General features: G+C 38.6%; 3 protein-coding genes across 3 annotated transcripts; 2 read left to right on the top strand and 1 right to left on the bottom strand.

Moving 5' to 3' along the window:
• The first annotated feature begins 32,241 nt into the window (after positions 1 to 32,241).
• Positions 32,242 to 35,562, top strand: LOC133814627 (uncharacterized). The gene is made up of 6 exons (XM_062247564.1): positions 32,242 to 32,652; positions 32,741 to 32,924; positions 33,517 to 33,623; positions 34,056 to 34,244; positions 34,640 to 34,765; positions 35,245 to 35,562. Exons 1-6 carry the CDS (start codon positions 32,242 to 32,244, stop codon positions 35,560 to 35,562), a joined length of 1,335 nt encoding a protein of 444 aa, XP_062103548.1.
• Positions 35,563 to 42,488: 6,926 nt separating this feature from the next.
• On the top strand, positions 42,489 to 46,008 carry LOC133814626 (thymidine kinase a). Its single transcript, XM_062247563.1, has 5 exons — positions 42,489 to 42,515; positions 44,406 to 44,809; positions 44,889 to 45,033; positions 45,175 to 45,296; positions 45,384 to 46,008. Exons 1-5 carry the CDS (start codon positions 42,489 to 42,491, stop codon positions 45,694 to 45,696), a joined length of 1,011 nt encoding a protein of 336 aa, XP_062103547.1. The 3' UTR covers positions 45,697 to 46,008.
• LOC133818393 (BTB/POZ domain-containing protein At5g48130) lies at positions 45,967 to 48,651 on the bottom strand. The gene is made up of 5 exons (XM_062251248.1): positions 48,557 to 48,651; positions 48,380 to 48,449; positions 47,082 to 48,242; positions 46,360 to 46,790; positions 45,967 to 46,323 (listed from the first exon to the last, which is right to left on the bottom strand). Exons 1-5 carry the CDS (start codon positions 48,649 to 48,651, stop codon positions 46,098 to 46,100), a joined length of 1,983 nt encoding a protein of 660 aa, XP_062107232.1. The 3' UTR covers positions 45,967 to 46,097.
• Between the last annotated feature and the right edge of the window lie 23,438 nt (positions 48,652 to 72,089).

The following is a 72,089-nucleotide window of genomic DNA, read 5'->3' as shown; positions in this document are numbered from 1 at the left end:
GGCTGGGGGTAGTGTCATCCTTTAGGCACTTTGTCATCAAGTTCCCAACATCTAGTGGCATTAGGACAATGAAGGGAGATCAGTTGGCCGCTCAGGAATGTTATAGAATTTCCATGAGAGGGAAGGGCTAAACAAGTGCACAGGCACTTGTTGTCATCCCAGAAATAAGCAGGACAGTCTTTGAAATCAAAGAAGAGATCGACCCCATAGTAGAAGAGGATAGGGCCAATCTTGATCCAATAGAGGAGCTTGAAGAAGTGGAGCTCGATGAAAAGGATACCACTAAGGTGGTAAAGATAGGGAAGAACCTCCACAAGGATGTGAGACAACAACTAACTCGCTTCCTTAGGGAAAATCAAGATGTGCTTGCATGATCGCACTTAGACATTGTTGGGATCATCCCAAACATTTTAAGCCATGCACTCAACATAGACAAAAGCTTCCCTCTGAAGCAATAAAATAGAAGGCTCTTGGACGATGAAAGGAAGAAAGCCTTGAAAGAAGAGGTCGAAGGTTGAAGGAAAATCGGTTTATTCGAGATGCTTTCTACCCTGATTGGATAGCCAACTCTGTCCTAGTTTTGAAGCCCAATGGCAAGTGGTGAACTTGCATTGATTATTCGAATCTCAATAAAGCATGTCCAAAAAATTGATTTCCCTTGCCTCGAATGGATCAGCTCGTAGACGCCACTGCAAGTCACAGCATCTTGTCCTTCATGGATGCATACTCTGGATATAACCAAATAGCCATGCACGCACGCGACCAAGAGCATATGAGCTTTATGATTGATAAAGGCATGTATTGCTACAATGTAATGCCTTTTGGGCTCAAGAACATCGGATCCACATACCAAAGATTGGTGAATAGGATGTTTGCCAAACAAATAGGGAATAACCATGTGGAAGTTTATGTGGACAATATGCTAGTCAAGTCCAAGCATAATTGTAACCATGTGGACGATCTCGCTGAATGCTTCGTTGTGCTCCGGAAGTACAATATGAAACTTAACCCGCATAAATGCTCATTCGGAGTATCCTCAGGAAAGTTTCTCGAATTCATATTGAATGCTCGGGGCATAGAGGCAAATCCTGATAAGATTAAGGCATTAGTTGATATGCCCTCACCTTGAACACATAAAGATGTCCAGAGCCTAACTAGATGAATGGTGGCCTTAAGTAGGTTCATCTTGAAATCTACAGATTGATGCCTCCCATTCTTTAATCTTTTGAGAGGCGGCAAAAAGTTTGAATGGTTGGACTAGTGTGACCTCGTGTTTCAAAACCTTAAGAAACACCTCGCTGAACCACCAATCTTTTCCAAGCCAATCACGGGGGAAGTATTGTACTTATACCTCACCACAACCGAGCATGAAATCAACGCGGTACTAGTTCGGGAGGATAAAAAAGTGCAAAAACCTGTTTACTATGTTAGTAAGAGGTTATTGGGGGCATAATCGAGATATCCGTTAATGGAGCAGCTGGCTTTATGCCTGATACATGCATCTTGAAAGCTTCGACCTTATTTCCAAGCACATCCTAGACATGTATTGACTAATCAACCATTAAGGCAAGTGCTATCCAATTCTGAGCCCTCTGAAAGATTGTTAAAATGGGTTGTCGAACTCAGGCAGTTCGAGATCACCTACCATCCAAGGACAATGATCAAGGGATAGGCCTTAGCATATTTTATGGTTGAATGTACGGGAATAACCAACGTGGAAATCATAACCCCAGCTTGCGAGTTGTGGAGACTTTACGTCGATGGATCTTCTAACGAAAATAGGTCAGGGGCGGGAATCATTTTGATCACTTCAATGGGAAATCATTTTCAGTCAGCTTTACAGTTTGGCTTTGAAGCGTCAAATAATGAGGCCGAGTATGAAGCACTATTAGCAGGACTCCAGAAAGCTTCTGAGCTCAAGGCGAACGCCATTCACTACTATAGTGATTCCCAATTAGTCGTTAACCCGGTTTTAGGAGAATATCAAGCTCGTGGCATTAAAATGGCAACCTATTTGGAGAAAGTTAAGGCGACGTTCGGGGAATTTGAGTTTTATGCCATAGAACAAGTTTTGCGGGAGCAAAACTCAAATGCAGACGCTCTAGCTAGGCTTGCCACGACCATAGAGGCTGACACACTCAACATGGTGCCAATTGAATCCTACTGGTCTCGAGTATAACCAAGCTCGAGGAAGAAGATGTCAACATGATTGACTCGCAACCTACCTGGATGATCCCCATAATTTTCTACCTCGAAACCGGGAGTCTCTTGAGAGACCAAAATGAGGCTAGGAAACTTATGTACAAAATACTAAGATACACCATCTTGGAAGGGGTGTTGTATAGAAGAGGGTATTACATGCCACTGCTAAGGTGTGTAACTCTGCCCAAAGCAAGAAAAAATTAGAAGAAATCCATGAAGGATTTTACGAAGACCACACTAGGGGGCATAGTCTATCAAAAAAGGTGATTAGGCAAGGATACTTATGGCCTAAAGTTAAAGTAGACTCGTTCAAATATGTTAAGCATTGTGACAAATGTCAACAGTTCACTTTAATACCATGAGCTCCACCCACCAAGCTCACCATGATGAGCTCTCCATGGCCATTCGCGGTATGGGGAATCGACCTCATAGGTTCCCTACCAACTGGAAAAGGAGGAGTAAAATATGTTGTAGTCACTGTTGATTATTTTATAATTGGATTTTGTGGTGAAGAATATAAATTTTAGATACGGGATGCCCAGGAAGATCATATCTGATAACGGGACTCAGTTTAACAGCGATCTGTTCACACAATTCTATGAAAAGAATGGGATAATCAAATTTTTTTCCTCAGTGGCCCATCCATAGACGATTGGTCAGGTTGAAGCAGTAAATAAAATTCTGAAGAGTTCCGTTAAGAAAAGGCTAGAATAAGCTAAAGGAAGATGGCCAAAGGAACTATCGCAAGTCCTATGGGCATACAGAACATCAGCACGAACCTTAATGGGACATACCCCATTCACTTTGGCTTATGGTTGTAAGGCCATGTTATCTATTGAGGTTGAAATCCCAATAATAAGGCTCACAACATATTAAAGAAAAACAAAACGAAACCCAACTAAGAAATGGGGCATTCGAGCAAAGGGCTACAAGAAACTTCAACAAGAGGGTTTGAGACTGAAAATTTGGATTGGGAGATTTGGTCCTTAGACACATGTTTTTAGCCACACGATACCCCTCTGTGGGTGTGCTCGGGCCTAATTGGGAAGGACCATATCAAATCGAGTCCATCATTTGACCTGGTGTTTATAAACTAGCGAGATTGAATAGAGGATTGGTCCCACGAGCTTGGAATGGTGAACATCTACAACCTTATTATCAGTAATGTAGGAATGATGTTTATTCATTTTTAACCCAACTTGTATTTAATTTCTGCTTTTTATCAATAAAGCACCTATTTTTATTCAAAGTTTTGTGTAATTTTATTGTTATACTTTTTGCAAGCTCTCAAAATTCAATAACCTAAGATTACAATCATAGGATATTAAAGGGGCATAAGTGATATACAATCATACCATGAGCTTGAAAAAACATAACATCAATAAAAATAAAATCTAAGAGCAGTGTATGGATTGTTAACCAAGCATGAAGTAAATGATAACTGTGTATGGATTATTAAACAAACATGGATTAAACAAGTCTGGAACAAACCAAAAATTCTAATCGACGTGATCAAAAGTTGGAATTCTAGATAAACCAACAAAAACCATGAGTCAAGACAGGGCTGGAAATTTTTGCAAATAATTTTCAATCTCGCAACCTCGAGATCATACTTGAGGGTGAGGAAAAGTTACTATGGAAGAGCAAAATATAACTAGACTAACAAGGGTACACACCACTAAGTACGTTCTAATCAAAATACACGGTGAAAGTAACATTCGACCTTGACAATAAGAAAGTCGAAAAAGTGTAGTCTAATGAACTATGTACGAATACATAGAAGCTCAAACCAAAGCACGATAGTATTTGTATAGATAAACAAATAGTGTGCTCAAAATATTTCGAACTAGAAATATCACATACTATTAAGTGAAAAGATAAAGGTAGATAATATGCGTAAAGGTTTCAAGAAAGAAGCCTAAACATAATAAAAAAACTACCATTAAAATATAAACTTGTCAAAAAACTCTATCTTCGAGTTTTAATTGTCTTTGCCCAAAAGGCATGAAAAGGAATCCTTAATTACAAAAAAAGGGATAATAAGGGACGCATCCCTATTCAAAATATAATTTATCGTTTGTCAGCTGATGCAAACTCGGCTTCCTCGCCTCCCTCATCCAAGGTGGTGGTCATGACTTCCTCCTCGGCCAACCGAGCCTTCCACCTAGAGACGAGCTCTTCTTCCTTATCTTGAAGGAATGAAGTGTCCATCTCAGGGCTCAAAGACCACATCATGTACATGGTCTGGTCTATAGCCTAATCCTTCTTGGCCTTGAATTCCTTGAGCATGCATTTCTTCTCATCCTCGAAGATCTCAAAGGCAGAGTTCTTTTCTTCCTTTAAGCGTTCCGTATCTGCCTTGGCAGCACTCGTTTTTGTCTATAGACGACTGATCTCGGCCCGAGCGACATCAAAATTTGTCATCTTGGTGTCGAGCTTCACCTTCAGGTTGTTAACATGGGCCTCAGAAGAGGCAAGATTGGGCTGGGAAGCTTTGAGAGCATCCTCGAGCTTGGCTTGGGCCTCTCAGACCTCTAAAAACGATGCTTCAACACGGGCTCGAGCCTCCGTGGCTTCCTTGAGCAGGTCCTCGGCTTTGGCCTGGGCTCCCTTGGCCACCTTCAAGTCATCCTCGTCATGAATTCAAGCTTGGTTTGTGTCATATACTAAGGTCCTGGCAACGACAATTTTCAAGGAAAAAAGTGAGCTTTGGCGTAAGATACCTAGAAGGGTCTTAAATACAAGGTTACAATAGTTAGAAAATGCGTAACAAGTAACCAAGAAAGTAAAAATCAAATGAAACAGACTTACTAAAACTTTGAGCTCCATAGTTTGATCAATAAGGCATGTGGGGTTATCCCCCCCCCCCCCCCCCCAAGAATCGCCACACATTGGCGTTGAGGTTTGTAACGTCCCAAATTACCTAATAAGGCTCAGGGCCTTGATTAAGGGGCCAAGATGGAAATTTTATGAGAATTATAATTATATGTGATGAGTATGCATGTAATTATGTGATTATGTGGGTTACATGATAATATGACTAAATATGCATGTTTAGATGTATTAAATATGTATGTGGGCTCGATTCTTATTAGAAGGGCAATTTTTGTAATTTGGCCCATTATGGGTATATTTGGCATATATGGGATATATGTGTGAGACCACATTATTATGTGGATATATTTGGGTTACTCGACACGAGATGATCCTAGGGAGCAAGTTAGCAGGAAAGTCACAATGAGACCCAATGCCTGACTCGGGGTGAGTCAAGGGGTATTTTGGGTATCGGGTAACGGGAATGAATATTCGAGGATATATTTGAAGTTAGTGAGAATAGGATGGGATATCGGGGATTTTGACCATTTTGCCCTCGGGGACGTTTTTGGTACCCAGAGCCTCAAGATTAACTTAAGGTTACTTGAACCTTAAGTAAACCACACACAAAACAAAACATTCAAAATAACACTCTCACCGGCTCTCCCAACCAACTCTTCTCTCCCCCTCACTCTCTCTCAATTTTGGGAGGATTTCTTGAGGAACTAAGGGGATTAAAGGCTGCAACTTGGGAATTTAAAGCTTGACTTTGGGGCTTGATTAGTTGCATATGGGAGGACATAATCACAGTTGGGGTAAGCTTCAATTCTTGTTTTAAGTGAATTCTTCCTTATTTTTATAGTGTTCTTGAGCTTGAGGTTCAAGGTATTGAATTAGAGATTGGGTGGAGGTGTTTGAGTGAGATAAGCTTGGGTTTTGATGCTGGTAATGTGTTGAATCTGTTATAGGGATTGAATTGTGGTTCTAGGATTGATTTGGGGTGGTTTTTGGTTGAGTTTGGTTGAAGAAAAAATAGGGAATTCTAGGTCCGTAGGGTCGGGCCGCGACCCTGTTCTTGGGGTGTCGCGACCTTCTTAAACCCAGAGGTCAGGGGCGGTTCTTGATGTGAGTTCATGTCACAGTGCGTGTTCAGTAAGAAGAGAGGCTGGGGCCTCTGACTTGGGCGGGTCGCGGCTTAGATGCTTGGGGCCACAGGGCTTAAGGGGTTTTGAACCCCGGGAGGGTTTTTGAGTGTAGGAACTCAACCCTAAGGGCTCGGGATCAATCCTACTACCCAATTTAGTAGAATTTGACATCCCAGAGACTAGGACTCGGTCTGGAAGCCTTTATTTTCTCATTATTGACGAGATTTTATACTATGCTTGTGACTAGGTTATCGCTAGGGACTTGGAACTGGGTTCATGCCAGAGGGTCGTTCTTATTATTACGCTATACTCGGACCTGAGGTAAGAAAACTGCACCCGGTCTGCGTTTAGGACTCAGCCCGAATATAGTGCAGAATTAATGTTATGTTGAGAATGTTATATTAAACATATTGAGTGTGTTGTGTTTACCTATGTTATGTAATAACTGTTGATCTATATATCATGTTTGGGGAAACTCAGCTAATAAGTTGAAGGTTTAACTATGTTACCTGATGAAGGGCTTAGCTTAATAGTCAAGGGTATAGTTGGTTTTAAAGAACTCGACTTATCAGCCGAAGGTTAAGACTTGACTTATCAGTCGAAGGTTAAGACTCAACTTATCAGTCGAAGGTTAGGACTCGACTTATCAGTTGAAGGTTAAGACTCGACTTATCAGTCGAAGGTTAAGACTTGACTTATCAGTCAAAGGTTAAAGACACGACTTATCAGTCAAAGATTGAAAGACTCAACTTATTAGTTAAGGGTTAAAGGACTCTGCTTATGAGTCAAGAGTTTAAAGGCTCGTCTTAGAAGTCGAGAGCGGTAATAGTGTTCTGGAAGTTGGTCGATAAGGTTAAGCTGACCCGGAAGCGAGATACATGCTTGAACGCCCCTAGGGTCATCTAGAATGTGAAGCATCAGACTCGCTTGGCCAGGTCAAAGGCTGGTTATGTGAGAGATGGGCATTAAATCCCCAGTATGACTCTATAGTCACTTATAGGAGTGAATTGCATGCATGAGTAGGGTTAGTACTGCTGGCATGCTAATTATGATTCTGCGATATGAAAATGTACTGCTTATAAGCATGTTTATATTTTCTTATTGAGCTTTGGCTCACGAGTGCTAAATGGTGCAGGTAAAGGAAAGGAAAAGCTAGACTAGTCATGAGTTGGAGAGCTTTAGGGGCAGAGTGTACATATGCGGCCTGCTCGTTCGCCATGGCCAAGGCTATCAGTTGGAACTAGGGTTGGACCTTGATTTTGCCGCCTAAGTCGGCTTTTGTATTCATTTTTGGGTTTGTAACCATTTTAAACTACGATGGGATCCCATGTATTGTAGTCAAACCTTTTTAATGAAATCGCTGACGTTTGACTAAAATTTTTAGTACCTAATCCTGTGGTTAGTTTTAATTACACAATTTAAACTCAAAGGAATCGTTAAGTGAGTTAAGCAATATTTAAACTACACAGTGTAACGTTCCTTGATTAGGAGGATGTTACAATGTTGTTGCATGATTGACCATCACAAGATAGCAGGTCCGAGCATAGATCGGCCCCTAGGCTCCTAGCCATGTTTTCTAGGGGATATTCTCGCATGTGGGGTGCGGCCACGAACTGTCGGACCACGGTTAAGGCACCCACAAACTTGGGAACTGAAGGGTTCACAACCTTTTTGCCTTTATCCTTTGCGGGGACTAGGTGAGGAGGAGGAGGAGGAATCTTCTTTCTCTGAGGAGACGGCATAGTGGTCGAGGGCTCATTCGTGGTGGCTTTCGAGGTTGCGGGACTGGTGTCCTCAATCATTCCCGTAGCGCCGGTAGTTTGGACCTTGGGCTCATTGGAGACGGCTTTCGAGGTCATCATGAGAGGATCCTCGACCACCTTTGCGGCTTTCAATGGAGGACCGCCCTTCTTCAAAGTGGCACGTCCCCTCTTACTGCCTCGAGCCTTAGGAGGCTACCACAAAATGTTGTCAAGGTCGAAATCCATCTAGCCTAAAATGAATAAAGAAGATAAGTTAAGCCGAGAAAAGGAAAATTATACACATTTCAATATTAAAAATGACTAAGTATCAGGAACCTAACAGGAGGACTCATTTGAGCTCGAACTCAGGGACCAGGAAATTCCCCTATCTTCTGACAAGGCTATTGGAGTCCCCTCCTTGAAAGTAGGGGACATCCTCAAAAGGTCCCTATATTCATCTGTACCATACTGCACAACTATCCCATCTCAAACGTTGTTTAAACTATACATTTTTTGGTATTTTCCTAACCAACTATCGAACCTATGGACTCTAAGGTCTACCCTCGACCAGGCCAGGAAGTTATTCCTAGGATTCTTAAAAAGAACCATTACATCAGGTTCATATTTAAGAAGAGTGGCATACCACATAGATGGGTCGAGCACAACTTTACCTCCTCCTAACGAGCTCGCTGAGGCCTCGTCCTGTACCTCATTACTCGAGCCCGAGGGTTCGATTAGGCAAGGTATAGGGATACGTGAGCTCGAGCCCACGTGTTTGCCTCTCATGGGTAGCTTGGTAGTTGGCACTAGGATGTCTTCCCACCTTACATATTTATAATTTCCCGAGTCATCAGTGGACTCACCCTCCCCAAGAAGGTTGCAAAACTGGAGCTTGTCGTCATGAAGAAGGTAGGTGAAGGATTGTTGACCGTAGGGAAGCTTGAGAATAGCTTCCCTATGTTCCTTCATGGCGTCTGTAGTCTAGGGACGGTGATAATTGGTTTTATGCAAGATTTGAGGGATCAATCGAGCTCGAAAAATTAAAGGGAAAATCAAATCAGTAAGGACCATAGAAAAATACTTACGAATTGGCTGGAAGGAGTAGAAGCGAGAGGGAGGGACATCGTCCATCCAGAAAAAGGCACTCTTGAAATTAGGAGAATGATTAGGAATATCCTCGAATATCCATTTTTCCTTGGGATAGCTTGAAAGGTAGTAGAACCCGTCTCCGCCGTGAGCTCGGGAAGGGTTGTTTTTTAGGAAAAAGAGATAGAGGATCTCATGTTCTGTGGGCTTCTCCCACATCATCTCCTGATATATCGATCTCAGAGCGGTCAAGACCATGTACAAGTTATTCTAGAGTTGGAATGGGGCGATGCCAGCGTAATCTAGAAAGCTCTAGAAGTAGTCATTTATAGCCAGTAAAGCACCTGCTCACAAGTGTTCACGACTCCAGGCCGTGAGCTTAACCTTCCTCTTAGGATCACCATCGCCAGGGTCGAAACAGATCCTCTCGTCAGAGCTGGCAGGACGGCATACTAACTGGCCAGAGAGCTTCAACCCATGGTAGGAAAGTAGCTCAGAAATTTGTCGGGTCGAAGTTATGGAACTTTGGTAGTGTTCGGCCTCGAAAAAAGAACTCTCTGAGACCGGGATGGAGATAGATTTGGGTGTTGTGGATTGTTGGTTAGATGAACTCTCCATGAGGCTGAATGCGAGTTCACTAAGAGAATAGGCTACGGTGACTTTGAGTTTGGGGTCTAGCAAAATTGGCTGGTTCTCGGGATCCGGATCGGGATTCACCGCAACTCAGAGCTTCTTTCTTTTTCTTTCTTCGACCTCGTTGAACAGACGTCAAAAATGGGCTCGTATATCTTCTTGCTCGCACCACTCCTCGTGCTTGCAAATTAGTCATTGATTTCGCGTAAAAGGCAATTCAGGTCGGGGAGATGACAGATGGTAAGGGTTGACAAGCTCGGCCCCCACCGATTCTCAGAAGACTGCGACATCTAACAAGGAAACAAAAGGTGATGGCACATTATAAAAAATAAAAAAGAGAAGAGGAAAGGATTTTATAGCTGCTAACTCGAGCTCGTAAGCTTGAGATAACGAGATCGCATTAATTGAGCTTGAAGGCTCGAATTGCGAGACTAACTCAAATGCCAACACCGAACTGTTACAAAGTTTGAGGCTTCGAGAGTGTTCCCATGGGGGAGTGGGATGGTCATTGTGACAGTCAAAATCCCGTGATTCGCAGGGGGAAAGACCAGGTAAAGTTGTGCAATCCCACAATTCCTGGGAAGGTCAAGTGTGATGATTCTTAGAATGTGTAGATATGGGACTACATAGTTGAAGAAGGCTTAAATGGATTGATGGGTACTACCTATGCCAAGAAGATGCATCTTCTTTTCGGTAGCTCATCACTTAAGAACTCCAAAGTTAAGCGTGCTTGACCTGGAGTAATCTAATGATGGATGACATCTTGGTAAGTTTTCCTAGGAAGTGTGCGAATGAGGACAAAGCACGCTGGAAAGACTCGTGTTGGTTTGCAGGGCTAATTTTCATTCCAGGAAGCAGCCATAGTGACGTGGGGCATTACAGTCATTATCAGTTTAAAAGAATCCCAAATTTATAGGGAAAAAAAGTGGGCAGTTACCCAAAAAGGGGTCGTCATTGGAAAACATGCACCTAAACCCTATTTCTAAACCTTATTCCTTACTTTATACAAAACCCTCACGTAACCCTTTCAAAACCCAGAATAGACGCACCATTTTTCCTAAAATTTTACCTAAGAAACTATTTTTACCATTTATATGCTAAATTAATGGATCAAAATGCCTTACTTTCCTAGAAATGGTCAAGAACCCAAGAACCAGATAAGTTATTTATGAAAAATACCAAGGAAAGATCAGAGAACTTACACAAAGTGTATTGCGGATACGAGAAAATCATTAATTATAGAAAGGGTAGCAGGAATGATCTCACAGAGCCGAAAGTGGAAAGGGCACTTTATATTTTGGGTTTGGAGAACATGCAAAGAAGAAGAAAAAATTGGTTTGTATTTCTCTTTTGGTTCGTATTTTTTCTTTCTGAAATGTAGAATTGCAAAAGTGTTGAAGAAGAAGGTGAAGAGAGGGTTTAAATAAGCAAAAGGAATGTCAAAGGTTAGGGAAATCAGAGCCCTTGATTTTGGTTAAAACGCGATCCGGTGGACTATGTTTGATTCCAAAAAGTTGGCGGCAAAAAGGTCATATGAAAAGACGTGTGCAGATAGGAAAGTACTCTCTATATGCAATCCCCCAATGACACGTGTTCATACCCGAGTGTGGCAGGTGGACACTTTTTTGAATGTGAAGTTCAAAAGTTTCCTTCTCAGAGGATTCGCTTTTGAGGGGGCAAATTGTTACACCCAAATTTTGAGAATAAATAAATAGCCTCGAAATGTAGGCTCGAAATGGTTAAGCTCGAAAATAACAAGTGTTGGCTATACACTTGTATAAACTGACATGATTCCAGGTCTTGTCAGCTATTAACACTCGAGCATGAGTCACATTGTTCGAGCTTAAGTCGCAGGCTCGAAGGCACTGATCTTCTCTGAAGAGTGAGGTCAGCAAAGTCACTAGTTGAGGAGGAGGTTGACTAGAATGATGAGCTCGAACTCTGGATTGCTCTCGAAAAATGCATCAGCCTTACAATCGAGCTCAGCGACGCGTTTTGCACACGACAACTGTTAGGAAATCTCTATTCCTTAGGGATTTTTTGTTATCAGATAATTAAATCCCTACTATCATGGGATATTATGTAATTAATTCATTTATTTTTATTTATTTCAACTTTGAATGATTGATTGTAACTTCCAGAAATAAGAGAAAGATATTCTATCAACCAAGTCTATAAATGGCCTAGGGAATTTCATTTGTACTCACACACAAACTAAACTAGAGAATACTCTACCAAATTGCTTCCAGAAAAAATCTTTCAGAGAGTATTAAGAGAAATAATATTGACTCGTGGACTAGGTAGATTTTAACTGTTGAACCACGTAAAAAGCTTATGAATTCTTCTGTTTTTTCTACAACATTGTTTAGTGCTCTTCATATCTAAGTTGACGAAAAACGACGTCAACAGTTTGTTTTTAGGTCGTTATAAGCTTGGTTAAGTTGAAATATGTATGTCAATGATAAAACTTCTGATTGAGATGAGAATAATTCTAGGAAATTGATGAGTTCTACATGAATTTATGCTTAACTCTTGATTCGGTTGTCACTTAAGCTTGGACTTAGATTTTTTAAATAATGTGTACAATTAGATTTACTTTTCACTAGTATTTGGAGAGATTTATGCATGCTATTATCTATTTATATATAGTCTTGACCACTCTATAAATTATTAATTAATTGTTTGCAGCGAAATCATAAGTACATATGATTAGGATGATGATTAAGGCGTGTTCTTTGGATCGGTTGAGCCTTTTAAGCTTACATATGATTTCTAATACCCTAGTATCCCATTTTTAAGCTATAATGACTAATTTATTTATTCTATGAATCCAATATCTAAACCTTTGAAACTTGAATATTTTATCTCTTCTGGTGATCCATTACACCATAGTTTTATATGAATGCTTGATTTTGTGGGATGGGTCTTGTAAGAAGAGAAAGATGTGTATTGGTTTGTTGGGTTGTAATTTAAATGTTTATGATCTACTATTTCTCCCAAGGAAGTTAAATTAAAAAATTGCAATAAAAACTATTGAGAAAAAAAATAGAAATTGCAAAAGTATAAGTATAAGGGAAATAGTAAGATTGATGTGGGAAGAAGAAAAGAGAAAGGTTATGTATTTTTTTTTAATTGTATGGTAAATTGATGGGAAGATCTAGAGAATAGAATGAATATAGGCTATGGTGTGATTTAAGCTTAAATATTCCTTTTTCATCTACCTTTAACCTTAGCCTTACATTACAAGCTTTTAAAGACCTTTTGATTCTTGATTATGTGTGTTTATATTAGTGGAGAATAATTGGTTAATGTCTATGGAGTGGATGCTTTTCAGGATAAATATTTCTATACAAGAGACTTTGAAACATACTTTGGCATGTATATATTGATTTGTGCGGATGTGATTTGGAAAATTTGATTGAGCACAATCATAAAAGATCAAGTTTTAGGACTTCCAACACATTTGGGTGAAAAATAATAAATTTGGGATGTGTTACAAGCAATGGTTAAGCTCAGAATTACAAGTCTGAAACTTCTTACTTGATTTTGACAATTTTCTAATACTCTTTTGACAATTGTACTATGTAATCTACCCCCGACCAAGTCATAAAGTTATTGTCGGGGTCATTAAAGGAAGATATTTGGGTCTTGTTTAAGAAGAGTGGGAGACCATCCTGAATGACTCCAAACTATTTTACCTTCTTCAGTCGAGCTTAAAGAGGCTTTGTCCTGAGCTTTGTTCCCTGAGCCAGACTATTCAACTAGGAGGAGGTGATGGAAAAGGTCAACTGAAAACCTACTCTCCACTTCTTCCGAGCAGGTTAAAAGGCATCACGAACGGGAACTTCTTCCCAGGTGGCATATTTTTTGTTCCCATCGTCGGTGGTCTTTCCTTAGCTGAGAAGACCACACAGGTGAATTTTATCCTCGTGAAGTAAATAACTCAACGAACGCTTTCCATATGGGAGCTAGGCCATCTCATCTTGCAAGTATACCATAGCCGAGGTAGGATCGCGACGTTCAAAACCTGCTGGAGTTAAATGCAAGAAAATGAATTCCTAAACTAAAGAGAAAAGCCAAACTTAAGTGTAAAACTAAAAGGTGTACTTACGGATTCTCTAGAAGGAATAGAACTTGGACGGGTCGAGACTGTTGGTCCAAAAGAATTGTTTCTTAAAATTCAAAGGGTAGTAGGGGATATCTTCAAAGAGCTTCCTCTCCTTGGGATAGCTCAAAAGGTAGTAAAACCCGTCTCTGCCTTGCTTTCAAGCTGGTTTACTCTTCAAACAAAAGAGATATAAGATCTCTTAAGGCGACGACTTCTGCCATTTCATCTTGAAGTATAGCAACTTCAATGCCGCCAAAACTCATTACGAGTTATTTTAGAGATATAATGGAGCAATACCAACCCAGTCGATAAACTTTTTAAAATAGTCCTTCAGGGGTAACAAAGCCCCAGCCCTCATATGCTCAAGGCTCCAAGCCGCGAGCTTGAACTTACAGTCAGGCTTATGCTCGCCTGGCACGTAACTGCTCCTCTTGTCATTGTATGGAGCTCGACAAACTAGTTTATTGGAGTTTTGTAGGCCATGAGAGGATAAGATATCAAAAACCTGCCTCATGGTTTTAATCGAGCTTTCATAAAATTTGGCTTCAAAGAATTTAAATTGGTGGTTGGGAGAGAAGATACTTTGGAAGGAGAAGGTTCAAAAGAAGATTGTGAGGGCCTGCTCGAAGAGCTTTCCATTAGCTCGAACAAAAGCTCATTAGGGGGAACGGCTAAGGATACCAATAAGGATCGGTCTAAGGGTAAGGCTCGGGGAATAGGATTGAGCTTGGAATACACAATGAACTGGAGTATTTTCCTTTTTCCCTCTTGGATCTATGTGATCAAACGTCGATAAAAGGCGCTTAGGTCCTGACGCTATATAGCTCTTCGTACTCTCGGATGAGTTTTTGGTTGCGAGAAAATGGGGATTTATCTCGGGGAGAGGGAGCTTGATATAGGATGGCATGATCAGAGGACCCTCACCAATTCTTGTCTGAAGAGTACTGCAACATCTAACAATAAAGAAAAATGTGAGGGCATTTTCGCTTGAAAGATAAAAGTGAAAAAAATTGGAACGTTTTTTCTAAAAAATTTGAGCTGAGAGGCTCGAAATAACGAAGTGCGCCTACCAATAGTAGGTGGTTAAATTTCATTTTTGAGCTATCCCAGTTTTCAAGGGAAAATGGGTAGTTACCCAAAAAGAGGGTTTTATTGGTTCGTCTGAGAAAAAGAAAAGGGAACCCTAGAGCTAATGCCTTATTTTCTCGTACTACACGAAACTTACAACCTATGCCTAATACAAAAAAGGATCTGATTTTATGGGTGATTTTTTTGTATAAATCAGATCAAGAAGAATTTTTCATCAAAATTTTCAAGAACATATCAAGATCTACAATATCAAAGGAAAACAATGATGCAATAACAGATGGTGATTTTTTTAACAAAAATAGAGAGAAAATTTGTAGAAACTTACACAAAGGAAGTTGATGATCAAATTGTAATGAAGACTGGAGCAATTTATATAGCGAAATCCTTGGGAATTATTTGTGGAAAATCGGATGGTCTGAAGGAAAAATGGGCTCTGGATTTTTCTTTTTTGGAAGAGAATACACGAAAACGTTAAAAGTGAAGAAGAAAGGTGGTGAAAGGGTTTATATGTTGGGAATAATGCCCTTAAAGCAATGAAAGTAGTTCATTATTTATAAAATTTATAAAAGATATATTTTATATAAAGTATTGTTTATTATTATTGAATAATATTTAGATAAATATCATAAAAATTATTTATTCATTAATGTAGCTATAATCTTGTATTGGTATGAGAGGATAAGGATTATAGATAATGAATTAAATAGTCCACATTTTAAGTTATGGAATCTTTAATCAAACACTACTAGTATGGTCCACTAGTATTATGAATACATGTTATCTAGATCCAGATCACCGGTGTAGTAGGACATCTTAGTGGAGGTGTTTTATACAATAAGATTGTATAGGACTGGAACATATACGTATTTAACTCTTTATTAAGATAACGTTTACCATAAGGAGTTATAATAATATCACTCGATGATCATATGCAGATCGATCTAAATCCTGAAGTTACTATGAAATCCTCTTTATATCATTTGTGTCCTTTGATTCACTCGTTAGGGTTTGTCAGAATATTCAGGCTAAAACTTTTGTTTTGGAGACTCATTGGTATAGATGGCTGGGGACATAATGTACAGATGCGGAATCCAAGCCTTCTTCTTTGAAGATTGAATAATGGTTCCCTTAAGTGTTAATTCTGGAACTGAACAGTTTGAGGCCTCTAAATTATAAAAGGATTATAAATTAAATGTTCGCTAGTGAATTAACCTAGCTCTAATTATGAACCAATTATTGGAGGATTGAATTGCATGAAGTGATTAAATCAATGGACACTTAATAAAGTACTCGGTAAATATAAGTCTATAATTACAAGAGTGCAATCTCATATTTTAAGTGGAATAATATTGGGATTAATAAATAAGATTATTATATTAATGAGTTTTAATTAATAGTCTAAATTTGTTGGAGCCTAGAATTATAGGTCCATAAGCCACCGGATCGGCTTTATAAACAGTGTACATGGTAAGAGCAGCAATAGAACAATATGGGTATATTTGTTAAGAAAATTAGTTTCTGGGCAAATACGTAATTATGAGATAATTATGAAAAATATATTTATTGTTTAATTAATTGTATTTTTCGTAATTATTAATTTGTAGCACACAAAAAAAAAATTATTTTAATGGTTTGTTTATTTTAAAATTAATTGTTAAGTGTTAGGATTTTATTTTCATTATTTGGTGGAAATTTTTAGAATTTAATTTTGTTAATTGTTTTATTTAATTATTCTATTTTAAGAGCTTTCTTGAGTTTTGGTTGGGTGCACTAAGGTGCATGGTTAGTAGAGATGCACTTGAGTGCTTGTGTGTGTGCATGTGCATGGTCTGCATGGTGAGCATGCATTAGTTTCCATGCATGTGCATATTTTTCTATTTATCTATTTTGTTTAATTAATTTAGAAAGAAAAAATATATATATATAATAGGAGGGATTATACATCAATATTTTTAGAAGATATGTGTTGATTAAAGGATTTGGGATTTAATAGAAAAAGAGAAGGAAGCAAGCGGAAGAGGAGAGAGAGGGAGGCGTGTGGCATGAGGGAGAGAAGTCAAGGGAAATTGTTTCTTTACGTAGTTGATAGACATATTTTCTATTGATTTTTCTTGTATTTTTCTTTTATTTAAAAATCAAGGATAAAGGGGAATTAAATTGGGGAGTTTCCCTTTCCCATTGGAGCATAGGGTTTCAACAACTAGGGTCTTTAAATAGAAATAGGAAGAGCTTGGGAGCTCTTGTTTGTAACGCCCTCCTAATTCAGGATCTTGTACTTAAAATTATGTCAAACCTGCTAATCAGGTCATTTGGTTTAAATCGTGTAACTAAGGTTAGTGACAAGGGTTAGGGTTAAAAATTCTGGTCAAAGAACCATTGACTTTTATTCCATTAGTTTTATATAAACATGGGATCCCAAAATATTACAACTCAACTGTTAAAAAGGGTAAATACATATCAAAAGTTACATCAATCGGCCTAAGCAGTAAAACAAGGCTATAACCCTAGTTCCTCTGAGATAACCTCGACCGTGATGGTCGAACAGCCGCATATGTACACGCTGCCACCGAAGCTCTCAAACTCATGGCTGGTCAAGCTTTCCTTTCCCCTTACCTGCACCACAAAGCACCCGAACAATACGCACGACAACAGAGAATATACGCGCACTTGAAAATTTTGTTTGAACATTATATAGAAAGATGAAATTTTTTTAATGATTTATAGCCCTCATATTATCATTACCATTGATCCAATGGATCATAATTAATCTTGAAAATGGCAGTAATGAGGCAAGTGAAAAGATGAGATTAGTAAGGACAGTGTTCCATTACTACAATTACCCAGTTATAAGTAGGGATGTAAATGGGGCGGGTCGGCCCCACCCCGCTAAAGATCCACCCCGACTCGCTAAGCTCTTGCCCTGACCCGCCCCATTAAGGCTTTTGATGCAGGTCAAGTCAGATCCACCCCGAATGTGATGGGGTGGGTTAGGCCCGACCCGGTAAGGTTTCTTTTTCCTTTTTCTTTAAAAAAAAAAGAAAGAATATTTTTTTAAAATGTTACAATATAAAAATAAATGGAAAAAAAATCTGACATACTAGACAAAAATGAGCTGTCTAATATTTTTTATAAATGTTCTTGCATACTAAAATAAAATAAAATTTAATATACTTCTAAGCAAAACATCAATTTTCTCCTCTATCTCTCTTAAATATACTTTGTCTTATTTATATATATTTGTATTGTGAATCACCCTTAATAGTGGTGGTAATTAGTTTTAAAAAAAATCAATATTACGAAAGAAAAAAAACAACAACAGGGTCGGGTCGTGATCCGACACGTTTCAATTGCTAGCGGGTCGGGTCGGATCTCAACCCGCCTCGTTTTTGCCCTGGTTATATCCAGATCAAGGGTCGCCCTGTCGAGCCGGGGATCTAACCCGTCCCGATCCCCAGGATTTTTTTCCATCCCTAGTTATAAGACAACACGTGTACACATTCGACTATGTTAGGTGGGCACATTTCCCGAATAGAAAAGTTCAAAAGTTTCTCTCTCTGAGTTCAAGCATACACTTTTGAGGAGGCAAAATGTTATACCCAAAATTTTGAAATTGAATAATGTATCTCAAAATATAGGCTTGGGAAATAATTGATAAGCTCAATTGTTTGTATTAATATTAATAATACATCATTCAACCATTTCGGCTTCAAATAATGGATCAGCTCGGAAGGTTAATAGTAATTGGCTTCGAACACAACTTAGGTGTTAGCTTGAAGATGATTGCAATAGGCTCAAAAGAGGGTATTTAAGATGTCAGGAGGCTACATTTGAGCAAATGAAGTCTATTTTTAAGGAATTGGTTTATATATTAACTTAGTCAAACTGATTCATTAGGGATTCAAAATATTTCAAATTCAAATATGTATATTGGTAAGTAACTTCCCCTAAACTCGTGGGGAGAGAATCTAAACCCAATATAGAAATACCTAGGATTGTTCATGTAGCACCCACATTATTTTGATATAATATAGTCAATAATCACATGATTACAATGCATTACATATCATACAATATGTATCATTTGAGCATATGCATATTCTTATAAGTGTTTTCATGTATAAGTATAAAAGTTGTGTATATGATGTCTAGGTGTATGTTCAACATTATTAACCTTGTGGCATTTGAGTTGTCTTTTATGGGTATTTGATGTGCTCAAGATATAATAAAGGATGAAAAATATGGACAAGGCATGAAATCAAGTGAGAAAAGTGAGATATAGAAGGCAAAAGATGTTAAGCAGTGAAAAATAGTACAACATCGATTACTAGTATTTCGGTGTAAAATTGAGTATTAGTGGATTTAACAAATATAATTAAGTTCTCATTGATGAAGTAAAAATGGTTTTAGAACCATTATATTAAGTCTTGATGGGAGGTATACATAATCAATGATGTTGACGCAAAGTCAAAACGAGCATAGCATAGGTGCACTATGCTCAATCGGGTAAGCATAACTATTGGGTATAAACTCATATGGATCTAAAGTTTGGTGTGAGTGTTTCACACATAAGGAGAATATTCCTAGTAGATGATTAAGTCAAAATTATTGAAGTGATAAGGTTTTCATAAGTCAAAAGCTAAAATGATAAGGTGAAAGGTGTCAAATTTTAATACAATAAGGCCAAATCATTGAAAATAAAGGATTGTCATCAACCTTATCACTTTCCACAACCAAGACTATGAAAAACAGAGAGAAAAGAACACTAAAATCCATTTCTTGGCTAGCTTGAAGAGATTCTAAGGAGATCTAAGTGAAATTAAAGCCAAAGAAGTGGATTAAGGTTAGTTATGGGCTTTTTATGGTAAATTCTTGTACTTGGAAGTTAAACAACGTTTTTTAATTTTTCTGAGAGCTTATATATGGTGTTTTATCTTTTTTAAGATATTTCTTGGTGGTTTCCAAGTGGTTTTAGGTTTAGAAAAGCTAGAAGATATTGTTTTCGCCAAAAAGTTGCTCGGTAGGTGAAATTTTGTGTCTTATGAGGGTTTTGTGGTTCTTGAAGTAAAAACTGATTTTGGTTATTTGATTGAGTTTATAAGAGGGTAGATATGTTTATAAATGTTTGAATAGACGTGGAGACTCATTTAATTTGGGTGATGATGTTGGAAATTATAATTTTATCAAAATCGGTATATGATAACTCTATGATGAATTATGTTGGTATTTGGGACATATGGTTATCCCAGGTTATTTGATGTTGATTACTTATTGATTTTGATATTTGGGGATAACTAAAATTAAGGGGAAGCTCTGTCAAAATTTCTCCAAGTGTCTAAGATAAATCTAACGCTCGATCTAAGTGGTTTAAGGTATTTTAGGCATGATTTGGATATGAAATTTGATATAATGTTTTATGGATATTTTAAATGATAGTTCAATGCCTTACTGCCATTATTATGATGTGAAATTCATGCCATTGTCAGGATATGTACATCAATACCTAAGACACCCCTTGTTACATGGTGAAATATATTTCTGACATAAGGTAAGTAAAGTACTCAACTGCAACACAAGAATTACATGTTATGTGAAGGTATGCATTATATGAATATTTTGTGAGTAAGTTGTATTAACATTCATTGACACTTCATCATAAATTTGTATGCATGGCATAATAGTGATATGGTGAATTATTGTATGATATAAGACCATGCATGATATTATGATGATTAACTATGTGATGCCTTAGCAAGTTTTATGCAACATAAAAGTAAGTTGTAATAAGAAGTTTAAGTTCAGTGCCACTATTTTGAAAAGGCAAGTGAAAGTGTAAGTAAGTGTAAAAGGAGGCCTATTGTAATGCCCTGAATTCTCCGATATGTTTAACGGCGTGAATAGTAGGTCGGGAGGGCCATACTTGCTCAATTATGTTATTAATTGATAAAATGCATGTATATGTTGATTATATTATGATATGATGTGAAATACATGCATGTGAGTCCATATTTCTTATTACAGGGGTGTGATGGTAGTTTGGCTCGTTGAGGGTAAATTGATTATTTGTACGCATGTTGGTGATATATCTTGAGACCACATTATGATGTGGGTTTGTTTTCGAGCCATTTGGCATGAGACGATCAAGTAATGTTAATTATCGGTTTGGTCATAACATGCTTAAGCTCAGGGCCCGGGGTGAGTCTCGGGGTGTTTTAATGGTTAGAATGTTACCGGGCGTTAAAGGGTAACGGGATGTGAATTATTGGTGTTTGAGGATATTGAGATTGGCGGGAATTGGGAAGCGTTCATTATGATTAATGGGATTAGTGGAATGTGCCAAAATTACCCTTGAAGTGGCCTTAGAAGTTTTAAAAGACCTAGGGGTATTTTAGTCTTTTGGCTTGGATATATATGATGTTGGAGGCTGTAGAATAAACAGAACCAAAAACAGAGTTTTCCTCTTCTCCTTCCCGTACCTTCTCCTTCCTTCATTCTCCTTGTGAATTTTTGTGATCTTGTTGAGGATTTGAGCTTGGGAGCTAGGCCTTGGTACTTTGGGAGAGTGTTCCACTGTGGAAAAGCACCATAACCTGAACTTGAGGTAAGCTTTTAGCCACTAGTTTCTATGTATGCTCTGTTTTCGTTTTAAGATTTCAGCTCTAGATTTTGGTGTGGAAAGTTGGAATCAAGGGGAGTTTTTGTGATGTTTAGGTTGGGTTATGATGAGGGAGAGTTATGGGTGATGTTTGGAGGTTTAAATGGGTGTTTGAAAGAGGTTTAGGTGGTGTTTAAACTGGGTTTGAAGGGTTGGTTCTAAGAGGAAACGCAAGGGAAGAAAAACAAGGGTTTTGGCTGAACTGGAGCTTGCGCCGCGGCATGGCCAGGGTGAGCCGCGGCCCTTGGGGGGCTGCTGAGTTTGGGCGCCTCTGTTTGAGGGGCGGGCCGCGGCATGGCCAAGGAGGGTCGCGGCCCTTAAGGCATTTTTGGCCAAAATAGAGTTTTTAGCATTGGGATTCAAGCCTAAGGCCTCGGGGTTGAACCTACTACCCGGTTGAGTAGTGTTTGATGTCCCGAAGGTTAGGTTTTGCTTTGGGAACCTTTTATTGTTCATTTTATTGATGGAATCCCATAATTGGTTATGACCAGGTAACCGCTAAAGGACCAAGAAGTTGATCGTTCTCAGGGTTGTTCTTGTATTCGTTCTTGCTCGAACCAGAGGTAAGAAAACTGCACCCCTAGTATGACATGCATGGATACTCGTGAGGCATGTTGGTTGTGTAATATGGACATGGTTTGAATATAGAATGTTTGGCAAAGGTGCTAGTATCAACTGTGAAGCCGTGATTTATTAGTCAGGTTCGGCAGTGGTACTGGGCACTGGTCACGTTGCACTGACTTGTTAGTCAGAATTGGCAAGGGTGTTAGTATCAGCTGTGAAGCTGTGACTTACTAGTCAAGTTCGGCAGTGATACTGAACACTGGTCACATAGCGCTGATTTATTAGTCAGAACGGCCATAGCGTGGATCACGCAAGCCAACAGAGATTAGATCTAATCGACTATTAGCATTGAATGGCTCAAAGAGCATCAATGCCAGACCGACCCCGAGGGTCGATGAATGAAATAAGCCCTTGGAGGCTAGTGGCGTACCTAGCAGCCACCCTCCCTCGCTAAGATCATGTGATGTTCACTCGTTTGTTCGAAAGCTTTATGTTCAGTGTGATTATAATGATAATCATTTGATAATGTTATGAAAAGTATTATGTTTTCTTGCTGGGCTTTGGCTCATGGGTGCTATGTGGTGCAGGTAAAGGGAAAGAAAAGCTCACCTAGCCTTGAGTGGAGAGCTGATGTGGTGATGTGTACATATGCGGCCGCTTGACCACCACGGTCAAGGAGTTCTCAGAGGAACTAGGGGGTTTACCCTATTTTTGCCGCTTAGGTCGGTGGGTTTGTAAATTTAAAACAGTAGTGACCATTTTGTACTGAGAACCACTTGTAAATGTTTTGTTTAACTCTGCAAAGCAGTTTGTAATGAAAATCTCCATTTCCTTTTTATTGATTTTATGCCTTAACCTGTTAATTACACTTAGAGCACGTTTTTGACCAAAGGACTCGGGTAGCGAGTCAAATTTCTGGTCCACCGTTTACCGTAGCTGTTCTGGGGTAGCCAGGGCGTTACAACTTGGTATCAGGGCAATGCCAAGGTTAAGGTTCCTGTAGACTGCCTGGGCATGTACACACATCACTGAAGTCAAGCTCAACTCATGGTTTGGTAACTCCTTATGTAGTTATGTGCATAATTGCCTAAATGTGGTGCAAATGCTTTACCTGTATGCATGAGATATTATGAACTGTTATGTGATACATGCTGAGTGTTGAGTGCCATAAGCATGTATATGTTGTGCATAAGGAATGACTGTGGAACATGATAATTGTCTGCTTGTTCTTGGACCGTGAGGCGGCAAGAGGTTTAGTTATTACTACCTGACTCGCCATATTGATTGTTGTTTCAGTAAGGTATCAGTGACAGAATGAACCCAGAACAGACAGACACTACAGCTGGCTAGAGTGGTCAGGGTCAGAATAATGACAACAGCCAGGGTCAAGAGAATGACCAATCTCAGATTCCACAGCCAGCACCTGCAAACTGGCAGCAGTTGTTTAGTGATTTGCAGGCTATAGTATTGAAACAGGGAGAGGAGCTTCCTCTCCTGAGGCAGCAACAAGTGCCTGCAGTGGCTAATGTGTCAGAGGCACCTTCTGTGTCAGTGCCAGTTATTGGGCAGCTGCCTGGGGTTGAAAATAGATTGGAACCTCTTTATGAGCGGTTCAGGAAACATCAACCTCTAGTGTTTGAAGGCATTGCAGATCCTATCAAAGCTGAACAATGGATGAGCATGCTTACCACTATTCTTGACTTTATGAAGGTAGTTGGTAGTGAGAGGGTGGCCTGTGCTGCCTATATGTTTCGGGATGATGCCCGGATTTGGTGGGAAGTGGTTGGCCAGACCAAGGATGTTAATCTCCTGAGCTGGGAGGAGTTTCAGACCTTGTTTAATGAGAAGTACTATAATGACGCTATAAGAGCGGCGAAGGCCGATGAGTTTATGAGGCTATTTCAGGGAAGCTTATCAGTAACTGAATATGCCTTGAAGTTTGACCGTTTGGCAAAGTTTACCAAAGAGCTGGTGCCCACTGATGGGACCAGGAGAGAGAGATTCCTCCAGGGGCTACAGCCCAGGTTAGCCCGTGACGTTCGCATCACCACTGTGGCAGGAGTCACTACTTATGCACAGGTGGTGGAGAAGGCACTCACAGCTGAGAGTGCAGAGACCAAGATCTGGCGTGACAATGTAGCCAGAAGGGATTTCAGGAGGACATTTCCTCCATTTGTTGGTTCTGGTAGGGGTGTTGGCCCCAGTGATCAGAAGAGGAAGGTTCCTGATACCTTCCCAGTTCCAGGTCCTGACAGGAGACCTTGTGGTATTATAATAGGTCGTCCTGGGAGCAATGAAGCCAGGAAGGCTCGTCCTAAATTCCCTAGGTGCAAGAGGCGCCATTTGGGAGAGTGTAGGGCAAAGGCCTGCTATTTGTGTGGAGTAGTGGGTCACCTTAAGAAAGATTGCCCTCAGATAGGAAAAGAAGAACCCACAAAGGTGGACAGCTCGGCTCCAGGTCGAGTGTTCACATTGACTCAAGCAAGAGCTGAGGCTTCCCCCTCAGTTGTTACAGGTCAGCTTCTTAGTGCAGGAACCCCTTATCATGTGTTAATTGATTCTGGTGCTACACATTCCTTTGTTGCTAGTAGCATTATTGATAGGTTGTGTAGACCATGTGATTTCTATGCTGTGGGGTTTGGTACTTTGTTGCCCACTGGAGAGATAGTGGTGTCCAGAAGATGGGTCAGATCTTTACCAGTGACAGTAGAGGGCAGAGAGTTGTCAGTGGACCTGATAGAGTTAGTTATGATTGACTTCGATATGATACTGGGTATGGATTGGTTGGCAAATTATGGGGCAACCATTGACTGCAGAAGGAAGATGGTCACCTTTGAGCCTGAAGGTGAGGATCCTTTTGTGTTTGTTGGTACCGTGCATGGACCTCGTATTCCTATGATTTCTGTGTTGAGGGCCAGGGATCTACTGCAGAAGGGTTGCATTGGATTCTTAGCCAGTGTGGTTGACACCACTCAGGTCGTGCCAGTGAGACCAGAGGATACTAGACTTGTATGTGAGTTTCTGGATGTGTTTCCAGAAGATTTACCAGGATTGCCACCACACAAAGAGATTGAGTTCGTTATAGAACTTGCATCAGGGACGGAGCCAGTGTCTAAAGCACCATACAGAATGGCCCCAGCTGAGTTGAAAGAATTGAAAGTGCAGTTGCAAGAGCTGCTAGATATGGGTTTCATTAGACCTAGTTTCTCACCCTGGGGTGCGCCAGTTCTGTTCGTAAAGAAGAAAGATGGTTTTCTGAGAATGTGTTTAGACTACAGGGAACTGAATAAGTTGACAATTAAGAATCGATATCCTTTGCCAAGGATAGATGATCTGTTCGATTAGCTGCAAGGTATGAAGGTATTCTCTAAGATCGACCTTCGTTCTGGTTATCATCAGTTGAGGGTCAAGGAGGGAGACATACCGAAGACTGCTTTTCGTACCAGGTATGGGCATTATGAGTTTCTAGTTATGTCATTTGGATTGACTAATGCCCCTGCTGCTTTCATGGATATGATGAACAGAGTGTTCAAGGATTACTTAGACCAGTTTGTGATCGCTTCATCGATGATATTCTGGTGTATTCTCAGACTGAGTCAGAGCATGAGCAACATCTGAGGTTGGTTCTACAGAGACTGAGAGAACACAGGTTGTTTGCAAAATTCAAGAAGTGTGAGTTCTGGTTGTCTCAGGTATCCTTTCTTGGACACATTGTCAGTAAGGAGGGGATTAAGGTAGATCCAGCAAAGATCAAAGCGGTCAGAGATTGGCCAAGGCCAAAGAATGCTTCTGAGGTTAGAAGTTTCCTTGGATTGGCAGGGTACTAAAGGCGGTTCGTGGAAGGGTTCTCAAAGATTGCTAGTGCTTTGACTGAGCTGACACGCAAGGGCCAGAAATTTGTGTGGTCAGATAAGTGTGAGAACAGCTGCCAGGAGCTGAAGCGGAGATTGATTACAACTCCGATTCTGAGTCTTCCGATAGATCAGGAGAAGTTTGTGATTTACTGTGATGCTTCTCATCAGGGTTTGGGCTGTGTTTTGATGCAATCAGAGAGGGTTATTGCCTATGCTTCTCGTCAGTTGAAGGAGTATGAAAAGAGATATCCTACTCATGATCTGGAGTTGGCGGCGGTGGTTTTTGCTTTAAAGATATGGAGGCACTATCTCTATGGAGAGAAGTGTGAGATTTATACAGACCACAAGAGCCTGAAGTATTTCTTCACCTAGAAAGACCTGAACATGAGGCAAAGGCATTGGCTGGAGTTAGTGAAAGACTATGATTGCGAGATTTTGTATCACCCAGGAAAAGCCAACGTGGTAGGTGATGCCTTGAGCCGGAAGGGTTCGGGGCATATTCATGGTATGAGGCTGATAGTGAGAGAGTTAGCAGATGATATGACCAGAGCTAGTATAGAGTTGTTGGTGGGCCAGTTGGCTAACATTACGCTACAGTCTACACTGTTGGAGAGAATCAAAGAAGGTCAGTTGAGTGATCTATAGTTGATCAAGATTAGAGAGGATGTTCTGGCTGGAGCATCCAGAGATTATTCAATGTCTGAGGTAGACTTGTTGAGATATAAGGGGCGGATATGTGTTCCGTTAGACACTGCATTGAGGCGAGAGATTCTGGATGAATCTCATACTACACCTTACTCTTTGCATCCAGGCACCACGAAGATGTACCAGAATGTGAGATCATTATATTGGTGCCCGGGGATGAAGAGAGATGTAGTAGAGTATGTGGCTAAGTGCTTGACATGTCAACAGGGCAAGGCTGAGCATCAGAGGCCGGCAGGGTCACTGCAGCCTCTGGATATTCCAAAGTGGAAGTGGGAAGACATCACGATGGATTTTGTGGTGGGCTTACCCAGGACTACTGGTCAACATGATTCCATTTGGGTGATAGTGGATCGCTACACCAAGTCAGCTCATTTTCTGCCAGTGAGGACTACATATACAGTTGATCAGTATGCAGATCTCTATGTGAGAGAGATCGTGCGACTCCATGGTGCACCTAGGTCGATCGTGTCAGATCGGGACCCCACTTTTACTTCCAAGTTCTGGGGGAGTTTGTAGAAAGCCATGGGGACAAAATTGAAGTTTAGTACAGCTTATCATCCTCAGACAGATGGGCAATTTGAGAGGACGATCCAGATTTTGGAGGACATGCTGAGAGCATGTGTACTAGATTTCGGTGGGTCTTGGAGTAAGTATCTGCCTTTGATAGAATTCTCTTACAACAACAGTTACCAATCTACCATTGGAGTAGCACCTTATGAGATGCTATATGGTAGGAAGTGCAGATCTCCCATCCATTGGGATGAGACGGGAGAAAGGAGATACTTAGGTCCTGATGCAGTTCAGAGGACCAGTGAGGCTATCGAGAAGATTAGAGCTAGAATGCTTGCTTCTCAGAGTAGACAGAAGAGCTATGCAGATCCCAAGCGCAGAAACATGGAGTTCCAGGTAGGAGACTATGTTTTCCTCAGAGTCTCGCCATGGAAAGGGGTGAGAAGGTTTGGGAAGAAAGGCAAACTGAGTCCTAGATTTGTAGGTCCATTTGAGATCCTGGAGAGGATTGGTCAGGTGGCTTACAGATTGGCTTTGCCTCCAGCGTTGTCTGCCGTGCATAATGTATTTCATGTATCAGCTCTTCGGAGGTATGTATCTGATGTGGGCCATATTCTGAGTTATGAAGATCTGGAGCTTGAACCAGATCTCTCCATTGAGGAGCAGCCAGTTCAGATACTTGATAGAAAGGACAAGGTCCTCAGGAATAAGATAATACCTTTGGTTAAGGTATTGTGGAGGAACAGCAAGGTCGAGGAGGCGACCTGGGAGCTGGAGTTAGATATGTAGAGTCAGTATCCCGAGCTGTTCAGGTAAATTTCGAGGATGAAATTTCAGTAAGGAGGGGATAGTTGTAATGCCCCGAATTCTCCGATATGTTTAACGGCGTGAATAGTAGGCTGGGAGGGCCATACTTGCTCAATTATGTTATTAATTGATAAAATGCATGTATATGTTGATTATATTATGATATGATGTGAAATGCATGCATGTGAGTCCATATTTCTTATTACAGGGGTGTGATGGTAGTTTGGCCCGTTGAGGGTAAATTGATTATTTGTACGCATGTTGGTGATATATCTTGAGACCACATTATGATGTGGGTTTGTTTTCGAGCCATTTGGCATGAGACGATCAAGGAATGTTAATTATCTGTTTGGTCATAACAGGCTTAAGCTCGGGGCCCGGGGTGAGTCTCGGGGTGTTTTAATGGTTAGAATGTTACCGGGCGTTAAAGGGTAACGGGATGTGAATTATTGGTGTTTGAGGATATTGAGATTAGCAGGAATTGGGAAGCGTTCATTATGATTAACGGGATTAGTGGAATGTGCCAAAATTACCCTTGAAGTGGCCTTAGAAGATTTAAAAGACCTAGGGGTATTTTAGTCTTTTGGCTTGGATATATATGATGTTGGAGGCTGTAGAATAAACAGAACCAAAAACAGAGTTTTCCTCTTCTCCTTCCCATACCTTCTCCTTCCTTCATTCTCCTTGTGAATTTTTGTGATCTTGTTGAGGATTTGAGCTTGGGAGCTAGGCCTTGGTACTTTGGGAGAGTGTTCCACTGTGGAAGAGCACCATAACCTGAACTTGAGGTAAGCTTTTAGCCACTAGTTTCCATGTATGCTCTGTTTTCGTTTTAAGATTTCAGCTCTAGATTTTGGTGTGGAAAGTTGGAATCAAGGGGAGTTTTTGTGATGTTTAGGTTGGGTTATGATGAGGGAGAGTTATGGGTGATGTTTGGAGGTTTAAATGGGTGTTTGAAAGAGGTTTGGGTGGTGTTTAAACTGGGTTTGAAGGGTTGGTTCTAAGAGGAAACACAAGGGAAGAAAAACAAGGGTTTTGGCTGAACTGGAGCTTGCGCCGCGGCATGGCCAGGGTGAGCCGCGGCCCTTGGGGGGCTGCTGAGTTTGGGCGCCTCTGTTTGAGGGGCGGGCCACGGCATGGCCAAGGAGGGCCGCGGCCCTTAAGACATTTTTGGCCAAAATAGAGTTTTTAGCATGGGGATCCAAGCCTAAGGCCTCGGGGTTGAACCTACTACCCGGTTGAGTAATGTTTGATGTCCCGAAGGTTAGGTTTTGCTTTGGGAACCTTTTATTGTTCATTTTATTGATGGAATCCCATAATTGGTTATGACCAGGTAACCGCTAAAGGACCAAGAAGTTGATCGTTCTCAGGGTTGTTCTTGTATTCGCTCTTGCTCGAACCAGAGGTACGAAAACTGCACCCCTAGTATGATATGCATGGATACTCGTGAGGCATGTTGGTTATGTAATATGGACATGGTTTGAATATAGAATGTTTGGCAAAGGTGCTAGTATCAACTGTGAAGCCATGATTTATTAGTCAGGTTCGGCAGTGGTATTGGGCACTGGTCACGTTGCACTGACTTGTTAGTCAGAATTGGCAAGGGTGTTAGTATCAGCTGTGAAGCTGTGACTTACTAGTCAAGTTCGGCAGTGATACTGAACACTGGTCACATAGCGCTGATTTATTAGTCAGAACGGCCATAGCGTGGATCACGCAAGCCAACAGAGATTAGATCTAATCGACTATTAGCATTGAATGGCTCAAAGAGCATCAATGCCAGACCGACCCCGAGGGTCGATGAATGAAATAAGCGCTTGGAGGCTAGTGGCTTACCTAGCAGCCACCCTCCCCCGCTAAGATCATGTGATGTTCACTCGTTTGTTCGAAAGCTTTATGTTCAGTGTGATTATAATGATAATCATTTGATAATGTTATGAAAAGTATTATGTTTTCTTGCTGGGCTTTGGCTCATGGGTGCTATGTGGTGCAAGTAAAGGGAAAGAAAAGCTCACCTAGCCTTGAGTGGAGAGCTGATGTGGTGATGTGTACATATGCGGCCGCTTGACCACCACAGCCAAGGAGTTCTCAGAGGAACTAGGGGGTTTACCCTATTTTTGCCGCTTAGGTCGGCGGGTTTGTAAATTTAAAACAGTAGTGACCATTTTGTACTGAGAACCACTTGTAAATTTTTTGTTTAGCTCTGCAGAGTAGTTTGTAATGAAAATCTCCATTTCCTTTTTATTGATTTTATGCCTTAACCTGTTAATTACACTTAGAGCACGTTTTTGACCAAAGGACTCGGGTAGCGAGTCAAATTTCCGGTCCACCGTTCACCGTAGCTGTTCTGGGGTAGCCAGGGCGTTACACCTATAGTTAGGCTCATAGTGGCAGCCCAATAATTTGGGCTAGGTTTTAGTGAACCAACTATATTGTTTGCCATGTTCTCGTTTTTATTTCTCCTCCATGTGAGTATTGTTATATGTATTGACAGCACAGTGTGTGACCTCCTTAACTCTTGAGCCCGATGGGGAAACGATGGAATAAGGTTTTTAATGTGCCCTACTGTGGTGATGGCTAGCCAGAGGAGAACCCATGGGATTTTATATTATATGTGTAACAAGCCTTGCAGGCATTGGCCTAATCAAACAGTGTGCACAATATTAAGGGGCCCAAAATTTAAAAAGAAGTTGAGTATGCCCATTGACATTAAGTAATCATTAGCATTTCATGTATTACTTTTCTTACTGAGCTTTAGGCTCACAGTTGTCTTGTGTTGTAGGTAGAGAAAGAAATGAGTGAATGACAACGGAGAGCTGAAGCATGGTATTCACCCTGATTTGTACATATGAACATATTGACCTTTTGTGGGTTATTTCAATTTATCAGTGTGTATGTTTGTAATAAAGTGTGAAGTTATGTTTTGAAAACAAATCGGGTTATTTAATACTTATGTTTAATATGTTTGAGACACACTTTATGTTTAATGTAAATAATGTGAAATAAGTTTTTTAAAAAAATCCAGACTTCCGCTGAAAGTAATTATGATATAGCTTTAAAATGTAACACCTTAGATATGGTTTTAACTAAAATAAGTGATGGTGTTACAAGTTGGTACCAGAGCTATGGTTATAATGTTCTTGTACACCGTTCATATGTACACATTGAGGAAAGGATAATGGTCAGTTCGCTTGTAAGTTTTATGTGTGCATTTATTATGTGCTGGTCGCATGCCTCATGTGCATTATTGGCTAAATGACATAAGTTATGGGCATTTTGTCTTAAGATATATATAATAACACAGATGGATCATGAACATGCAATGGGGGCTACTGAAGGCTCTTGCAGTAATAAATATGAACAAGAAATAGTTGAACTTCGAGTGTTAGGGAATAGACAAGCTGAATAAATTGAGAAATTGTTAGCAGAATGACGACAAAGACAATCATCATTACCACCTACTGAAACTCCAACACCACCACCTCCACCTCCACAAGCCCCACTAGCAGTGCACCCCATGGAACCACTATATGAATGTTTCCAAAAACAACACCCACCAGTATTTGAAGGTAGCACTGACCCACTTGATGCATAAGACTGGAAGAGTTCTTTAGAAGACATCTTTGAGTTTATGCACCTAAGTTACAGGGAAAAGGTTTCTTGTGTTGTACATACACTGAGAAATGATGCTAAGATTTGGTGGGAAGTGGTTAAGCAGACAAGATAAATGAATCAAATGACTTGGGCAAACTTTGAACTGGTTTTCAATGAAAAGTTTTATAATGAAGTTGTGTTGACTGCTAAAGTAACTGAGTTCACTAGATTACAACAAGGGAATCTTTCAGTGGCTGAGTATGCCAGGACATTTAACCGATTAGCCAAGTTTGCACCAGACTTGGTTAACACTGAAACTAGTAGAGTGAATCGCTTCTTGGATGGTCTGCAACCAGAATTGGCCAAATATGTGGATATGGGATGTACATGGCCTCTTTCTTATGCTCAGGCTGTGGAGAAAGCTTTAAGAGCTAAACACAGAGAAGAATAGATAACAAAAGCTAAAGCTGCTACTAGCATGCCTCGTAGAGACACTCCATTCACTAAAGAACAAAGTCGCTTTCCCAATGACAACAAACGAGGGGCCCAAAATTTCCAATTTGGACAAGGGCAGAATAAGAAATTTAAAGGAGGTCAGCAAAATAGGCAATCTGGATTCCAACAATAGCCACAATGTCAAACTTGTGGAAAGAATCATTTCGGGGAGTGCAGACATCTAAGTAAGAGTTACTTCAAATGTGGCAAGGGGGATCATTTTATCGAAGATTGTCAATTGATGAAGAACCAACAAAAGAAGGATGAACCTCAAAAGACAAATGCTATGGTGTTTACGATTACTCGGGTTGATGTTGATACCAACAACTCTGTGGTGTCAGGTGATATTTTTGTATCCGGTATTCTCACTCATGCATTAATAGATTCAGGTGTGACACATTCATTTGCATCCTTGACATATGTAAAAAGGTTAGGTAGATCGTGTGAGAAATTTTCAGAAGTTTTTAGTACAATGTTACCATCTGGAGAGATTTTATATTCTACTCATTGGTTGAGGGGGGTTCCTATTTGCATTGATGGTAGGGAATTATATGCTGGTCTAACAATGTTAGAGATGCACGATTATGAGGAGATTTTGGTTATGGATTGGCTTTCAATGTATAATGCCACTATTGATTGTAGAAAGAAAATAGTGATATTTAAGCCTTCGAAGGAAGATGAGTTTATGTTTATTGGAACAACATCAAAAAAGTTACATTCCTTTAATTTCTGTTATGAAGGTCAAGCGACTGTTGGAAAGTGGATGTATGGGTTATCTCGCCAGTGTGGTTGACACTTATAAAGAGCAAAAGTTAAAACCGGAAGATGTACCGGTAGTTAGAGATTTCTTAGAAGTGTTTCCAAAAGATTTACCGAGATTGCCTCTAGACAAAGAAATTGAATTTGTGATAAAGCTACTTCCTGGTACAACCCCTGTGTCCAAGGCACCTTATAGAATGACACCAACAAAACTAAAGGAATTAAAGATACAATTGCAAGAACTCCTGGATAAAAAGTTTATCAGGCCTAGTTTTTCACCATGGGGAGCTCCAGTGCTATTTGTGAAGAAAAAGGATGGGACAATGTGAATGTGTATTAATTATAGAGAACTAAACAAGTTGACAGTCAAGAATAAGTATCCACTTCCTAGAATTGATGATCTTTTTTATCAATTACAAGGAGGAGGAGTGTTTTCAAAGATTGATTTGAGATCTGGGTATCACCAATTAAAGATTAGAGAAGAGGATGTACAAAAAAACTGCATTTAGAACTTGGTATGGCCATTATGAGTTCCTTGTGGTGCCATTTAGATTAATTTATGCTCCAGCTGCATTCATGGGCTTAATGAATAGGGTGTTTAAGGACTACCTTGATAAGTTCGTAATAGATTTTATTGATGATATTTTGGTGTATTCTCGATCCAAAGAAGAACATGAGGAACATTTAAGGTTGATATTGGAGAAATTAAAAGAAAAACAACTTTATGCCAAATTTAAGAAATGTGAATTTTGGCTAGAAAATGTGGCATTTTGGGGCCATATAGTCTCAAAAGATGGTATTTCGGTGGATCCGGCAAAGATTGAAGATGTTAGTAAATGGAATAGACCAAGAAATGTTTCAGAAGTAAGGAGTTTCCTGGGATTAGCAGGCTATTACCGAAGATTTGTTGAAGGATTTTCCAAGATAGCAATACCATTGACACAACTGATGAGGAAGAATCATAAGTTTGAATGGGCTGAAGCTTGTGAGAAAAGTTTTCAAGAGTTGAAGCAAAGATTGGTTTCTGCTCCAATACTTACTATTCCATCTAGATCAAGAGGACTTGTGATTTATAGTGATGCTTCAAAGTAAGGATTAGGGTGTGTGTTGATGCAGAATGACAAAGTCATAGCTTTTGCTTCTAGACAATTGAAGGACCATGAATAGAAGTATCCAACACATGATCTGGAGTTGGCAACAGTTGTTTTCGCACTAAAGATTTGGAGACATTATTTGTATGGTGAGAAGTGTGAAATATATACCAATCATAAAAGTCTCAAGTATTTCTTTACTCAGAAAGAATTAAATATGAGACAAAGGAGATGGTTGGAGGTAGTGAAATATTATGATTGTCAAATACTTTATCTTCCGGGAAAAGCAAATGTAGTTGCAGATGCACTGAGTAGAAAGTCTCATGGTAATGTGTCATTTTTGAGGAAATTGACAAGACCACTTCAGGAAGACATGTGCAGACCGGAGATTGAGGTAATCATAGGAAGATTATCAGTAATGATTAGTCTACCTTATTAGAAAGAATCAAACAAGGTCAATGTGAGGATCCTTACTTGGTTGAACAAAAAGTTGAATTGGAAAGTGGGAAAGTCAATGATTTTAGTGTGTCATGTAATGGGATGCTAAAGTTCAAGGAAAGAATTTGTGTCCCTAATGATGAGGAGTTGAAGAGATAAATCCTTACAGAAGCTCACAATACTTTGTATTCAGTACATCCGGGGACGACAAAGATGTATAATGACTTGAAAAGACACCATTGGTGGCCCAACATGAGAAAGGATGTGGTCGAGTTTGTAGCCAAGTGTTTAACTTGTTAACAAGTGAAAGTTGAACATCAGAAACCTACTGGTTTACTGCAACCAATACAGATACCAGAGTGGAAATGGCAAGAGATTACTGTGGATTTTGTAGTTGGATTGCCAAAGACTTCTAAACAACATGATGTTATTTGGGTTATAGTAGACCGATATACCAAATCAGCACACTTTCTTCCGGTACGCATGACTTATACTTGGATCAGTGGGCTGAATTATATGCTCAGAAGATTGTTAGATTACATGGAGTACCAGTATCTATAATTTCAGATAGGGATGCTCGATTTACTTCATTGTTTTGGGAAAGTTTGTAAAGAGCATTGGGCACAAGATTGAAGTTTACTATGGCATATCACCCCCAATCCTGATGGACAATCTGAAAGGACCATTCAAACTCTTGAAGATATGCTCCGAGCTTGTGTCTTAGATTTTCAAGGATCATGGGAGAAGTATTTGTGTCTGATAGATTTTTCTTATAACAATAGTTTTCATCCAACGATTGGTGTAGCACCATATGAAATGTTATATGGCAGAAAATGCAGGTCACCAATTCATTGGGATGAAATGGGAGAAAGAAAGTATCTTGGTCCAGATCTTGTTAGAAGGACAACTGAAGCAGTAGAGAAAATAAGAAAAAGAATGTTAATTGCTCAGAGTAGACAAAAGAGTTTGTTGATCGAAAGCGAAGAGATGTGGAGTTCAATATTGGGGACAAGATATTTCTAAAAACTGCCCCTATGAAAGGAGCAATGAGGTTTGGAAAGAAAGGGAAGTTAAGCCCGAGATTTATTGGAACTTTTGAAGTATTAGAAAAGGTGGGAAAGGTAGCCTATAGATTGGCATTACTGCCATCATTGTCGAACGTCCACGATATTTTTCATGTATCATTATTGAGAAAATACGTTATAGATCCTTCACATGTGCTAAACTACGAGCCAATAGAAGTTGAACAAGACCTAACATATGAAGAAAACTAGTGAAAATTCTTGACAAAAAAGAGAAAGAATTGAGAAATAAGAAGATTTCACTGGTTAAGGTCTTGTTGAGAAGTTCAAATATTGAGGAAATGACATGGGAATGGGAAGATGAAATGAGATCCAAATACCCAAAGTTATTTGGGTAAGAGAATTTCGAGGACAAAATTTTTATAAGGTGTGGAGGATTGTAGCACCCACATTATTTTGATATAATATAGCCAATAATCACATGATTGCATTGTATTACATATCATACAATATGTATAATTTGAGCATATGCATATTTTTATAAGTGTTTTCATGTATAAGTATAAAAGTTGTGTATATGATGTTTATGTGTTTGTTCAACATTATTAACCTTGTGGAATTTGAGTTGTCTTTTATGGATATTTGATGTGCTCAAGATATAAGAAAGGATGAAAAATATGGACAAGGCATGAAATCAAGTGAGAAAAGTGAGATATAGAAGGCAAAAGATGTTAAGCGGTGAAAAATAGTACAATGTCGATTACTAGTATTTCGGTGTAAAATTGAGTATTAGTGGATTTAATGTAGGAAAAAGCTTATACAGGATCTTTATTTATTTTCATGTATATCTAATATTAAAAAAATTAATACGAGATAGCCTAAAACATGTTTCTAAAATTGAATTCAAGAGAACCAAATAATATAATACTTACAGTATACGCAGCGGAATTAAGAGTCCTTCCTTCAGTTTCTCTAACTCTTGTATCCTCTCTGTCGCAGAGTATTATCAAGAAACTGAACCGATCTTCTATTTTCTTCACGATCTTCCAATGTATCCTTAGAACCACCTAGACTAGTGTGGGCAATTCTCAACACATGAGATAGATATAGAGAGAATAAGAGAAAGTAACAAAGTGGCTTAGAAAAGGACTTGTGTTTAGAGAGAATATAAAACTATCAGAAAATCTGACTTGAAACTTATCTGTCGTCTCTAAAATCTTCTCTCTAAGCACTCCTTTTATAGACTCAATTAGGCCATTTAATTTAATTAAAAAATCAATAAAATAACAGCCATTTTGAAGCCCTAGGTCGAAATTATCATGGGCTATAGGCCCGTGAAATTTCCCATTTGATTATAAGCCCATTGGACTTAAAATCAAGGCCTGTATTATTTTCTATTGATTTAATTAATTAAATAATTATTTAAATCCTTTATCAAATTAATTATTTATAATTTGAACCTTGATTTAAATTTATTTATTAATTTAGATACAAATTTATCTTAATTAATAAATCTGCCATAATTTCTCTTTTCTTCTCAAAATTACACAACTCTGTGAAACTATCCAAAATTGACCTGGTCAACTTTGATAATTCTAATTGATAATTAAATCAATTAATTGAGACTATCTAGATGATTTTATCCAAGGTACAATGCAGACCATGGGCCTATGAAATCAAGCTCCAATAAGTTATCATAAATCTAACAAATAAATTTACTAACTTATTAATTCCTCGTGACTCCACTATAGACTTGGAATTGCACTCTTGAATTCATAGAACGCTCTATAAAAAATATAGATACGCTCTTAATTATCCATTGTTACAACCATAATTGTCACTCAATCCTCTATAGACGGTCTACAATGAGATAGGACTAAAATACTGTTTTACCCCTCATTGTATTTTATCCTTACAACACTTAGTTCCTTGTAAATGATATTTCAGTAAACTAATTTAATTACTGAAATGAGATCTCTATCATTTAACACCTTGAACCAAACTAAAAGGAAACCATTGTTTCACTTCTTCATCAGAAGCTATAGATGTTCATATCTATGATTAACACTCCCACTCAATTATACTACCGAGTTCCCAAGATGTAAGTATGGGCTAGTCCGTAGGGTAAGCTGGTAACGAACAAGTCAAAGAACTCAAATAATACAATCAGTTAGAATGCTAACCACTCAGAATTGAGATTGAATTGACCTATGGTCAACTATATGATATGACTAGAATAGATAATAACGGTATGTTTACTTATCTTATCAACTGCCAATATCGGTCCTGTCCGATGTAACAAATGCATCCGATCTTATCTACTTTGCTAATGTTCTGGAAAGAACATAACACTGTAATGTGTAAGTAGATCATATCGTAGATTGGCAAGTCAGTGTAAATCTGGTGCACTGACTAATCTTAGGACTAACTTATTTTGAACATATAATCATATTTATATTCCACTGTGATTACGTCACTATAAATAAGATTAGCTATAGCTATATGCTCGGGATTTAATAGAAGTTTATATTAAACAAATAATCATGAAAATAAAACATGTGAGCAAAATGATTGACCAAGTCAAAAAATGATTTCTATTCTTTTATTGATAATAAAATGAGATTACAAAGAATTTGGGTTTTAATTAGGGCATAAAACCCCAACATTTAACAAATATAATTAAGGTATGATTAAGGTCTCATTGATGAAGTAAAAATGGTTTTAGAACCATTAGATCAAGTCTTTATGGGAGGTATACATAATCAGTGATGTTGACGCAAAGTCAAAACGAGCTTAGCATAAGTGCACTACGCTCAATCGGGTAAGCATAACTATTGGGTAGGAACTCATATGGACCTAAGTTTTGGTGTGAGTGTTTCACACATAAGGAGAATAGGCCTAGCAGATGATTAAGTTGAAATTATTGAAGTGATAAGGTTTTCATAAGTCAAAAAGTGAAATGATAAGGTGAAAGGTGTCAAATTTTAATACAATAAGGCCAAATCATTGAAAATAAGGGATTGTCATCAACCTTGTCACTTTCCACGACCAAGCCTCTGAAAAACAGAGAGAAAATAAAACCAAAAACCATTTCTTGGCTATCTTGAAGAGATTCTAAGGAGATCTAAGTGAAATCAAAGCCAAAGAAGTGGATTAAGCTTAGTTCTGGCCTTTTTATGGTAAGTTCTTGTACTTGGAAGTTAAAAAATATTTTTTAATTTTTCTGAGAGCTTATCTATGATGTTTTATCTTTTTTAAGATATTTCTTGGTGGTTTCCAAGTGGTTTGAGGTTTATAAAAGCTAGAAGAGATTGCCTTTGTTGAAAAGCTGCTCGGTAAGTGATATTTTGTGTCTTATGGTTTTTGTGGTTCTTGGAGTAAAAAATAATTTTTGGTTATTTGATTAAGTTTATAAGAGGTTAGATATGTTTATAAATGTTTGAATAGACGTGGAGACTCAATTAATTTGGGTGATGATCTTGGAAAATAGAATTTTGTCAAAATCGGTATATGATAACTTTGTGATGAATTATGTTGGTATTTGGGATATATGGTTATGGCAGGTTATTTGATGTTGATTACTGATTAATTTTGATATTTGGGGATAGCTAAAATTAAGGGGAAGCTCTGTCAAAATTTCTCCAAGTGTCTAAGATAAATCTAACACTCGATCTAAGTAGTTTAAGGCATTTTAGGCATGATTTGGATATGAAATTTGATATAATGTTATATGGATATTTTAAATAATAGTTCAATGCCTTACTGTCATTATGATGTGAAATTTATGCCATTGTCAGGATAAGCACATCAATACCTAAGACACCACTTGTTACACGGTGAAATATATTTTGGACAGTAGGTAAGTAAATTACTCAACTGCAACAAAAGAATTACATGTTATGTGAAAATATGCATTATATGAATATTTTGTGAGTAAGTGGTATTAACATACATTGACACTTCATCATAAATTTGTATGCATGACATAATAGTGATATGGTGAATTATTGTATGATATAAGACCATGCATGATATTATGATGATTAATTATGTGATGCCTTAGAAAGTTTTATGCAACATAAAAGTAAGTTGTAATAAGAAGTTTAAGTTCAGTGCCACTGTTTTGAAAAGGCAAATGAAAGTGTAAGTAAGTGTAAATGGAGGCCTATAGTTAAGCTCATAGTGACAGCCCAATAATTTGGGCTAGGTTTTAGTGAACCAAATATATTGTTTGTCATGTTCCCGTTTTTATTTCTCCTCCATATGAGTTATTGTTATATGTATTGACAACACAGTGTGTGGCCGCCTTAACTCTTGAGCCCGATGGGGCAACGATGGAATAAGGCTTTTAATGCGCCCTACTGTGGTGATGGCTAGCCGAAGGAGAATCCATGAGATTTTATATTATATGTGTAACAAGCCCTGCAAGTATTGGCCTAATCAAACAATGTGCACAATATTAAGGGGCCCAAAATTTAAAAAGAAGTTGTGTATGCCAATTGTCTTGTGTTGTAGGTATAGAAAGAAATGAGTGAATGACAAAGGAGAACTGAAGCATGGCCCTGACCCTGATTTGTATATATGAACATATCGACCTTTTGTGGGTTATTTCAATTTATCAGTGCGTATGTTTGTAATAAAGTGTGATGTTATGTTTTGAAAACAAATTGGGATATTTAATACATATGTATAATATGTTTGAGACACACTTTATGTTTAATGTAAATAATGTGAAATAAGTTTTTTTTTTAAAAAATCCAGACTTCCACTGAAAGTAATTATGATATAGTTTTAAAACGTAGCACATCAGATATGGTTTTAACTAAAATAAGTGAGGGTGTTGCAATTCACTTGTAAACAACACACACAAATTTTGTATTAGAACTTTGTGAAATTGCTCTCAGGCTTTAACACAGATATATTAATAAAAATGACTCGATGACTAGGTAGATTTAACTATTGAATCACGTAAAAATCTTAATCTTTCCTTTCATTTTGAATTATTTATTCTTAATCATTTTTAGTTGACGAAAAACTGCGTCAACAAATATATATATTAATAAAAAAACATTGTTCCAATGCATAATAGGAAAGGTTTAATAATTATAAACCTTAGATGCTAGTCAAGAACTTTAATCAAACTATGAATGCAAATCTTGATAATCAAATAAACATGTTTATGGTATGAATGCAAATCTTGATTATAAAGGATTAGGTGATTAAATAATTATAAGATAAACTTAAAAATATTTAATCATCAGTACTAACAACATAAACACAATATAATGATCAAATATAATATTACAGTTAGAGAGATACAACCTTTTGTATTGAGGAACTTGAATCTTCAACTTGGGGAACCTCTAAGGCTTATACACAATAAGAATATTGTTGTCCAAAATCTCTATTTCAAGCCTTCTCTTATTGCTTGAAGCTTAAACGAAGTAGAATGAGATTTGAGATTTAACAAGCCTTGAAACTCATGCAAGTGAAGCAATGCTTGATGAGTTTCTTGGAGAAACTTATGGTCTTTTAGAGCTAGTGAGAGAGAGAGAGAGGTTAGAGAGAGAGTTGAAAAGTGTAATCAAGGCTTTTCAACTCTAATAACCCTTATTTACAGTGTAGACATCGTCATTAAGTCTAACAAATAGGTTTAGAGCTTTTAAACACATCATTTGGAGCTAAGCCACATAATTGTATCGTCTCGTACAGACCGCCCAGGCAATGCGTCGCTGGAGGTTTTTCCTCATTGGCTCTTTTTAGGTGATGCGTCGCCTCCCACAGGTGACGCAACACATATGCCTCTGTAATAATGCCTCGAGCATGACCCAAAAATGTCTCCAAATGCCTCCAAACTTTTTGGGAATGTTTGGATACCTCACAGTATCACTTTACACCCATAAAAGTCACTTTTGGATGCATACTACACATTCTCATGTTTTCACTCAAACTTAAGTGAAAATCGTTAAGTGTTTTGCACCTCAATGTATAAACATATTAACTATTATATTTAATCATTCTCAACATGATAAACATTACAACCACGTACTCGAGTACCTGCATGGAAGAAATGAAATGACTCCTATAAATTTTTTATTATTATTTTTTTAAAATAATATATATATATGTGTTTCTTGAAATGCAAATAATAAAAAAAAAGATGTATAACAAAAATGATGAAAATACTCTCACAAAAAAATTCAAAACTAATTTTTACAACTTTATTAAATAAAATATGGTTTAACAAGAAAATACTACAAATATATGGGGAAAAAATCCCATAAAAATGTAAAATGTATATATATAGAAAATTCCATATTAAACTTAAGAAGAAAAAAAGTCATGTATATCAATTTTTTTAAAAAAAATCCCATGTTTGACAAAATTTCCACTTTAAATATTATATTTTTATATATTATTTATTTATTTAGATAATAGAAGATGAGAGAGAGAAAGAAAAAGAAGGAAGAAATAATTATATAGGTTGGAAGAAAGAGAAAGAATGAATAAAATAAGTTTAAAGGAGCTACATTAGGTGTGAGGAGAAGTTTATAGCTAAGCTACCATAACTCATAATCATTAGGTATGTGGAGAAGTTTATACAATCATTGTATGTGAATTTTTATTTTTATTTTCAAATTTTTACGGGCTGAAATTTTTGGCACAACAGGAAATCGGCACGAGCCCGGGAAGCACGGGCACAACATGACACACAAAAAAATATATGGGTTTGTGCCAGACATGATACAATGTTATGAATTGGGATGACACAAAAAATATGGGCTTGATCACGACAAGCTCGAAGGCACGACATGTAAGCATAACAAACTAGCTTGAAAGCTCGACACGTTGAGAAGCCCGTTAATTTGACATTAATAATAATAAATATTTATTTTTTAATTATAGATAATTTAAAATGATAATAAAAATCTAATATAACTTTGAACATTTACAACATTTACAATTCTATAAAACTAAAATTATAATAATTTATTTTAAGATTTGTGAGTTATAAAACTTTAATTATTTATTAGAAATCATTCAAATTCTAATAATTATAATTATTTTTAATATAATTGTGTGTAAAATATTGTTGAAAAATATATAAAAATATCACAAACTATAAATTATACAAAGAAATACATTTAGTTTAGTGACTAGTTTATTCATTGTTAAAGATGAGATTCATTGTTAAAGATGAGGTGGTGGGTTCAAATCCTCATCTCGCATTTTTTAGCAAGAATAAAATGGGCTAAGATACATGCTTAAAAGTGAGGTCAGAATTTGGGGCCACAAAAGAAAACGGGCTGACCCGTTTAATAAAAATGGGCTAGCCCATTTAAATTCTAACACGAGCACGACACGAAAATGACAGGTCGTGCTGGGCCTACCCTACAAAAATATGGGTTGGCACAACACGAACCATATATTTTGGGCTTTTGAAAATACATGTCATGCTGGGTTGGGCCAGCCCGCATTTACAACTCTACTTTTTAAGGGAAAATCACATTTTATACTACAATTAATGTTCGTATCCTACTTTTATATCATTTTAAAATTATTATAGTTTGAAGTACATTTTTATTTATAATTTCAAATATTTTATTACTATTTTTAAAAAAAAATTAACATTGATGTTATAAATTAACAACAAATTGAAAAAACTTCAAAATTGGAAATTTTTTATACAGTCATATTTAATTAGGAGATATATTATTTATAAATCCATTTAATTAATTAACTTTTATAACATCTCATTATTCACTATGTCTAATTTTCACGGAATTCCTTCACCAAACCTTTTCCCTCTCTAATTTTCATGGTAGTTCTCAAGAAAAAATCATTTTCATGGCAACTCTCAAAACATAGATCTTATGTTATTTTAAGTTTGATTAATGGTTATGAATGAGTTTTCTACGTTTTGGTTTAACTTTTGGGATTTTGTGGTTTTAGCATTTTGAGATAACATCTTCAATGACTTTTATACACAAAAATGATTATTTTAATTTTGGTTTTGGTATTTTGAGATAACACCTTCATTAGCGATTGAGGATGTTGTACAAGATAAGATTTATTTTTGGGGGATTGTGGTGTTTGATTTTAACATGAAGATTTAGGAGTTGCATGTCTCCTTATTGGTTGAATAGATTTGCTGAATAGTTTATTTTATAATTTGTTTATTATGGATATGAATGTTGGATGTTTGATATGGTAAAAAAAAAATTGGTTTATTTTGTGTAGTTCTTATCTGTTTTAGTGATAAGGATTCATCTTATTGTCTTAATTTTTTTTTTATCATATATACTCATTTTGAAATCATACTTCATTTTAAAATCTCATTAGTTTATTATTTTTACTCCCTCTGTGTATTTTTCACATTTTTCGAATGGTTGGTTTAGCAATGTGGTCATATATTATGTTTCAATTCTTAAATTAAACTATATGAGTTATTTTATATAGTCAAATTTACTGATAGTTTGAGTCGTATATTTAAAAAATCTCAAATGTTTATTTAACAAACCATATTTTATAACAAATGTGTATTTTATGGCAGTTTATATTTAACCTTTACTGAAATTATGTACTGTTTGGATTTTATCAAATGTATTTCATTATACATTATTGAGTTTTTTTTTTCTACTGTGTTTATAAACCTACGAGTTTATAAATTATCTGGAATATATCATTTAGTCTTTGTGTATGATAGTCTTCCAGCCATCATTGTTGTTTCTTCCAAAATTCAAAAACAAATTATGAGATATACCAAATACACTTTATGTTACAATCTTGTTTGGATTCTCTTAAATTAATAAATAACATGTGTATTCTACTAATTATTTAAAAAAAAATATTAAAACATAAAAAATTGAAGGTGTCATAGAGAGTTTATTACATTATTGCTAATTAATAGTTTGTCGTTATTATTTTATTTTGATTTTGATTACTACTTTTAAGTAGTGAGGACGGTTTCATTAATTATTTCCTTAAAAATAAACAATTTTTTGGACAAAGAAGTGTGATAGAGAAGCTTTTGAATTGCGTACAAAACAAGTTTCCAAAATCTTCCCAACCTTGCATAATATACACTACTACAGCGCGTTACGTGGGTCACCACTCGTCCGTCACCACACACGCACCATCCTCAAATATTTCCCTCCAATTTTTCGTCACCTTGTTTTTTTGTTCCTTTCCCTCTAAAACTTTCGAACTTTAAATTCAAAGGCAGAAAGAACACCAACTCAATTCCTATTTATTCAATCTCATCTCTCTCTTTCTCCACTTCACTCCCTCTCGTCTTCCTCTTTCTCTCTCTCCTCTGGGCTTTCCTTTCCTTCAAACACACGGATCAATCGTCAATGGCTTCTTCCTTTAACCCTTCCTCTACTTTAAAAAACGACCATGTCGTCTCCGGCGAAGTCCATGTCATTATGGGTCCCATGTTCGCCGGAAAGACCACTTCTCTTCTCCGTCGTGTTAAGTACGAAAGCAACAACGGCAGGTACCTTGATTCTGTTCAATTTTTCTTTATATTTTTCTTTGAAGATTTACATGGTCTAATACTCTAAGATTTTGAGTAGGACTGTGGCAATGATTAAATCTAGCAAGGATACAAGATACGCCGTTGATTCTGTGGTGACCCACGACGGAGCGAAATTCCCATGTTGGGTTCTTCCTGATCTCTCCTCTTTCAGACAAAACTTTGGCGAAGATGCTTACCAGAAAGTAAATTTTACTCCTCTGCCTTCCTCAATCTTTATTGGGTTCATTTTTACTTTTTGAAAGAATTGAATTGTTTAGAAGAGAACGCTATTGGGTTATTCATTTCTCTCTCTCTCTCTCTCTCTCTCTCTTATATATTTACAGTTGGATGTGATTGGTATCGATGAAGCTCAATTCTTCGACGATCTCTACGATTTCTGTAGCCAGGCTGCTGATCATGATGGAAAGACCATAATTCTTGCGGGTCTTGATGGTGATTACCTAAGGTACTGTTTGGAAAAAAAAAAGAAAAAAAATTGGTCTTGTTTGTTTAGTTATAAATTTTTGTTGAATTTCGATACCCTTTTCGGCAGGAGGAGTTTTGGATCGGTTCTAGATGTAATTCCTCTTGCTGATACCGTCACCAAGTTGACAGCACGTTGTGAAATATGTGGCAAAAAGGCCTTTTTCACTCTGAGGAAGACAGATGACACACAAACCGAACTCATTGGCGGAGCTAATCTATATATGCCGGTATGCCGGCTGCACTATGTCACTGGACAGGTAGCTGTTGATACTGCTAGAAGTGTTATTGAATCGTCTCATAAGATCAAGAGTGAAATTTCTACGGAGGCAGCCCCCAATTGTTTAGTTACTAACATGGAATGCATGCTCTTACAGACTTAATCTTATGACAGCACGTTTTGGCTGGTCTTACTATGTGTCTTAATATGTTGTATTTTATTTTAAGTTTATTATGCAACATGGGGCTCATTGGACTTTCCATGGATCCCTGTGAATGCTGTTTGATTTGATGTAATTCTCATGTATAGAAATTAGAATCAATGGAATTTGGTTTCCAAAGCTATTTGTTTGTGCGCAATATTCATAATTAGAGTAAAGTTTAGCAACAAGCCATACATGTACACAAAACTTATTGAGTCAAGTTACTTTACAAGCACTCTTGTGATGATGAAAATGTATAACTTCTTTTTTCTTTTTTCTCTTCCAAGTAGAGAAAGTGGACTTACTCAATTCTAGCTTGCGATCATCACACTTATATTTTTGAGTTTCACACATCTCTTTACTTATGGTTTGGACCATTGGCCAGTGGTGCCTGGCTTTCGCTTTGTTCTTCTGCTGCTAAACAAGGTTATGCGACGAATGATCTTAAGTAGTCTACTGGCATACTTTCTTTGTGAAGCAAAATTTACAGACCCAATACAGCTTGTCACTTGTCCAAGTGGATTCATCTTTTTGCTTAATGTTCTATCATCCTTGCCAAATGGTTTCAAACTCTGTTGCTTGGTCGAGCTTGGTTTTGTTGTTCCCTTTGAAATGTTCTGCCACTGAAGGCTTTTCTTCAATGACACGAGTTCTTGCTCAAGATTTTGAATTCTGAAGCTTGTTGATTCAAACTCCACCCTCGAGAACTCCGGACCGGTGGCTTCTTTTTGCAACAGTAGGCTCAAGGGTCTACTGGTAGGCTCTGCTCCTTCTGTAAATGGGCTATCACCAGGATGCAAGCTCCTGGAATACTGGCACCTAGAGCTAGAGAGGCTTCCGGAGTACTCTCCACAGTGCACGTATCTAAATGAGTCTGAGCATTCTTTGAAAGCCTGGTGTGTGTTGAGTTGCTGCACAAAAAGTGCCTGAACTATTAAGCGTAGTGGCATCAATTCGTTTTGAACGGCCTCAATGCAAGCCTCTTGTGATAACTTTTGGCAACTGAGGTATTTGCAGACTGCCCCTTTCTCATCTTGTGACACATTTGGGTGTGCCTGAAAAACATTTACACAAAATTTCGAATTAAGGCTACTGAATCTGATTCAGTTCACTATTAGGACTGAGGTTGGCCGGGTTAATAAGTCCTTTTAACTCCTAATTTAAAGATTTGCACTCTACACTATAACATCAAAAGTAGTTTCTTTGTAAAGAAATTGAGTTGATATTACCTTTCTATATACTAAACTTTTGAACATCAGTTTCCCGTGCATTTATATATCAAGTATTTGTCTCAATTGTCTATATTTTCCTCTTTAAGAAATTGTTGAAGTTTGATTAAAGCTTACCTGCAAGAAGGTGTTCATGGCCCTGTAGAGCTGATCATGGTTCTGTCTGTAAAGTATTGGCACTCTTTCAATGAGTTCCATGAATCTTTTAGGCCTCAAGTCAGGGTCTGGAGCTATATGCAGTGAGAGATATGAATCCCATAATTCTGCCACGATTGAGTTGCTTGCTGAAGGAGTATGATCTGAGTCCAAGTTTAACGAAACATATCTTGAAATTATGCTCTCCATTGTAACCAACTCCACACTAGAAGAAAGTGACTCTTTTCCACTATGTGGATGTGGAACCAAAAAATCTCCCACTTGGGCAAATCGCAATAACGATACAATTTTTTCGTGCAACTTAGCTTTGCTATCTTCTTTCAAACCAACTTCAAGGGATCTAGAAAGCAAGGCCAAGTAAAACCCAACTGGGATAGCTCTACTGGCCTTCTCCCTCATACGCAGTAAGTCAATAATTCCTTGTAAGATTATTGAAACTCTGTGATTCATATTGTTATCTACGAACTTTTCACCAGAGTTCTCCCAAAATTTGTGTGTTTTCTTGGAGAGAACCCATTTGTTTGCATAGAAAACAATGATGGGGCTAACATACCTTTCCTTCATACCTTGTCTTCTCAGAGATCCAATTATCCTTTTAAAGAATCCGAATTGAAGAGCAATAAGATCCTTGATCCAGAGTTCTTGACTAACAATTTCCTTCATTGTTTCACAGCTCCAGCTTTGGCTGGCAAGTGCCTCCAGTGTGACCACTGGTCGGTCCCGTCTCCTTTCCGGATCAAGAATCTCCATACAAGCCATGAAGGCTAGCGATTCAATGCAGCGACTCACAATCAGCAGCTCCTCGGACCAGGGAAGCAAAGTTTGGCACTTTTGGAGGACTATTAGTGTGTCATCCCAACTCTGCAAGACAACTTGGTTCATATAGAGATCAAAGCGTTCACAGAGGTTTCCATGACAGTATTCTTCAGTCATTTCAAGATACTCGGCCGCGCAACGGAGGGCTGCCACATTGAAAGGGTCAACCAATGTGGATGAGCCATAGATGAAGAGTGCAATCATCTCAAAGCTACCTGGTCCTCCGGGAAAGTCTTCAGGTAGCTCAATTTCAGTTGAATCATTCAATATTTTCTTGAAGTATCCACTTTTTGAGTACAACGGATGCTGAAAAATCAATAAGAAGACAAAGAAGTAGAAACTTAAGGCTTAAGCTAATTCTTGTGCAATAATTTAAAAGTCATGATTTGGTTGAATTGAAGCATATGATCTTTGACTGAATTGTAACAGCACAAAAACTCTACCTTGTGAAGGTTGAAGATCTTGTCACCAACTCGAACACGAACCGTGACAGGCAAACCAGTCTCTTGGCTCCTGATAACACAAGGTTTAACAAAGCATGATCAGAATAGTAATAAAAGAAATAGTAGACAAAACAAGAAAGGGAATTCATTAGTATAATTGTAAGCATCTCATCTCACCATGAAATGACTCTAATTTTGAGCAAGGCCCCAACGTTTGGGGAAGAGAAAGGACTTGAAGAGAGTGAAGTGTCTTTGGAGCTGGCAACTTCCATTAGTAGGCAAAGACCATGAAATGTTTTTGAGCTCAAAGTTTTTGTTGGGAGTGAGATTAGATGTTTGGAGCATTTAGTGTTTTGAAGGCTATAAATGGTTTAAATGCTATAAGAAAAGATTGCACAGTTACTAGAGTCGTTGGATTTAGAAAAACCAGGGGAAATAATTAGAAGGGAAGAGAAAGCAGAGGTGGTTTATTCATTTTGTCTACGCACATTCGTGCAATTCATTTTTTGATGATTTGGTCAAAGTCAAATGCACACGAGTGAACTTCCAATTTTTAAGGCTTCAGAAAAGGTTCTCGAGTAATGAGAAGTTGAATTCTTGGTGCAACCACTTGGCCTCGACCAGTAGAACATGGTAAAAAAAAAATATAATTAATCAATCCGTATCACCTGAACCTGAAATCATTATATTGAGATTGAATTCACAAAGAGGTGTAGAATAATAAAAGTAAAAATGGAATAGTAAAAAAGAAGAAACAAGTTGAGGATGGAGGTGGAGTAGTGAAGGGGAGTTGATGAGAGCAGATCTCAAGAAGAAAAATGAATTGGGAAAGAGGAAAAGGTAAAGGAAGAAGATGAGAGGAGAGGAGAGAAGAGTATTAAAATATATACAAGAGATATATGATATGAATACAGTATTCCAAAGGAGGAGATGAAGTGCGGGCTAAGCTTTTGTTTTTATTTTTGTTTTTGTTAAAATGAAATAATAGCAGCAGGCACGGCACGATTTCTCAAAACTCGGATGCTTTGATTGAAGGACTCTTCTTCACTCTTCTGCTTTGCCACCAATTCTCAATCTCCATATAATATTTATATTCTAATACTAATAACTGCCTCTTCGCTATGTATCTATTATCTACAATAAATATATTCTATACTAGTTTCAATTTTCCTAATTTTTTATATTTTCTAACACTATACTACTCAAAAATCAAATCATTATCTATCACGTCTTCAAACCCATACTCAGTTTTCATCTATTTCATTCTCTAATCGTTGCATTATATAAACTGCACTCTTATCGTTTTCATAATAAAAAGTTTAAAGAAAGACTAGGAGGAAATTAAAAAATATAAAATATAAACAACAAAAGAAATTCTCACAAAACACATTCAATTATATTACACAGCCCTAGCCACTATTAATAAATATAAAATTAAGAATTAAGACATGTTTCTTTAATCTAAGAAAAAAGAAAACAAATGACTGTTGAAAACTAAATAAATGCTGAGAATTCCTTCATACACCTACCTAGCTTTATATAAATATACATATATATATATATATATATATATATAACTTCAAACTTTTAATTAAAGTAGTTTAAACATTAAAAAAAAGTTGTTTTGAGGTTTCATTAATATTTTGAGGTAATATATTAATTATTTAATAATATATCTATGTAGAATAAAATTACATATATATAAAAATTTATAATATTTATCAAGTTAATGAGATAGATTGCCTAAATAATAATGTATTCGCATTATGCCCGCATTAGAATGATTATTTTCACCTTATATGACAGTTTAATAGTTAATATATAAAAATACGGTTCCTATATTGTATAACTTTTACTTGAATTAATTTTTTTAAGTCATACTTTATATGGATTTTTTTTTTACAAATAAGTTTAAATTTATATTCTCACATGTAAAAATATGCATTCGACAAATTTTTTTTTTTATTTCAACAATTAATTAAAAAAATTATATGACTCATTTAAAAAAATATATAAATAGATTCTATAACTTCTTATACATAGCTTTTTTTTAATCTTAGGTGACTTTTTTATTTTATTTTTATGTATCCAATCCAATTCAATCCAATTACAAATTGGATGTTGGAAATTAGCATTCAATTCAATCCAATTTGGTCTCGAAATCCAATTTAATCCAATACAATTATAATTGGGTTGTAATTGGTGGATCAGTTATTTTAATCAATTTTTTTCTCTTAACCTAATTTTCAAAATTAAAGATATTAGCAAATAAAAAATCATAGAAAAATTCTAACCACTATTTTGTAATACTACTACATTAAAACCTTAAAATTACATCATTAAGTCCTCAAGTGCTTGAGTTTAGCACTAAAATAACAAGTTTACAACCCAATTATTGAGATTTCAAACTAATAAGTCTCAAACCAAATAACTAAAATGTTGTCATAGCATGAAAAGTGAATACAACAACATGAAATCTCCAAAGTCCTAACATAACATTAAAAGAAACAACAACAATGAAAATATCTCCAATCCCAAAAGTCTTCCCTACTCGATAGTAAGATCTTCAATTCCAACCAACACCTCTACAAAAAATAAAGACAAAAGAGTTATAGTTAGTAGTTTATAAAGGATAAAAGATAAAACTAAATGAATGAAATTGATCAAATATTACAATTTGCAATTGTTTCAACCTCTTCAACTGTCTCATGAAACTCCATTGATGGCTGGTCACGAAACCAATTCTGAGTACAAATGAGGGCTTGAATAGTTTTAGGAGTCAATGTACTTCTAAACGAGTCAATGATGTGACCCTCAGTAGAGAAAGTTGATTCAGAAGCTACAGTTGAGACAGGTACTGCCAACATGTCACGTGCTATCAAAGAGAGAATCTTGTATGTAACGCCCTGGGTAGCCAAGACTGTTACACTATGTGTTTATAAAGGTGCAAGACTTGCTAATCAAGTCATTTAGTTAGAAACGTGTTACTGAAACCATAATTGAACTAGGGTTAAAAGATTTTGGTCATAAAAGATACATTTCATTTAGATAAACATTTCGTACATGGGATCCCAAAAGTAAAAGAGTTTAAAAGACAGTTTACAAAAATTCCAGGTTGTAAACAAGTACTGGCCACTCTAAGGGAAAAACAGACATTTAGGCTTCTCCTGTCCTGTACCACTCCTCGGTCGTGGCGCCTGATCAGCTGACTATGTACATTCAGCATCAAAGCTCTCCAACTCATGACTGGTCCACCTTGCTCTTGCCTTTACCTGCACCACGAAGCACCCGTGAGCCGAGGCTTAGCAAGAAAGCCACAATACAGAGTATAAATGGTAAACAACAGTCAGATATTTCAAGAATTATTAATCAGATACAAACAGGTCATATTGCTCATATAAATAGTGATATCAATCTACAAGCCAATAATCAGTTATTCAGATAACATACTCGCCACAACCATCAGTTTAAACAACATTAAACATATCACGCCAAAATCCAGGGTCGGTGCCCTTAGGCTGCACCCTCTGATTATCCCACTGACTCCGGCTCGCTTAGCTCGAGCTCAGTGATTATGTACTTAACCTCAACTACCAGTGGCCTAGTCGCGCCCTGTGCGCAAATATTGATTCCGGCACTCTTAGGTCGTTTATCACATGTCCCCATGGTATAATACCATCTCATGACATCACATACAAATATAGGGAACTCTTAGTCCCGACATATTCACATAACCGGGTGCAGTTTCTTACCTTTGATTCCGATAGCTTTGATTAGTGAAATCAACCTTCAAGCACGATCCAGTCCGAGCCCTAGCGTACACCTAGTCACAACCATAAATTAGAACCATCACTAAACTTCAATTTCGTAACCTAACCTTGAGACCAATCCTAAGCCCTCAGGAAGCCCTAATTCCACCAAACGGGGTGGTGGAATCAAACCCCGAGCCCCCAAGCAAAAACCCTAAGAAAATACCAAAAAATCCATTTCTGAAGACAGGGTAGCGCTACAACGCTACAAGCAGAGACAAAAATGCCCAGGAAAACTAGGCCTAGCACTGTAGCGCCCTAAAGCTAGCGCTACAACGCTACTCTCAGCACCAAAAAAACCCCCTGAATTTTCCTTCGAATTTCCCCGAGCCAAACCTCCCTAAAACCCCTCCAAACTTCAACCACACTTCAAAATAAGCTTACCATCCGCTACATCTCATCCCACATGGCCCAACAACATCAAAGTTGGCCACATGCACCATCAAACATAGCAAAACAAGATTTAAACTTAAACTCAAGAACTCATCAGAAAAACCAGAAATAACCCAGCAACTCAGATGATCAAGCTCAAAATTCCTTACGTTTGATGGGGAATTCGACCCTAGGTTGTCCTCTAAGCCTTTCCAGCCTTTAACTCCTCAGTTCCCAAATCTTAATTCCCTTAACCTCCAACCAAAACCCAAGTTCAGAAATCAATTTTGAAAAAACTCAGAAAACTCATCAAAACCTTTAAATCTTACCTAAATTGAGTAGCTAATTCCTGCTAAATCCTCTAGCTTCACCAAGGACCTTAGCCCCAAGCTCCAGCCTAAGCTTCCTCTGAGTTACAGCTTCAAAATCCTCAAGAGATGGTGAAGGAAGAGGAAACTGAGTGGGAGAGAAACGGGTAAGCTCAATGTTCTATTTTCCCTTCTTCTTTTCTTTTCTTTTAGTTTCTACAACTTTCTAAAAATTCCACTAAGTCTATAAAGGCAAATTATCACTTATCCTCTTTTAACCACATAAAAAACCATTTTCCCCTCCCATTAAAACCTAAGCCTTAAAACATTTAAAGGGGGTCATTTGTTCCCAATTCCCGCTAATTCCTCGAGCGTCCCTAATAATTATCGCTTAAATCCCGACACCTAACTAATCACCAATTATTTTCCTCAATGTCAAATAGTCTCCAATATGTTTCCCAAATTCCCATAAATGCCCCCAGGCTCCCCCGAGTCGGGTATAAATCCCCACTGTGACTTTTTCACTAAACCGCTCAATAGGATCGCCTCGAGTCACAAGCTGCAAATATATTCACATAATAATGTGGTCTCAACAATTTATCACAAATAATTACGTTTATGCCCTCAACGGGACAAAATTACAAATATGCCCTTTTAATCTAATCAGGGCCTACATGCATATTAATACTCATAATCATGCATCTCATATATCCAAATAATCATATAAGCATGCTTATCACATAATCATGCATTTAATCATTTAAATCACATATAATCCAGTTATGCCCTCCCAGCACACTAATCAAGGCCCTTAAGCCTTATTAGTAATTTTGGGTCGTTACATTGTATCTACTAGAGTTCACCTTCCACCAATTTAAAATATCAAACTGATGAGCATCATATCTTCACATGCCTCCATTGGATACTTGTCAACTTTAGTTTTAGGTTCCTTGTTATCAACTGCCCTAAGCCTCATTTTAGCACGTGTTTGAAAAATCTTGTATGCATTAACATCTCCACCTTCAATCTCCATATCATCTTGGCTTTGGGAAGTAATTGAACCTTGTGAGGTCAAATGTGAGTATATAATACTATACTTTTCATACATGTTGTTCAAAATACCTCTATTCTTTTTTATCTCTCTTTAAGCCTCCTCAACATCCCCATTACACAATGTCTCCAAAAAAAATATTGACATAAGCTTCCTTGTAGCATGGATCAAGCAACACAACCACAATTAAAAAAGGATTGATCTTTCCCAAACATCCCCAATACTTGTTAAATTTGGACTTCATTGATTGAGCCATTATACTCATTCTAATATCAGTACTACTACCCCCAAACATCTAATTGATTTCCAATAAAACATATTTGCTCAAGAAAAATGTTTCAAGTAACATAAAGAGTACCTAAGAATCACAGTGTAGCATCATAGAAAATCTTTAAGAACTTGACAAAGTACCTCGCCTTGTCCCAATCATTAGAGTCAGGAGACTTGCTTACACCACCATTACAAAAATCTTTCACATATGCCACGTCATGCGTCTCCATTCATTCAAATACCTTTTGGTATTGAATAGTAGCATCTAACATTAGATAAGTTGAATTCCAACGAGTAGGGACATCTAGGCACACAGTCTTCTTTGAGGTAATCTTTGCTTGTTTTGCACATGACTTCAATTTTAGCATTCTGCTACCAGATCCTCTCACAAATCAAATTACATTCCTAATCTTTGTTATGACATCCACATGCTCTTTCAAGCCATCCATGACAATCAAATTTAGTATATGAGCATTGCTGTAATGTCCCAATTTCCCTAATAAGGCTTAGTGCCTTTATTAGGGGGCCAGGAGGGCAATAATTGATTTAATTGAATTATTATGTGATTATATGCATGCTTATATGAATTATGTGAGTTATATTATAATATGACTATATTGGCATATTTAGGTGTATTAAGCATGCATGTAGGCCCGTTTCTTATTAGAAGGGAATTTTTGTAATTTTGGCCTGTTGAGGGCATATTCGTATATATATATGTGCATTTTGACTGAGACCACATTATCATGTGGATATATTTGGGTTATTCGGCACGAGACGATCCTAGGGAGCAAGTTATTGGTTTAGTCACAGCGGGGAGAAATACTCGGCTCGGGGCGAGCTAAGGGGTATTTTGGGTGATTTGTAGAGTCACCGGTGGTACGAACCACACCAACACTGTGATGAAACCCGACACCAAATATGGCACAGCCACCAAGAGCACACGAAATGGAATGAAGAACCACGACCCAATGCTTAGCCAAGCACGAACCTTGGTATGAGGAAGACGCCACAAACGGGGATGGAATCCGTTTGATAAGTCAGGATGAACGCCACAAGGAATCTCCTTGATAAGTTCAAAAGTTTCTTCAAGAACTCAAGAAGAAATAAACTCACAATTTCATTCAACATAATCTGATTTTTCCAAATGTTTTCAAGGCCTTATATAGCCGAAAATTACATCAATACAAGCCCCTTTGTCTTCCTAAAAAACTGAAATATTAAAGACAAGCCTTTTGTCTTCCTAATGAAACCGAAAAATAAAGACAACCCTTTGTCTTCCTAATGAAAACCGAAATTTAAAGACAACCCTTTGTCTTCCTAATAAAAACCGAAAATTAAAGACAAAAAGGACTCTTGGACTCACACAAGTCAAGTGTTTGACTTTTCACAAAATAAACAAAGACTAAATAAAAAAAAATACAAGATGACCAAATACAATAAGACTCATCAAGCTCCTAAATTGAGTCTTTTGGCTCGCGCCCTCGTCACCAGACCAACGGGAACTAGACTTGGATCTTTAGTCTTGGTGTCCTCATCATTCCCCCCCTCTTGAGAAGGATTTGTCCTCAAATCTTCACCTGCATCAAAAGGACTCAAATCAGAAACATTAAAAGTAGCACTAACAGTATACTCACCTGGTAAATCGAGTCTGTAGGCATTGTCATTGATCCTTTCTAGCACTTGAAACGGACCATCTCCTCGAGGTAGCAATTTGGAACGTCTTTGTGCTGGGACTCGCTCTTTCCTCATGTGTACACATACCCAATCACCGGGGTCAAAAATCTACTTGTGACGACCTTTGTGAGCATCAAGTTGGTTAGTGTTTAAAAGAACCTCCTTAACCTCACTTTTGTTTGCATAAAAATTATTCTGTTTTCTCTCTAATTTTCCCTCATTGATCGAACTCTTCTCTTTCTTTTCTCGCTCACTTGATTCAACCCTTTTCTCTCTTTGTCTCTCTTTTTTCTCACTCTCATTCATCTTTTCACTCTCCTTCTTTTGCTCACTCAATATTTTTTTATCACTCAATTTTTGCAACCTCACTTGGTCTTCATATACTTGCTTTGGCATCAATGGAGCTAGAGTGATTGTTCGTTGATGGAACGTGAATGAGTACTTGTTGGTGAAGCCATCATGCCGAACTCGCCGATCAAATAGCCAAGGCCTTCCTAGAAGGAGGTGTCCAGCTTGCATGGGAACCACATCGCACAATACCTCATCCTCATACTTGCCAATTCGAAATGATACCAGCACCTGTTTTGTAACCCTCACTTCACCACTATCATTCAACCGCTGCAACTTGTATGGACAAGGATGTCTAAGCGTTGAGAGCCCTAGCTTCTCAACCATGGAAGAACTAGCAACGTTAGTACAACTACCTCCATCAATAATCACACTACATACCTTGCCTTTCACATGACAACGAGTGTGAAAGATGTTCTCTCGCTGCACCTCTTCTTCCTCTTCTTTTGCTTGCAAATTTAAGGCTCGTCGTGTGACTAGTGCAAGCATTTCACCAGATTCTGGCCCATACTCTTCATCATCGATAGAAGCATCTTCCAATGGTGGCATGTCAGCAAGATCATCTTCATCTTCAGAATCGAGCTCGCCACTTTCTCGAATCACCATAACTCTCTTGTTTGGACATTGGCTAGCTATGTGTCCTCGCCCCTGACATTTGAAACACTTTATCTCACTAGAATGGGACGAAGTAGGGGCTGTGTTACCTTGAGGGACCGTGGCTGTGGTGGCTGATTTTGGTGTAAAGGATGAAGTAGGTTGGTCTTCTTCCTTCTTTGGATAGTTCGACCGCCAAGGTGTTGCACTTGAATTGTGTGGGCTCGGTCTTGGCTTTGAACTTGTACTACCCCTCTTGAGCTGCCTCTCAACTTTGATTGCCATATGCACCAAATCCTCCAATTCCACATAATGGTGTAGCTCAATTGGATTAGCAATCTCTCGATTCAACCCATTTAAAAACCTTGCCATTGTTGCCTCCCGATCCTCTTCCACATTGGCTCTAATCATAGCCATCTCCATCTCCTTGTAATACTCATCAACACTCTTGGAACCTTGACGAAGACCCTGCAACTTAAGGTATAGATCTCGATAATAATGAGATGGTACAAACCGTCGCCTCATCACCCTCTTCATAGCCTCCCAAGTGTCAATAGGACGATCTCCACTCCGCCTCCTGTTGATGCACAACTGATCCCACCAAACAATAGCATAATCAGTAAACTCAATTGCAGCAAGTTTTACCTTCTTCATGTCAGAGTAGTTGTGACAATCGAAAACCAACTCCATCTTCTTTTCCCACTCAAGGTATGCCTCAGGATCACTCTTGCCTTGAAATGCTGGAATTCTCATTTTGATATTTCCCAAATAATTATCTACCTGGTTTCTAGCTTCTCTATCCCCGCCATACCTCCTATGGTTACCCGCCGACATCCTATCATATTCTTCCTCTAAATCGCCCCCATCAAACTCTCTTTCACCCTCAACATCCCATTGTTGTACCCTGTTCCTCCGTGCCCTCCATTGCGTTCCCTCTTCTACCCTATCCAACCTCTCATGTATCTGCTCACACTCCGCCCTCATCATCCTTCGCATCTCCCCAATTAATGCTTGCATTTGTAGATTCGGAACCTCAGGTGGCGGAATATCATTGCTTGCATCTTTCTCTGGATTTTGTGCCATGATGGAAATCTGCAAAATAAGGTTAGAATAATATGGAGAAAAGACCTCACCACACTCCCTCACGTGTTTCGCTCGAACAATATTTTCACTCAAATCCCCTCGTGTTTCACTCAATTTCAATGGCTTTTACCCTCAAATAGGCTCACACCTCTGCCTTTTTCCACTCATATTCTTCTTTAAGTTCTTTCAAAACTAATCCACAATATCATGGAGGATTCAAGTAGCAAATCAAACCAGAACAAACCAAACGAACATAGAAAAACTGATGAAAAAATGATGATTTTTGGATCACTTGTGTGGGGTTTTGGCAAAAAGGCCTCTAGACCATAGGGAACAAGAATAGAACAAAAAATTTTAAGAGAGGTTTCCAGACTCTTTTTTTTTTTTTTTTTTTTAGGTTCGGATCCCTTTGAATTTTTCTTCTTCTTTCTTTTCTGTCTTTTCTTTCCTCTTGATCCTCAAACGCAGGTACAAGACACAAGAAAAAAAAATTAGACTTGGATTCGAAAACAAAACAACTCGGATTTCACAAAAGAGCAAGAGATTCTCAATGCAAATTCAGATTTTCACAATGAAAAACTAGAGAAACTCACTGTCAATTCAGATTTCACAATAAAACAAATTCGGATTGTACAATAAGAACAAGAGAAAAAACTCAATGCCAATTCGGATTGCACAATAAGAACAAGAGAAACTCAACCCCAATTCAGATTTCACAATAAGAACAAGAGAAACCCAAGGTAAAATTCGGATTTCAAAAGCAAAGCAAGAGAATCTCAATGAAAATTCGGATTTCACAATAAGAACTAGAGAAAACCAATGCAAAGTCAGATTCCACAAGTAGAACAAGATAAAACTCAAAGCCCTAATTCACGTTAAGAACCCTAATTCATGATTTCAGAAATGAAAAGAAAACAAAATAGGGGATTACAAAGGAATTGAAACTTTGTGTAGACTAGTTTCAGATTTCAAGGGATTTCACAAAGAAATAATGGGAACTAGGAAATAAGAACACGATTTGAACAAAGAAACAATCTGGAATAAAGAGATTAACTATAATGGTTTCAGATTTTTAGAAGGAAAACAGGAACAAAGACTAAGAAAATCAAGAACACGAATAGATAGATTTTTTTTTTTTTTTTCAAGAATTCCTAATATAATAACACGAACTGAATAGAAAAAAAATGAAAAAGGATAGGCCAAACCGGATGATCCTAAGCTTTGATACCAACTGATACGAACCCCACCAACACTGTGATGAAACCCGACACCAAATATGGCACAGCCACCAAGAGCACACGAAATGGAATGAAGAACCGCGACCCAATGCTTAGCCAAGCACGAACCTTGGTATGAGGAAGACGCCACAAACGGGGATGGAATCCGTTTGATAAGTCAGGATGAACGCCACAAGGAATCTCCTTGATAAGTTCAAAAGTTTCTTCAAGAACTCAAGAAGAAATAAACTCACAATTTCATTCAACATAATCTGATTTTTCCAAATGTTTTCAAGGCCTTATATAGCCGAAAATTACATCAATACAAGCCCCTTTGTCTTCCTAAAAAACCGAAATATTAAAGACAAGCCTTTTGTCTTCCTAATGAAACCGAAAAATAAAGACAACCCTTTGTCTTCCTAATGAAAACTGAAATTTAAAGACAACCCTTTGTCTTCCTAATAAAAACCGAAAATTAAAGACAAAAAGGACTCTTGGACTCACACAAGTCAAGTGTTTGACTTTTCACAAAATAAACAAAGACTAAATAAAAAAAAATACAAGATGACCAAATACAATAAGACTCATCAAGCTCCTAAACTGAGTCTTTTGGCTCGCGCCCTCGTCACCAGACCAACGGGAACTAGACTTGGATCTTTAGTCTTGGTGTCCTCATCAACCGGGACTCATTGTAGCGTGGTCATATTTTAGGAGAAATAGAAATATTCCGAGTTTAGCAGAATTATTTATTTCTGCATAGAACGGGATTATAAAGTGAAAATGACATTTTTGCCCTTATGGGGTGTTGAGGGAGAGGCGGGTTGAGTGGGGGAATTTTGGTCATTTGGGACTGTTCAAATATAAGGTTAAGGCTGAGTTCATTAACTCAGAAAATACAAAATCTCTCTCTTGTTCTCTCTCACCTAGCGCATTAGCGTTTTTGAAGGAAACTCGAGTTTTAATGCTCGGATTCAAGCGAGATTAGAATCATAGCGATTTTAGGGAAGATTATAAGATTTATAGCCTGGGGATTTAGATGGAAAACATATTTATCAGAGATAATTTGAGCTTTCAAGTTTCTGAGTTTTGTCTTTTTAAGTTTCTTAAGCTTTGATTGAATTTTATGATTTTGGTGAGTGTTTGATTCGATTTTGAGTTGGGTTTTGTTGCCTGTGATGGACTGATGATGTTTTGGGACTCAATTATGGGTTTGGTACAATTTTAGGGTGAGTTTTTGGAGGAAATGGTTTGGAACGTTTCAAAAACTGGGTTTGCAGGGTCACGCCGCGGCCTTCACGAACCTAGAAGCCAAGGTGTTTTCTTGAACCGCCATTGCGCTGCGGCGCCTGATGGGCTGCGCCGCGGCTACTGTCCAGAGAAAAAGAGGGTTGGGATCTCTGACTTAGGCGCCGCGGCTCAAATTGGAAATTTTGGCCAAGTTAGGTTTTGGGTGGAGGGAACTCAAACCTAAGGGCTCAGAAAGGATTCTACCACCCGTTTTAGTAGAATTCGAGGTCCAAGAGACTAGGACTCGGTCCAAAAGTCTTTATTTACTCGATATTGATAGATATCATTTATTATGGTTGTGACTAGGGTACCAATAGGGCTCAAGACAGGATCATGCTTGGGGGTCATTGTTAATTGACCTGTGTTTGGACCAGAGGTAAGAAAACTGCACCCAATATGTGATATATGTGATTGGGGGTTGGGCCGACTGTTAAATATATATTGATTATGGCTTGGGCCCCTGTGAATGAGCATGATTATGATTGTGCCTATGATTTCTTGACTAATCATGTTTGAATACTCTGTATGTGGATAATTGTTAAATGATGTATGCTTGTTTGCATTAACTGATTGAAAAGCATTTACTTATATGTTGAGGGTGACAATAGCGCATTGAGTGCTGGTTGATATGGTTAGGCCTAATCAGGAGCGTGACATACGCTTGACCGACCCAATGGTCATTGTAAAAGTTAAAGCGCTAGGTATGCTAGGGCAGCTCCAAGGCTGGTTATACAGAGGATAAGGCATGGGCCCCGGGGTGACTCCATAGTCCCATATCCTAGGGCACTGGGCACTGGTATGACTTATTAGTCATTTATTTAGGGCAACGAGCCTCGATGTGATACTACAGTCACTGATATGAATAGAATGCATGCATGAGTAGGGTTTACTGCTAGGCATGCTTATTATGATTTCGTTTTATGTCATTAACTGGTTATGAGCATGTTTAAGTTTTCTTCCTGGGCCTTGGATCACGGGTGCTATGTGGTGCAGGTAAGGGAAAAGGGAAGTTGGACCAGCCATGAGTTAGAGAGCATCAGTGGCGACGTGTACATATGCGGCTTCTCGACCACCACTGCCAGGGTTTATTAGTGAGACTAGTGTCAAACCTTATTTTGCCGCTTAGGTCAGCTAGTTGTAAATTTTGAATTGTAATTAGCCTTTTAAACGTTATTTTGGGTTCCCATGTATGAAAGTAAACATTTTAATGAAATGGATATTCCTTTTGACCAAAAAAATTAATCCTAAACCGTTAATCACATTTAGTTACACGTTTATGCCAAGAGACTTGTTTAGAGAATCTAACACTATTTAAAACACACAGTGTAATGGTCTTGGCTATCCAGGGCGTTACAACTTGTTATCAGAGCGTGCCATGGTCAAGGGTTCCTAAAGACTGACTGGGCATGTACACTTGCCACTAAAGAAAAGCTCGACTCAAGGTTTGGTAACTATTTATGTGGTTATGTGTTTAACTGCTTAAATAGGATATAAATGCCTTATCTGCCTGCCTTATTAGGAAGCATGAGATATTCTGATAGAGCCTAGCTCTTGATTGTTGAATGATTGATACAGACATGCTTATTAGCACTGATATTGCTTGCGAATGCAAAGGAAATGCTTATTAGCGTTGTTATATGTACATGTATGCCAGGAAATTCTTATTAGCACGGTTAAATGTTAAATAAATGCTTATTAGCATCGCTATTTGTCTATAAATGTTAGAAAATGCTTATTAGCATCGTTACTTGCTTATAAATGTCAGGAAGTGCTTATTAGCACCATGTTTGAGTATGAATATGAACTGACATGCTTATTAGCATGATTTTTGAATGAGATTGTTTGTTTGTTCGGTCTTGGACCGCAGGGCGGCAAGATGTATTGTTATTACTACCTAATTGGTTGAATTGATTACTATAGTGAGGTACAAGCTTGGAAGTATGCTTCCAGGGTAGTCAGATCTGCAAGTCGGCCAAGGTATACAAGCCGAGAATGATAATTAGGGTCAAGCCCCTCCGCCATCTCCTAAGAACTAGCAGTAAGTTCTTGTTGATATGCAAGCTAGATTACAGAGGCAGGAAGAAGAGATTCGCTTCATGAGACAACAACAAGGTTCCTGCAGGGAACGTTCAGCCAGAGGTGCCACCTGTGTTGGTGCCAACAGTAATACAACCGGAAGAGGCTGGGAACAGATGGGAACCTCTCTATGAAAGGTTTAGAAAGTAGCACCCTATAGATTTTAAGGCAGTATAGATCCAGCCAAGGCTGAACAATGGATGAGTATGGTTACCACTATCCTGGATTTCATGAGGGTAGTTGGTAAAGAGAGGGTGGTCTATGCCACATACATGTTTCAGGAGGATGCCCGAATTTAGTGGGAAGTAATATCCCAGACCAGGAATGTGAATACAATGGATTGGGAGGAGTTCAAAATGGTATTCAATGAAAAGTACTATAATGATGCAGTTAGGGTTGCAAAGGCAGAGGAATTCAGTAAGCTGCTACAAGGAAACATGTTAGTGACAGAGTATGCACTGAGATTTGACAGATTAGCCAAGTTTGCTGCAGACTTGGCACCCACTGATGGGACAAGGAAGGAAAGGTTCCTTCAGGGGCTACAACCTATGATAGCCCGGGATGTTTGTATTACCACCGTGCTTGGAGTGACAACATATGCACTAGTGGTAGAGAAAGCCCTTACTATAGAGGGCATAGAGAAAAAAATCAGCTGCGAGAACATGGTCAGGAGAGATACCAGGAGGATGGGACCTCCATTTATGGGTTCAGGTAGAGGCGGAGGCCCTAGTGACAATAAAAGGAAGGATTCACATACATATTCAGCTCCAGGCCCCGACAGGAAGCCACGTGGTATACAGATAGGCCGTCAGGGCAGCAATGAGGGTTGGAGGACTTACCGAGAGTGTGCCAGATGTAGGAGGCGCCATGTGGGAGAGTGTCGGGCAAATGTCTACTTTCTGTACGGGGTAGTGTGACACCCGAGAGCAAGAAAGGAAGAACCAAGGAAGGCGGACAGCTCGATTCCAGCTCGAGTGTTCGCATTGATGTAGGCAGAGGCTGAGGCTAGTCCCTCAGTAGTGACAGGGCACCTTTCTAGTGCTGGAACCTCTTATATTGTTTTGATTGATTATGGTGCTATACACTCTTTTGTTTCTATTAGGATGATTGATAGACTATGTAGGCCATGTGATTATTATGTTGTGGGGTTCAAAACCTTACTGTCCACTGGGGAGTTAGTAGTTTCTAGAAGATGGGTCAGATCACTGCCAGTGATAGTGGATGATAGAGAGTTGTTAGTTGACTTGATAGAAATGGTTATGAATGACTTTGACATGATCCTGGGTATGGACTGGTTAGTGAAGTATGGGGCAACCATAGATTGCAAGAAAAAGATTGTAACCTTTGAGCCTGAGGGTGAGAACCCCCTTGTATTTTTTGGCACTGTGCATGGACCCCGTGTACCTATGATATCAACATTGAGGGCTAGAGACCTACTGCGAGGTGGTTGCATATGATTCCTAGCCAGTGTGGTAGATACTACTCAGGTCGTTCCAGTGGGACCAGAAGAGACTAGATTAGTCTGTGAGTTCTTGGATATGTTTCCAGAGGATTTTCCAAGGTTGCCGCCACACAGAGAGATATAGTTTGTTATTGAACTGACACCAGGGACAGAGCCAGTGTCTAGGGCACCGTACTAAATGGCCCCAGCAGAGTTGAAGGAATTGAAGGTACAATTACTGTAACGCCCTGGCTACCCCAGAACAGTTACGGAGAACGGTGAATCGGAAATTTGACTCACTACCCGAGTCCTTTGGCTAAAAACGTGATCTAAGTGTTATTATCAGGTTAAGGTGGAAAACCAGTAAAAGGAAAGGGTACATTTCATTAAGTAAATAAACTGCTCATGAGCCTTTTAAAATGTTTACAAGTAGTTCGTATTACAAAAGAGTCGTTACAGTTTCAAATTTACAAACTCCACCGGCCTAAGCGGCAAAAATAGGGTAAACCCCTAGTCCCTCTGAGAACTCCTCGACCGTGGCGGTCATGCGGCCCTGTATGTACATCACATCGCCCAAGCTCTCCACTCAAGGTTGGCAAAGCTTTTCCTTTCCTTTACCTGCACCACGTAGCACCCATGAGCCAAGGCCCAGCAAGAAAGCACAATAAGATACGGTATAATATCAACAACGATCATAATAATCATCCAGGACTATCAGTCCAACAAATAGGTGACAATAGCCAAAAGTCACAATAATGAGCATCGCTCCCTCTAGCCATGTGACGATAGGGTCACCAGGGCTTAATCGACAAGTGTTTCATTCATAAGTTTGTTCAGGACAGGTGCATGGTGATTGGTCACCAACATAACCTTCCTCACGACTCTAGAGTCGAAACTATGGACAACGTCCCTTAGCCACGTGACAAACGGTCACTGGGGTCATATACCTTGGCTATAGTCATCTGGTCGTAGACCAGGCAAGCGCTTGTAAGTTTCTTCGACCTTAGGTCGGTCTCGCATTAATGCCATAGAGCCACTCAATGCGTGATCATCGACTTTAGAGTCGGTCCCTGACTAGTCAGTGTCTTAAACAGGTGATTAGCAATCATTAGCATTTGATATGCAATCCACGTTCACTTATAACAAACAACATGCCTCAATATCAAACCATGCATGTCATATACCTGTACAGGGTGCAACTGTGTCCATACACTGTTTTCTTACCTCAAGTTCGAGCGAGAAGTATGATAAAGACGACCCCTGAGAACGATCGGTCTTTTAGTTCCTTAGCGGTTACCTAATCACAACCAATTATAACCTCCATTAATGAGAATCCACAATAATAGGATCTTAACCTAAGCGCCATCCTCGGGACCTCGAAACATGCCCACACGGTGAGTAGATTCGATCCCGGGCCTTAAGGATTGAAACCCCAAGTCAAAAACCCTTAAAAACACTCAAAACGGGGTTTGGAAGGAACAGGGTAGCGCTACAGCGCTCAACCCCTAGCGCCACAGCGCTATACTCAGAAACTCCCAAGTGCCAGAAACCCTCCTGAGGAGCGCTATAGCGCCCTAGGGTGGGCGCTGTAGCGCTACCTCCAGCCCAGAACACCCCTGAACCGACCTTCTTCATCTCCTTCGATTCTAACTCGATTCCCAAGCTTCCAAAGCCTATTCTTGATGCCAAATGAACCCAAAAACCATCCCAACACATCCCAAACATCACAAGCATGGGAACCCTAGCCAAAACTCCCAACAAAAACCATGAATTCACCCTAAACATTTCAGCTGCAAAACAAAACCAAAACAGAGCAAACCAAAGAAACTATGGTTAGAAACTTACCCAAAGCTTGGCTTACGAAGCTCTTCAATAGTGGAACACACTCCCAAACTCCCAAGGCTTGCTTCCCAAGCTAGAATCCTCAAAGTTGGCTCAAAACCACAAAGAACAGAGAGAAAAAGAAGGTACGGGAGAACTCTCAAAGATACTCTGTTTTTCCATCACCTTTTTCAGCTAAATAAGGTTATATCTATCCTAGGGGTGAAATGACCATTTTACCCCTAGGTCATTTAATACTTTCTAAAGGCTCCTAAGGGCATTTTTGGTACTTTCCTCCTAACTCGTTAATCATAATTAACGCTCTCCAATTCCTGTTATTCTCGAAAATCATAAACACCAATAATTCACATCCCGTTACCCTTTATTTCCCGGTAACGCTCTAATCATCAAAATCACCCCGAGACTCAACCCAAGTCCCGACACTTAATCCCGTTGTGACTAAACCGCTAATCAATAATCTACGATCGTCTCATGTCGAACAGCTCGAACTAACCCACATCATAATGTGGTCTCAACATATATCACCGGCATGCATACAATTAACATTATACTATAATATAATTCTCATAATTATGCATAAACACATTTAATAGCGTAATGAAGCAATTATGGCCCTCCCGGCCTACAAATCCAGCCGCTAAACCACAATAGGGAATCCGGGGCATTACAATTACAATAATTGTTAGACTTGCATTTTATCAGACCCAGTTTCTCACCATGGGGTGCACCAGTTCTATTTGTAAAGAAGAATGATGGTTCTCTAAGGATGTGTATTGATTATAGGGAACTAAACAAGTTAACCATTAAGAATAAGTATCATCTGCCCATGATAGATGACTTGTTTGATTATTTGTAGGGTAAGAAGGTATTTTCTAAGATAGATCTTCGATCTGGTTATCACCAGCTGAGGATCAAGGAGGGAGGTATACCGAAGACTTCTTTTCGTACAAATACGAGCATTATGAATTTCTCGTCATGTCGTTTGGTTTGACTAATGCCCCAACAACTTTTATGGATATGATGAACAGGGTGTTCAAAGATTATCTGGATCGGTTTGTGATCGTCTTCATTGACGATATTGAGGTTTATTCTCAGTCAGAGGTAGAACATCAGCAACATCTCAGGTTGATTCTAAGTTCAAGAAGTGTGAGTTTTGGCTACCGCAAGTGACTTTTCTTAGTCACATTGTCAGCAGAGATGGGATCAAGGTGGACCCAGGTAAGATTGAGGCAATCAAATATTGGCCATGGCCAAGGCTAAGGAATGCCTCTGAGATTGGGAATTTCCTTGGATTGACAGGTTATTACAAGCATTTTGTGGAAGGGTTCTCAAGGATCGCTACCCCATTGACGGAATTGACATGCAAGAACCAGAAGTTTGTGTGGTCAGATAGGTGTGTAATAGCTTCCAGGAGTTGAAGCGGCGATTGATTACAGCTCCAGTACTGAGTCTTCCAATAGATCATGAGAAGTTTGTAGTGTACTGTGATGCATCGAGACAGGGTTTGGGTTGTGTACTTATGCAGGCAGGGAAGGTGATTGCTTATGCATTACGTTAGTTGAAGGAATATGAGCAGAGGTACCCCACTCATGATCTGGAGTTAGCAGCGGTGGTCTTTGCATTAAAGGTGTGGAGGTATTACCTTTTATGGGGAGAAGTGTGAGATATACATTGAACACAAGAGCCTGAAGTATTTCTTCACACAGAAAGGCCTGAACATGAGACAGAGGCGTCGGTTAGAGCTGGTGAAGGATTGTGACTGTGAAATCCTGTATCACCCAAGAAAATCCAACATGGTGGTAGATGCCTTAAACCAGAAGGAGCTGGGGCAATTATACAGTTTGAGGTAGATATCCAAGAAGTTGGAAAATGATATGACCAGAGCTGGAATAGAGTTAGTGGTGGGCCAGTTAGCCAACATCACACTGTAGTTTACTCTTCTGGAGAAGATAAAGGAAAGCCAGTTGAGTGATCCAAAAATAATGGGGATTAGAGGGGACATCCTAGCTGGAATGGCTAGGGACTATACAGTGTCAAAGATGGAATTACTGAGATACAAGGGTCGGATATGTGTTCCGATGGATGCTGTTATCAGAAGGGAAATTCTGGATGAATCTCATACTGCCCCTTACTCTTTTCATCCAGGAACCATGAAGATGTATCAGGATCTAAGGACGTTATATTGGTGGCTTGGGATGAAGAGGGATATGAATGAGTATGTGGATAAGTGCCTGCCATGTCAACAGGCCAAGGCTAAGCATCATAGACCAAAAAGGTTATTACAGCCAGTGGATATCCCAGAGTGGAAATGGGAGGATATCACAATGAATTTTGTGGTTGGGTTACCTAGGGTCGTGGGTCAACATGATTAGGTGTGGGTTATCATGGATTGATACACCAAATCAACTCACTTCTTACCAGTGAGGATGACTTATACAATTGATCAGTACACAGATCTTTATGTGAGAGAGATAGTGCACCTTCATGGGGCTCCAAGGTCGATTGTGTCAGATTAGGACCCCACATTTACTTCCAAGTTTTGGGGAAGTTTGTAGAAGGCTATGGGTACACAGCTGAAGTTTAGTACCACCTATCATCCTCAGACAAATGGACAATCTGAGAGGACGATACATATATTAAAGGACATGCTGCGTGCATGTGTGCTAGACTTTGAAGGGTCCTGGAGTAAGTACTTGCCTTTGATAGGGTTTTCCTACAATAACATCCATCAATCGACTATTGAAATGGCTCCTTATGAGATGTTGTATGGTAGGAAATGTAGATTGCCCATTCACTGGGATGAGATGGGAGAAAGGACATGCATATATTAAAGGACATGCTGCAAGCATGTGTGCTAGACTTTGAAGGGTCCTGGAGTAAGTACTTGCCTTTGATAGGGTTTTCCTACAATAACATCCATCAATCGACTATTGGAATGGCTCCTTATGAGATGTTGTATGGTAGGAAATGTAGATCGCCCATTCACTGGGATGAGATGGGAGAAAGGAAATACTTGGGTCCTGAGGTATTTGAGATGACCAATGAGCATACTTGGGTCCTGAGCATAGATGCTCCCGTCTCAGAGTAGACATAAAAGTTATGCAGATCCGAAGTGCATGAACATGGAGTTCTGAGTGGGAGACTATGTCTTCCTTAGGGATTCACCATGGAAATGGGTGAAGAGATTTGGAAAGAAGGGAAAGTTGAGCCCTAGTGTAACGTCCTCCTAATCCAAGATCGTTACACTGTGTGCTTTAAATAGTGCCAGACTTGCTAATTAAGTCCATTGGTTATAAACGTGTAACTAAGGTTAATGACAAGGGTTAGGGTTAAAAATTTTGGTTAAAAAGGAGTAACTGTTTCATTCAAATATTTACATTCATACACAAGATCCCAAAATAACGTCTAAAAAAGTTAATACACTCAAAAGTTACAACCAACCGACCCAAGCATCAAAATAGGGGATACAACCCTAGTTCCTCCAAGATAACCCGGACCGTGGTGGTCGAGCAGCTGCAAATGTACACACCGCCACCGAAGCTCTCCAATTCATGGCTGGTCAAACTTCCCTTTCCCCTTACCTGCACCACATAGAACCATGAGCCAACACTCAGTAAGAAAACTATAAACAAGTGCATGAACAGTAAAGACAGATTCCAGATGCATAAGTAGCATGCCCAACAGTAATAACTTACTCATGCATGCATACAATTACAAATAAATGATTATAGGATAATTTTGGGACCCATTGCCCTGCATAGATGACCATAGAGTCAACCCGGGGCCCTATGCCCTAGCTAAGTGACCATAGAGTCACCCGGGGCCCTTTGCCCTAACTCTGAGTAACTAGCCATAGAGCTAGCCAAGCGCTTTGTTTTTCCAAATGACCATAGGATCGGCTAATGTAATAGTACGTCCCTGATTAGGCCTAAGCCTCTCGACCAGCACATAGCGCACTATTGCCGCCCTTGACTAATAAGTCAATGCCTTAACCAAATATTCAGACAACTAGATAAACAGATAACCAGATACAGACAAGCATACTTGAGATCATACATGTATGCATACATATTAATCATATATCTTAGCCAATTAAAGACAAACACAGTAATGACCATGTTCCTTAATGGGGCCGAGCCCTAATCACGCAGAATACTTATTAATCATATATCTTAGTCAATTAAATACAAACACAGTAATGACCATATTCCTTAACGGGGTCGAGCCCTAATCACGTAGATAATCACATTTAACACCTACTAGGTGCATTTTTCTTACCTCACATCCGAGTGCAAGGTATAATAAGAATGACCCTCGAGCACGATCCCGGTTCCGAGCCCTAGCTGTAACCTAGTCACAACCATAATATAGAATCTCGTCAATAATGAGCGAATAAAGGATTTCGGATCGAGTCCTAGCCTCTGGGAGGTCGAATTCTACTAAATCGGGTAGTAAAATTTGTCCCAAGCCCTTAGGTTTGAGTTCCCATCACTTAAAACCTGCCTTGACCAATTCTGCCTATGCAAGCCACGATGACTCAAGTCAGAGGCTCCCAACCTCTACATTCCCAGGGACACGCGCTACGACTCAGCCCTGAAGGGTTGCGGTGCGCCTAAGTAGGGTCCTGGGTGCACGCGAATTGCGATGTCGAACAGGGTCGCGACCCCCCAAGAACCTAGTTTTTCCCCAGCTTTTCCTCAGCCAAATCTTACCAAAATCCATACCAAATAAAACTCAAACTCATAATTCAATCCCCAGACGTCATCAACACATTATCACTAACAAAACCCAAGCTTAAACTTAACCAAAAGCCCACCAAAACTCCAATTCAATACCTTGAGCCTCAAAGCTCAAGAACACTAGAAAACCAAAACAGAATTCAATTAAAAAAAATTAGAGTTTACCTCAGCTGTGATTTCTATCCTTCTAGCTGCAGCAAATCCAACCCTAACTCAGGCCTTCAATCCAAGCTTTGAATCCCACTAATTTCCTCAAAAATCCCACACCAATCTTAGAGAGAGAGAACAGTTGAAAGAAAGAGAGGGGGCTGATGAGAGTGTTTAGTTTCACTCATTTCTGTAATCGGTTTCCTACAGCTGAAGGTACTAGTGACTAAGCCACTACTTTGGCACAAAAAGACACAAATGCCCCTTTGCCTAAGCCTTGCCTTCTTATGTCCGCAAGGACAAATTTGTCTTTTGTCACATTTTCCCGTTAATCATAATTAATGTGTCATAATTCCCGTAATTCCCTCCTATTCTCACTAACTTCGAATATATCCTCAAATATTTATTCTCATTACCCGATATCCCGGTAATGTACTAAATACTCAAAATACCCATTGACTCACCCCGAGTTGGGTATTTGGTCTCATTGTGACTCTCCCGCTAACTTGCTTCCTAGGATCGCCTTGTGTCGAATAACCCAAATACATACACATAATAATGTGGTCTCACACATATATCACATATATGCACATATATTCCAAATATACTCGTAACAGGCCAAATTACAAAAAATGCCCTTATAATAAGAACCGAGCCCACATACATGATTAATACACCTAAACATGCATATCTAGTCATATTATAATAACTCACGTAATCATATAATGATACACATATATATATATCACATAAACACATATTTCATAATTAAATCACATATACTCAAATAACTCTCCATATTTCGCCATTATGGCCCCCTAATCAAGGCCTTAAGCCTTATTAGGTAATTTGGAACATTACACCTAGGTTCGTAGGACCGTTTAAGTTCCTAGAGAGGATTGGTCAGGTGGCCTATATATTGGCCTTACCTCCGGCGTTGTCGGTCGTACACATATTTCGACGCTTTGGAAGTATGTATCAAAAGTGACTCATGTATTGAGTTACGAAGATCTGAAGCTGCAGACAGATCTTTTGTAACGACCCAAAATCACTAATAAGGCTTAAGGGCCTTGATTAGTGTGCTGGGAGGGCATAATTGGAAGTTATGTGAATTAATGGTGATATGCATGATCCTATGACTATATGGATACGAGGAATGCATGTTTATGAGTATTAGATAAGCATGCGGGCCCTGTTTAGTCTGTAAGGGTATAATTGTAATTTTGGCTTGTTAGGGCATAAACGTGATTATTTGTGATGAATTGTTGAGACCACATTATTATGTGGATATATATATTCGCAACTTTCGGCACGAGGCGATCCTAGGGAGCAAGTAGCGGGAAAGTCACAACAGGACCTGATACTTGACTCAGGGCGAGTCAAGGGGTATTGTGGGTATTGGACAATTAATTGGGTTATCGGGTTGTGGAAATAAATAATTTGAGATAT

Source organism: Humulus lupulus, chromosome 2 (assembly GCF_963169125.1).
Source record: "Humulus lupulus chromosome 2, drHumLupu1.1, whole genome shotgun sequence".
Lineage (NCBI taxonomy): Eukaryota > Viridiplantae > Streptophyta > Magnoliopsida > Rosales > Cannabaceae > Humulus > Humulus lupulus.
Note: the sequence above shows the minus strand (reverse complement) of the source record. Positions and strands in the feature narration are given on the sequence as shown.

Coding starts and splice junctions, on each gene's coding strand:
- LOC133814626 (XM_062247563.1), top strand. CDS start 42,489: ATGAGATTCATTGTTAAAGATGAGGTG. Junction 42,516..44,405: donor TCATTGTTAAAGATGAGGTG/GTGGGTTCAAAT, acceptor ACACTACTACAG/CGCGTTACGTGGGTCACCAC. Junction 45,297..45,383: donor CTTGATGGTGATTACCTAAG/GTACTGTTTGGA, acceptor CCTTTTCGGCAG/GAGGAGTTTTGGATCGGTTC.
- LOC133818393 (XM_062251248.1), bottom strand. CDS start 48,651: ATGGAAGTTGCCAGCTCCAAAGACACTTCACTCTCTTCAAGTCCTTTC. Junction 48,450..48,556: donor AAAATTAGAGTCATTTCATG/GTGAGATGAGAT, acceptor TTGTGTTATCAG/GAGCCAAGAGACTGGTTTGC. Junction 48,243..48,379: donor AGATCTTCAACCTTCACAAG/GTAGAGTTTTTG, acceptor TTGATTTTTCAG/CATCCGTTGTACTCAAAAAG.
- LOC133814627 (XM_062247564.1), top strand. CDS start 32,242: ATGAAGAACCAACAAAAGAAGGATGAACCTCAAAAGACAAATGCTATG. Junction 32,925..33,516: donor TGTGATAAAGCTACTTCCTG/GTACAACCCCTG, acceptor AATTTTGGCTAG/AAAATGTGGCATTTTGGGGC. Junction 34,245..34,639: donor TGTGCAGACCGGAGATTGAG/GTAATCATAGGA, acceptor CAACCAATACAG/ATACCAGAGTGGAAATGGCA.